The 72,089-nt window shown below is 36.6% G+C and overlaps 2 protein-coding genes across 2 annotated transcripts; both read left to right on the forward strand.

Moving 5' to 3' along the window:
- Nucleotides 1–27,687: 27,687 nt before the first annotated feature.
- On the forward strand, nt 27,688–40,774 carry LOC140865071 (short-chain dehydrogenase TIC 32 B, chloroplastic-like). Its single transcript, XM_073269579.1, has 8 exons — nt 27,688–28,100; nt 29,313–29,544; nt 29,647–29,726; nt 31,584–31,740; nt 35,453–35,534; nt 35,775–35,862; nt 39,396–39,442; nt 40,341–40,774. Exons 1-8 carry the CDS (start codon nt 27,977–27,979, stop codon nt 40,548–40,550), a joined length of 1,020 nt encoding a protein of 339 aa, XP_073125680.1. The 5' UTR covers nt 27,688–27,976; the 3' UTR covers nt 40,551–40,774.
- A 16,412-nt stretch (nt 40,775–57,186) lies between these two features.
- LOC140861536 (uncharacterized) lies at nt 57,187–58,116 on the forward strand. The gene has a single exon (XM_073264558.1). The coding sequence runs from the start codon at nt 57,187–57,189 to the stop codon at nt 58,114–58,116; it is 930 nt and encodes a 309-aa protein (XP_073120659.1).
- Nucleotides 58,117–72,089: the final 13,973 nt, after the last annotated feature.

The following is a 72,089-nucleotide window of genomic DNA, read 5'->3' on the forward strand; positions in this document are numbered from 1 at the left end:
CTAAACAACCTGCAACTGCCCCTTCGAATGGGTGTCCATGGTAAAAAATAAAATAAAATAGAAGTGAGCGAAACTTGTTCAGTGTGTAAACATGAGTATACAAACTTATATTATGCATGAAAAAATTACGTGAATTGGTAACTGGTCAAATCCTATTCTGCTCAAACTAGGAACCAATGAATGTATAGTACCTATCTATCCATTGGGTAAATTCCCACACACGTCAAGATTACAGTAGTATTAGTCTCTATCATCACGAAGTCTCTCGGTGTCCAACTACATAACAAGAATATAGGGCTGAGTGACCCTATCACAAAGGATATAATGAAGGAGATAGAAGTTCAACATGATATATGCACATGATGCATATGTATAAAGAAGTAAAACCTATATCATGGCACGTAAAATGAAACATATAAGCATGCATACTTGCTGGAAATCTCACTCAGTACTTACATACCTCAACCACTGGTATGTGTTTACAAGTGCCTAAATTCCATCACTACAAGCCAAGTGAAATCCGTATTACTTTACTAATATAAAAACCATAACTATGCTTAATAGATAAACCCACAAACTACTAGAGATCTTGGACTATACCTACATCTGTCATCAGCCCGTTGATTTCAATGCATGACTCTGGCAAATCTCCGCCAAAATTCCCGTAGCACCTCGCTATCTCTTGTCCCTGTTGGAGAACGGCGATCAGATCAATCAGAATTGATACCCGGTGCAGCGAAAGTTTAAAATATTTTATATGGAACGATTCCATAATGGGTATCAAAACTTTACGATTAAATTGTGTGTGTAAAAATTAAATAACAATTATAAATTTTTACCTCCAATCTCGAATCGAGATTTTGGACACCAACAGATTGCTCTGCTCTTGTTGTATATCCCTGGAACTGATGGACGAACTGTTCTTCAATCAGGTCCACGAACGGATATTTAATCCCTCTGATAGATTGCACTAGAAAATCTATCAGAAGTTTCTATGAAGAGAATTAACGAATTTGATCCGTTAAACCAGACTGTAATTCAAAATTCACAGACTGGATTTTTCCGAGCAGAGGGGAGGGGGGGCGTCGGCCACACTTAAGAAAAATAGGGTTTTTCGAAAATAATTTTGTGACCTGTTGTGTGTAATTTCTATACTGCAATAACTTATTTATAATGTAGGCCGCTAACAGCTTAGGGCCCATTAGTCATAAGTTCAAGCCCGACAAGCAAAGCCCGCATGTTCAGAAATTAATATAAAATTCATCATGACTCCGATTGATAAACCGATTTCACCAATGTGCACAGAAACCATTTCTGCACCTTTTAAAGTCAAGATAAATTTTTCTGAATCCGAATTCAGTGATTTCCAAAAATGTCCATCCCTATGTTATTTTAGGAAATCTTACTCCTCTACTCTTAAATAAGAAGTCCAACTTCTTTGTTCATTAAATTTAACTCTTTAAATTTAACTATCTCAACGGGGATTAAAAATCCATTACTCTGTGTGACCCTCAATGGTTCAGGGATACAGCTAGCCGTGGGCTCACAACTCCTTGTGACTCGGAACAACAATTTCCGACTTGCCCATCGAATCATGGTAAGAGCGCCTAGCAACATCGCCCCATGATTCCCTAGGTATCACTGATAGTGCCTGCAAGAACCAATACATTTTGGTTAGCGTATAGTACGGTCCCTTCATCCAAATATCCCGATCGAATCAACAACCATTGGTAAATCGAGAGTCGTTCGAGATTCGATAACTATGCAATACATCTTGAAGATCAAATAGTGACATCGCATGTGCTACTAAGAAACCATTTCTTAAAACACATCATGTACTCTGGCCAGAGATTCGTCACACTAATATCTCCTCAGATCACATAGGATATCCACACTCGCAAGTATGTGGTGAATCCTTGACAACAAAGCATCGACTCCTATATGTGTTGTAACTGTACCCAATCCCGACACCTGATGGCCCCAATAGAGTCAGTAAACGATTCAAAGCACAGTACTAGCATATAGAGTCTCAATGATGTTTCAAGTAGTAAGGACTAATGGTGTACAACCAAAACCGCGGACTTTATCCACTCGATAAGTGATAACCACTTGGAAAGTCCGGATAGGGTAGTTCGATCATTCATCATATGAATATCCATTTGCATGCTTTGAACATCTCTATGTTCCCTACCAATGAAACGTGGTACTCTGCATCGCAAATGCTAGTCTCAAACTCGAGCGATCCTTATCCTTATTATCGGACGGCTCAATCGACTAGGAACAGTTTAGAATATACAGTGACTATAAGATGTGTTTCATGATAGACATCCCCATGTTCTACCACATCTTACATACACTATAGTATATTCAAGGTCTTTATCAAAACAACAATAGTATATCACAATATAACAATATGAAGAAAGATAAAGTCATTGCCATTAATAAAAGTGTAAATTATATAAAACAAAAGATTGTTTATACAAAGAGTCATCAAAGCCCTTAGCCACAAGTTGGCTCACCGGGCACCCACTCTTTCAATCTCCCACTTGCCCTAAAGCCAACTAGTCATACTACGTAGACCCATTGCTTTGCGATGTTTGTCAAATAATGGTCCTGGCAAGGGCTTAGTAAGTGGATCAGCGATATTGTCTGCAGAGGCCACTCTTTCGACAGTGATGTCTCCTCTTTCCACAATCTCCCGGATGATGTGGTATTTTCTCAGTACGTGTTTGGATCTTTGATGAGACCTTGGTTCCTTTGCCTGAGCAACGGCACCCGTGTTGTCACAGTACACCGGGACTGGACCAACAACTTCAGGAATGATGCCCAACTCTTGGACGAAATTCCTCATCCAAACGGTCTCTTTAGCAGCAGCTGATGCTGCAATGTATTCTGCCTCAGTGTTGGAATCCGCTGTGGTGTCCTGCTTGGAACTCTTCCAAGAGACAGCACCGCCATTGAGCATGAACACAAATCCAGAGGTTGACTTCGAGTCATCCACGTCACTTTGGAAGCTAGAGTCGGTATAGCCTTCCAATTTTAGTTCTCTTCCTCCATATACCATGAACATATTCTTAGTCCTTCGTAAGTACTTAAGAATGTCCTTCACGGCTTTCCAATGCATTTGACCGGGATTAGCTTGATATCTGCTCGTGACACTCAGAGCAAATGCTACATCCGGTCTGGTAGATATCATCCCACACATGATACTACCTATGGCTGACGCATATGGTACATGTGTCATTTTCTCTATCTCTTCATCAGTCTTGGGGCACATTGACTTGGATAGAGAAACTCCATGACACATGGGTAGATGTCCTCTCTTGGACCCATCCATTGAAAACCGTTTCAATATGGTGTCGATGTAGGTTGATTGAGTGAGTCCTATCATTCTCTTAGATCTATCTCTATAGATCTGTATCCCTAGAATATAGGATGCCTCACCAAAATCCTTCATCGAGAATCTACCTGATAACCATATCTTTGTTGACTGCAACATCCCTACGTCATTCCCAATGAGTAGGATGTCATCAACATAAAGTACTAAGAATGTCACAGCATCCTTAACTACTTTCTTGTACACGCATGTTTCCTCCGGGTTTTTGATGAAACCAAAATCCTTTATTGTTTCATCAAATTTCTGGTTCCAACTTCTTGATGCCTGTTTTAGACCATAGATTGATCTCTGAAGCTTGCATACCTTATGCTCGCTTCCCATGGATGTGTATCCTTCAGGCTGCATCATATAGATTTCTTCCTTAATGTCTCCATTAAGAAAATCAGTCTTCACATCCATTTGCCATATCTCATAGTCATACCAAGCAGCTATGGCAATAAGGATTCTTATGGACTTGAACATTGCAACTGGTGAAAAGGTTTCATCATAGTCAACTCCTTGTCTTTGAGTATAACCTTTCGCCACCAATCGCGCCTTGTAGGTAAATACCTTACCATCAGGCCCAAGCTTTCTCTTGTAGATTCATTTACACCCTATTGGAACAATTCCATCGGGAGGATCTACTAAAGACCAAACTTGGTTTGTATGCATCGAATCTATTTCCGACTGCATAGCTTCAAGCCATAAATTTGAATCCGCATCAGAAATTGCTTCTTTGAAGTTTCTTGGATCACATCCAACATCGGGTTCATCTTGATCCCCTTCAAGAAGAAGACCATATCGAATAGGAGGTCTAGAAGTCCTCTCGGATCTTCTAGGTATAGGCGTGTCTATCAATGGTTCCTGAGGTGTAGGATCGTTATTTTGTATTTCGGGTTTTTTTCAAATTTCTTCGAGTTCCAACATCTCGCCTTTCTTATCCAATAAGAACTCCTTCTCCAAGAAGGTGGCATTCCTTGAAACAAACACCTTTGTTTCAGCAGGATGATAGAAATAATATCCGATTGAATTCTTCGGATACCCTACAAAATAACATAAGGTGGATCGACTATCCAACTTATCTCCCACTGTCTGCTTCACGTAAGCAGGACATCCCCAAATCCTCAAGTACGAATACTTAGGAGCTTTGCCATTCCATAACTCGTATGGTGTTTTGTCCACTGCTTTGGTGTGGACGTTGTTCAACAACAATTCTGCCGTTTCAAGCGCATAGCCCCAAAACGAAGGTGGAAGCTCAGTGAAGCTCATCATGGATCGAACCATGTCCAACAAAGTTCGATTACGACGCTCCGATACACCATTTAGCTGAGGTGTCATAGGAGGAGTCCACTGAGAGAGAATCCCATTCTCTTTCAGATAGTCCAAAAACTCGGTACTTAAGTATTCTCCACCTCGATCCGATCGAAGTGCTTTAATACTTTTACCTAGCTTGTTTTCTACTTCAGCCTTGAATTCTTTGAACTTTTCAAATGCTTCAGACTTATATTTCATTAAATATAAATACCCATACCTTGAATAATCATCAGTAAAGGTAATGAAGTAGGTGTGTCCATATTGAGTACCAATTCTAAATGGACCACAAACGTCTGTATGGATCAAATCCAACAGATTTTGACTACGCTCAGGTTTTCCCTTAAAAGGAGATTTAGTCATTTTTCCTTTCAGGCAGGATTCACAAGTAGGTAGAGAGTTAATATCAGACATATCAAACATGCCCTCTCCCACTAGCTTGTTCATCCTCCTTGAGGAAATATGACCTAGTCTAGCATGCCAAAGGTTTGCCGGGTTTTGACTATCGATTTTCCTTTTGTTTGTTGTTGCCGGTTTATCAACATAATTTATTGGAACGTCTTTCAATTTTAAGTTATATAGATCGTTTTCAAGTTGTCCATTTCCAATCAAACATTCATTCTTGTAAATATTGCAAATCACATTCACAAAATTGCAAGAATAACCATCTCTATCAAGCATAGAAACAGAAATAATGTTTTTAATCAAATCTGGAACAAATAAAACATCTCTCAAAAGTAACTTAAAACCGTTCTGCAAAATTAAATAAATATCTCCCACAGCTTTAGCTTCAACTCTGGAACCATTTCCGAGCCTCAGCTGGGTCTCACCCATTCTAAGCCTGCGACTTCTTGTCATCACCTGCAAATCATTGCAAATGTGATCCACATCCGGTATCCAATACCCAAGAAGTAGTATTAAGTAAAACATTTATTTCAATATAGAACATACCCTTCGCAGTTCGCAACTGCTCTAGATATTCCTTGCAGTTACGCTTCCAATGACCGGGCTTCTTGCAGTAATGGCAAACATCCTTGGACTTTTCCATGTTTGAAGCCTTTGTCTTGTACTTCTTCTCGGGTTCGATTTTCTTGGGTGGAGCAGAACGTTTCTTACCATTTGTACTTGGCCCCTTCTTAGCAGAAGAAGAGGAGCCCACCAAGAAAGCCGGTTTATCCTTCTTTAAAGTGGATTCATATGTCACAAGCATATTGACCATCTCTTCAAGGGAGGCCTCTATCTTGTTCATATTGAAATTCACCACAAATCCGTCAAACGAAGAAGGAAGAGATAGAAGTAGTAAGTCCACGTTGAGTTCATGCTCCAACACCAAATCAAGCGTTACCAACTTCTGTATGAGCCAAATCACTCGTACCCCATGATCACGGACCGAAGTCCCTTCACGCATGCGACACGTCATTAGCTCCTTTACAGTAGCGAACCTTTCAGCTCTCGATTGAGCCCCAAAAGTTCCTTGAGTTGTACGTGAATGTCAGCAGCATTCACGGTGTCCTCAAATCGCCTCTGGAGTTCATCAGACATCGAGGCTTGCATATAGCATTTGGCCTTGATATCATGGTCCCACCATGTATCAATTTTGGCTAACTCTTCCGGACTTATGTCAGCTGGTGCTTCCTTCGGATGAGATTTTTCTAACACGTAGAGCATCTTCTCCGAAGTCAAGACAATCTTCAACTTACGGAACCATTCCGTATAGTATGCGCCAGTCAATTTATTTTGTTCGAGGATCGAGAAAAGTGGATTACGCGAATTCATCTTTATGAAATACTGAAAAGAAACAGACAAATATCAGTGATTGTTTAATTAATTTACTAAGACATAAAATAGGCGAAATTTATTTTATGAATCTCACTCCCACTATTTTAACGATTTCACTACCCTCTAGTGAAAATGGGAAACTGTTTTCCTTAGTGAGAACATGGAGTCCAATTGACAAACTATGGTCCCGAATAATATCAGCCAACCATAATTTTCAAAAGGTAGAGCCCAATTGCTTCCAAAGCAACCTCCACGTTTTTACCTCATGTCCAATAAGGGCCCAATAATATGACGCCGTTTATTGTAACATGTCAAGATGACCCATCAATATTAAGTTGTGATGGACGGTCGCCATGTGGATCCCCCAATAATATGAGCCAATCCCATGGGAGTTTCACCCAACTTACAACATGTGTCGATCCAATGTACAGCTTTCCGACGAACGGGCCCCCCCAATAATATGAGCCGGACCATATCCGCGGGTAGCATCTCATACATTGATCGTTGATGGAAGGTAGGAACATTTAAACAATTTTAAATTTCCTTTATTTATCTTGATATCAATTTTAAATCATTTTTAAAATGAGGGATTTTAATTTTGAAAATTTGTCTCATCATTTTAAAATTTTGTATGCTTGCCGGATTCACACAATTTAGTCTAAAACATGCATACAACAATAATATCATATATTATATAGGATGATCGATTCCATTTCTAATCGACCCGTGGTTGCCAATCACGAGTCTTAGTCCAATCCTAGGTAATATGCAGTATGCAATGCAATCCTATTACATTGAGCTTCCAATTAACATTTTTTCTGTCTTTATTGTCTGCTGGGCCCATCTCCATCTTCAAATCTTCATCTCCCACTAAGTCTAATGTATTTACAATAAATAACTATGACAAGTAGGGGATATATTTTAAGGGGTGGGAACGGGCCATAAACCAAGCCCACTTTTATTAAATATGACAATTCATATTGGGCCATAAATCAGGTCCATTAATAAATCCAACAACAATAAAAACAAATGTAAATTCCTAACATACACCTACAAAATTGGTCATGGCAATCGATCATCCTTATCCAATAACATTTAATTCAAAATTAATTTATTGGATAACATGCAATGGAAATTTAAATTTAAAAGGATAAAATCATATTCCATATATAAAATCTTATTTTACATACAAAATCATATTTTATCTTTTTATCAAATAAAATCATATTTTATCTATAAAATCCAATTTTATACATAAAATCATATTTTACTCAATATATCCATAAGATCATATCTTATCATCAATTGTACCAAAAATAATTAATTTCATAAAATCTGATTTAACAGATAAAATATATAAATTTTCCAAAAATTCAAATTTATCCAAAAATCAATTTTAAAATTTTCGGACTCGAACAATTCGATCCGACGCCTCGTGGACTAATCAAAAACAATTTTCGATCGGACCAAAAATAAAATTTTAACATATTAAAATTTAATTTTAAAATTAAAAAATTAATTTTTCCGCGGGTTGCCCGGGACGTTCCCGGGCTGCCCGCGCCCCAAAAGGGCTCGGGCCGAGCAGCGCCGTGCGCTGCCCGGGGCAGCGACCATCGCTGCCCCCCCCCCCCCGGGCAGCGATCCAATCGCTGCCCGGGTTTTGTCCCAAAAAAAAAAATTATTTTAAAATATTTATTTTGTTTCAAAAATCGAGGCTTAAAACTTTTCGTACAATTGATTAATTTAATCGCTTGATCTGAACAACCTGGCTCTGATACCACTGTTGGAGAACGGCGATCAGATCAATCAGAATTGATACCCGGTGCAGCGAAAGTTTAAAATATTTTATATGGAACGATTCCATAATGGGTATCAAAACTTTACGATTAAATTGTGTGTGTAAAAATTAAATAACAATTATAAATTTTTACCTCCAATCTCGAATCGAGATTTTGGACACCAACAGATTGCTCTGCTCTTGTTGTATATCCCTGGAACTGATGGACGAACTGTTTTTCAATCAGGTCCACGAACGGATATTTAATCCCTCTGATAGATTGCACTAGAAAATCTATCAGAAGTTTCTACGAAGAGAATTAACGAATTTGATCCGTTAAACCAGACTGTAATTCAAAATTCACAGACTGGATTTTTCCGAGCAGAGGGGAGGGGGGGCGTCGGCCACACATAAGAAAAATAGGGTTTTCGAAAATAATTTTGTGACCTGTTGTGTGTAATTTCTGTACTGCAATAACTTATTTATAATGTGGGCCGCTAACAGCTTAGGGCCCATTAGTCATAAGTTCAAGCCCGACAAGCAAAGCCCGCATGTTCAGAAATTAATATAAAATTCATCATGACTCCGATTGATAAACCGATTTCACCAATGTGCACAGAAACCATTTCTGCACCTTTTAAAGTCAAGATAAATTTTTTTGAATCCGAATTCAGTGATTTCCAAAAATGCCCATCCCTATGTCATTTTAGGAAATCTTACTCCTCTACTCTTAAATAAGAAGTCCAACTTCTTTGTTCATTAAATTTAACTATCTCAACGGGAATTAAAAATCCATTACTCTGTGTGACCCTCAATGGTTCAGGGATACAGCTAGCTGTGGGCTCACAACTCCTTGTGACTCGGAACAACAATTTCCGACTTGCCCATCGAATCATGGTAAGAGCGTCTAGAAACATCGCCCCATGATTCCCTAGGTATCACTGATAGTGCCTGCAAGAACCAATAGATTTTGGTTAGCGTACAGTACGGTCCCTTCATCCAAATATCCCGATCGAATCAACAACCATTGGTAAATCGAGAGTCGTTCGAGATTCGATAACTATGCAATACATCTTGAAGATCAAATAGTGACATCGCATGTGCTACTAAGAAACCATTTCTTAAAACACATCATGTACTCTGGCCAGAGATTCGTCACACTAATATCTCCTCAGATCGCATAGGATATCCACACTCGCAAGTATGTGGTGAATCCTTGACAACAAAGCATCGACTCCTATATGTGTTGTAACTGTACCCAATCCCGACACCTGATGACCCCAATAGAGTCGGTAAACGAGTCAAAGCACAGTACTAGCATATAGAGTCTCAATGATGTTTCAAGTAGTAAGGACTAATGGTGTACAACCAAAACCGCGGACTTTATCCACTCGATAAGTGATAACCACTTGGAAAGTCCGGATGGTGAACCCACTGCCAGTTGTATCATTGAACTATTGTAGATCACACAAGTACTGGCTTTCTAGATCTCGTTGAGAATAAAATTAGTTCAACGATTTGAATGGCTTATAAAGGAGTTTATAAGTGAGATAAATTTGAAGTATGATTTTCATAGGAAAATAAAGAGAAAAGTAACTTTTAATTTGTGAAAGTGTTCCAAGATTAAAATTTGTCTTGAATAAATAATTACTTTTTGAAAATGGTGATTTTCAAAACTATTATTGTGGACTTAGTTAAATTAATTCAAGAGTTGAATTAATTAAACAGTAGTGGACCTTGTAGAGCCAAGATAATTAAATTAATTCAAGTGTTGAATTAATTAAACATTATTGGGTCTTGTAGAGCCCAAATAAAAATAGTGTTTAATAATTATTCTACTTGTGGGCTTGATTGAGTAAAAGTAAGAGTTAATTAATTCATTGAACTTAAATGGGTTTGAGTTTGATAATTAATTAAATGTTAAGTTCATGGGCCATGTATGTATATGTTTGACATAAAAAATACATACAATACATGAGAGAGAGAATATGAAGGGTTAGAAGAGAAGATGCACAATTTTATGCATGATTTAACTTTTTCTATGCATGTTTTAACTTTTGTCATAACACTTTTTAAGTACCACGATAAACAATCTTCCTCTCACTTCTCTCCAATATGGCCAAACACTCTCCTTAATATTCTCTCCAATTTTTTTCTTTATCTTGTGTGAAAAAGACAAAGAAAATCTCAATAAAAAATGCTCTAAATATTCTAGTGAATAATTAGGGTGGATCTAATTTGACTAGTCGTGGATCTAACTTGAAGGAGGAATTCATTTTTTAGCAAGGTGTGCTCTAGGAAGCTTGTTCCATTTTGAGCAAGGTATGCTCTTGGAAGCTTGTAGATAGTGTATACCTTTTCAAGAGCTAAGTTATTTACAACTTGTTTGGAGTCATTATCAATATTTTAAGATTGATAGGTAAAAACTTCCAAAACACTCTATGGATGTTTAATTTTTTTGAATGCTACAAAAGTGCTCGGTTTTTACATAAAAATTGTAAAATTCCACTGCATTTTTGGGCACAAGGGAACCGAGATCTATCTGTGGTATCGTAGCCTAGGTTGCTCTTTGTTGTGTAGCATTTATTGAATATTGTATTGAGGTTAATTTCTAACCGCATGAGAAAATCGAACCACTCTTTGGGGCTGTTTTTGTAAAAAACAATTCTGCTCATTTCGGGCAGCCCGTGTTGATGCCGGTAGGGCATTAAAGGCAGCCTACGGGCTGACCCTTTTAATAAAAAAAATATGGGTTGGCCGGAATCTCGCGACGGAGCTCCAGCTACGACTATGACGACTAGGATTTCCAAAAGGTGTTTTGGGATATCCAAGTGTCAAAAGCACTAAGTTATGTATTTTCTCATGAAATAAATAATTAAAGTGAGACTTTGATTATTTATAATAAATGGTGATTTACAAGAAATTCGATTATAAAAAGTAAACAAAAGTGTTTGTTTATTTTGTTAATTTATTTTATAATCGTGACGGTTAGTGATTGGACCAAGATATATAATATTTGATCAATTGATTATTGCGATAATTAATTGATGGTGTATGATATGTGATATTATGCATGAAGGATGATCAAAAGCCCAAGACCAATTTTCTAGGTGTATTCTAGGATATTTTATGTTGAATGAGTTGTAATAATTATCAAATTTAAAGTAGGCTTGGTTTATATCTCGTTCCCACCCCATGAGATGTATCACTATTTGTCATAAATATTTTATTATAGAATATTTGATAGTAAAAGATCAAGATTAGAAGATACTGGGCCATGATGAATTATGAAAATCCAAGACATGTAAATATTGGAAGCTTATGTTATTGTGTATTTTCATCCAATGCATTTCTTAGGATTGGACCTAGGCCCGTGTTTGGCTCACAGGGGCCAAATAGTGTTGGGATGATTGATCATCGTTGTTAGTTTACTATTTATTATATATGCATGATATATAATAAATAATGAGTATGTGCGTTATTATTTTATAATAACAAAGTTGCATGAATCCGAAAATCATACGAACAAACATAAAGAGCTTTTAAAATTAATGATGGGACCATTTCAAAATTAAAAACCCTCATTTTGAATAAGATTCAAAGTTAATATCAATCCCGAAAAATGGAATTATAAAAGTGTTTATAATTTCCTTGTATTTCATCGACAATGGGTGCATGATGAATGCTATCCGCGGTCAATGCTCGGCTCATATTATTGGAGGACTTGGAGGCCGGAAAGCTGTGAAATACATTGACATGGTGATGTGAACTACATGAAACTCCCATAATTTTGGCTCATATTATTGAGAGAACTCATGACGACCGTCCATTAAAGTTTTGCATCGATGGGTAAGGTTTGACACGTAAAGATGATCGACGTCATATTATTGGGTCCTCATCAAGTGTGAGATAAAATATTATGTAGAGGGTTTCATGGAGACACAATTGGAAACTACTTTTTAGGAATTTTGATTGACTGATATTATTCAGGATCATGATTGGCTAATTGGACCTTACGTAAAAGAGTTTATCGTTTTTCACTAGAGGGTAGTGAAAATGTCAAAAACAGTGGGAGCGAAAATTTATAAAATAAAAGTTCATACTTTATATCTTATTAAATATTTTAAAATAGTCATTAACATTTATCTGTTATTATTTTTCAGTACAAAGTTTTGACATGTCTTCGATTCGCAATCCATTATCTGCAATACTCAACAAACATGTACTGATCGGTCCGAATTACCACAATTGGCTAAGAAATCTGAAAATTGTCTTGAACTCGGAAAGGATAGCATATACACTTGACGAGCCGCCCCTTGCTGAGGTTCCGGCTAGATGTAGCCCTGAGGAGCTAATGACTTTAAAGGATTGGTGTGACCACGACTTCAGAGCCAAGTGTAATATGCAAGCTTCTATGAATGATGAGCTGCAAAAGTGTATTGAAGATGCTAAGAATGCTACTGACATTCATTTGAATCTCAAAGAGCTTTTTGGTGAACAAACACGCTCGCTTAGACATGCGACCGTCAAGGAGATGATATGTAGTAGACCGTAACCAAAATCAGTAATTAAGGAATTAATCATAATTACTTGGGTAGAGTTCGGAAGCTCCGAAGGCGAGTTCGGAAGCTCCGATCAGGATCGGAAGCTCCGAACAGGATCGGAAGCTCCGATCGATATTACGTCAGGCATGACGTGTGGCAAGATCGGAAGCTCCGATCAGGACCGGAAGCTCCGATCACCCCTATCCGGAGTCAACCAGTGATATTTTGACACGTGGCAGATCAGGATCTTCGGAAGCTCCGATGGCAGGATCGGACGTTCCGATCGAGGTTCGGACGTTCCAATCAAGGATCGGAAGTTCCGATCGTTGTCTATAAATAGAAGGTCGAGACTTCACTTTCATTTGCCAATTCCGAGTTCTCCTTTTCATTCTAGTCCTTTTGGAGCTGTTCTAGTCTTCTTAGGCTTGATCCGGAGGTCGGCGAGGCGTTCGGTAGTCGTAGCGGAGTTGTGCCCAAATTCTGGAGGCATCGACATCAAAGGGCTAACGACGGACGAAGGTATAGCTTTTGCTTCCTATAAATATTTAGGAGTATGCAATAGCTTAGTTAAGGCTTTTAGAGAAATTTATTGATAGTAGTATCATTTGGCAGTGTAGAGCAGACTATAGGCGTGGACCTAGAGTTGGTAGAGCTTGCTCTGTTTTGAGGTATGAAAGTACTGTTCGAGATATCCTGACTGAGTATGCATGTATTATGTGACTGCATGATTTATATGCCATGATATTATGCTGCATTCATTTATCTTGTTGTATCTCTTTCGAGATGTCTGTTAGTAGGGTTGTACCCTATCCCGTTAGTGGATGGACTTCCATCGATTTGGGTCCGGCGTATCCACGGTTATCTCGGTATGGGAGCCATCTCCTGAAGCGACGGCACAGCGTGCTACATACCAGGGCCCGGTCTGTCTCTGTTATCTGATCCTTGACCTCGAGTCTATAGGGAGTTCACTTTGCATGCATGTATACTCATACTCTCGTACTGAGCGTTTTATGCTCACGTCTCGTACTCTGTATTTTTCTGGACACCCTATTCCATGGGGCAGGTTTGCGATTGGACGAGGAGGGTGGATCCAGGAGGGGCTAGTCAGTGGTTGGCCAGCTGAAGCTTCGTCTAGGTTTTATTACTGTTGTTTGGGTTTATACAGCTATTCGATTTGGTTGTATATTATTGGATAAATTACAGATTCTTTCACTTGGGATTGTATATTGTTTATGGTTTTCGCAGTTTTATTCTGATATCTGTTTAATTAAGTAAATTACATGCATAAGTTCTGTTTAGTAGGTGATCCGGGTAAGGGTCACTACATTTATGGTATCAGAGCATGCAAAAGAATTCTTGGGATTTAGTCTCATCATGAGGTATTTTTGTAGATGGAAAATCGTGACGACCGGAGTTCTCATGGCAGTGTTGGTGGGCGTTGGGGTGATGCCGACCGGGAGCCTCGTCGAGAACGGCGTCATCGTCATCATGACGACGAGCGTTTCACTGTGCGCCGATTCTTAGCTATGGGTCCTAAGCCCTTAGTTGGAGGTGAGTCTCCGGAGGATGCGGAGAACTGGTTAGACCGCATGAAGACGACTTTTCAGACTTTCCAATGCACCGAGGAGCAGAAGGTGGAAACCCTTGGCTATCTTCTGGATGGGCGTGCGCGCAGGTGGTGGAGGTTTACTTCTGCACCTTTTGTTGCGGCGAGAGGAATGGCCACCTGGGCCGAGTTCCGCACAGCTTTCCAAAAGCGGTATTTTCCTCCTGCACTCCGACAGTCGAAGGCGGGCGAGCTACTGAGTCTGCGACAGGGAGCCATGTCTATCGATGAGTATCAGCAGAGGTTCTTTGATCTGTTATCCTATTGCCCCGAGATTGCTGATAGCTCAGAGATGAAGTATAATCTGTTCCTTCAGGGCCTTAACCCTGAGATCCATGACCGTGTGGCGGTTGGTGACGACATGTCCTACGAGGGTTTGGTGAGCCGTTGTCACCAGGCGGAGGACAGCATTCGGCGAAACAGGTCTTTCCCTCAGTCGAGGCCTGCTAGTTCTTTGGGTCCCCGTGCCCAAACTTTCAAGAAGTCTGGATCTTCTTCTTCCTCTGGTTCTGGAGGTGTTGTCCGTTATGGTAAGAAGGACAAGTGTGATCACTGTGGGAAGAACCATCCATCCGACAAGTACCGTAGAGCTTCTGGAGCTTGTTTCCGTTGTGGAGAGACTGGTCATATCCGGAGGGATTGCCCACTGTCTGGGGAAGGCGGTTCTGGTTCTGATTCAGGGTCGGGCTCTCAGGCCACCGTACAGCAGAGGTCGCAGGGACAGTCTGCTGGGATTTCTTATTTGAGGCCACGAGCTTCTGGCCAGGTGTTTGCCCTGAGACATGATTAGGCTGTGGAGGAGAATGAGAAAGTCATCGCAGGTACATTTCTGCTTTTTGGTATACCTGCTCTTGTACTTATTGACACTGGTGCATCTCATTCCTTCATTTCTGCACGTTTTGTTAAGAGGCAAAAGTTACCATGCATTGCACTAGACGTAGTGATGTCTGTTTCTACTCCGACGGGCCAATCTGCTTTGGCTAAGCGTCTAGTGATGGGTTACCCTTTAGAGTTCGAAGGGAACATTCTGTTAGCGAATCTCATGGTCCTGGCGATGGACGACTTTGATTGCATTCTGGGAATAGATATGTTGACTACCTATCGAGCTTCAGTGGACTGCTATCAGAGATTAGTATGCTTTCATCCGGAATGGAGTGAGAGTTGGTTTTTCTATGGTGAGGGAGCGCGACCCCCGATGCCTTTGGTATCAGCTTTGAGAGCCTGTTGAGCTCTAGAGTCTGGCGGGGAAGGCTACCTTATCTATGCAGTTGATTTGTCCGCTGAGAATATTGGGATAGAGAGCATTCCTATTGTGGATGAATTTCCAGATGTATTTCCTGATGAGATTCCGGGTTTTCCTCCTGCTAGGGAAGTCGAGTTTGGCATAGAGTTGATGCCGGGTACTTCGCCTATTTCTAGAGCATCGTATCGTCTGGCTCCGTCAGAGATGCGTGAGTTGAAGAATCAGCTACAGGATCTTTTGGACAAGGGGTACATTCTTCCTAGTGTATCTCCTTGGGGAGCTCCTGTTCTCTTCGTGAAGAAGAAGGATGGGTCGATGCGGCTGTGCATTGACTATCGGCAGCTGAATCGAGTCACTGTGAAGAACAAGTATCCGTTGCCTCGTATTGATGACTTGTTTGACCAGCTGCAGGGCACATCAGTTTACTCCAAGATTGACTTGAGATCTGGGTATCATCAGTTGAGAGTCCGTGATCAGGACGTAGCCAAGACTGCATTCCGTACTCGCTATGGGCATTACGAGTTCCTAGTGATGCCATTTCGTTTTACTAATGCGCCATCTATATTCATGGATTTGATGAACCGTGTCTTCAGAGAGTACTTGGACAAGTTTGTCGTGGTCTTTATTGACGACATCTTGGTGTATTCGCGTAATACGGAAGAACATGTTTCTCACTTGCGGTTAGTACTACAGACTCTTCGAGATGAGCAGTTGTTCGCCAAGCTGAGCAAGTGTGAGTTCTGGATGAATAGAGTGGTCTTTCTTGGCCATATCATATCCAGGGAAGGGATTTCTGTTGATCCAAGCAAGATTGAAGCGGTACTTAATTGGTCGCGTCCGACGACAGTTGCTGAGATCCGTAGTTTTCTGGGTCTAGCAGGGTATTATCGTCGCTTCATTCTGAACTTCTCTCAGTTAGCTCGACCGTTGACGCAGCTTACCCGCAAGGGTGTGGATTTCGAGTGGTCCTCCGAGTGTGAGGAGAATTTCCGTGAGCTTCGACGGCGGTTGACTTCTGCGCCGGTGTTGGCATTACCGTCAGGATCTGGAGGGTATGTAGTTTGCACGGATGCTTCCCTTCAGGGGTTAGGTTGTGTCCTGACTCAGAATGGGCATGTGATCGCATACGCTTCTAGACAGCTGAAGCTTCACGAGGACAACTACCCAGTCCATGATTTGAAATTGGCAGCCATTGTGTTCGCTTTGAAGATCTGGCGTCATTATCTGTATGGCGAGAAATTTGAGATCTTCACCGACCATAAGAGTCTCAAGTATTTTTTCACTCAGGCGTAGTTGAACATGAGGCAGAGACGTTGGATGGACTTGCTTAAGGACTATGATTGCGAGATTATGTACCATCCGGGAGCTGCTAATCTCACCGCTGATGCTTTGAGTCGCAAGGTGCGACTATCCGCACTTCAGACTTGTTCGATGTCTAGTGCGATCAGTGACTGTTGTACTTCAGGTTTTACCTTCAAGCATAAGAAAGGTATGCAGAGTATCCAGATGTTTGCGATATTATCTGAGCCAGCCTTGTATTCGCGGATCCGAGATGCTCAGATGTCTGATTCGAAGACCCAGCGTTTAGCTCGTCTAGCTAACGAGGGTAGCTCGTCTGGATTTCATTATCAGTCAGATGGTTTTCTGTGTTTGTCTGGTAGGCTTGTGATTCCGCAGGATGAAGAGTTGCGAGAGGAGATTTTGTCTCAGGCGCATCGCACTAAGTTGAGTATTCATCCTGGGAGCAACAAGATGTATAAGGATCTACGTACTCGTTTCTGGTGGAAGGGAATGAAACGCAGTGTTTATCAGTTTGTTTCGAGATGTTTGGTGTGTCAATAAGTCAAGGCAGAGCACCGACGACCTGGAGGATTGCTTCACAGTCTGCCTATCCCTGAATGGAAATGGGAGTTTATCACCATGGACTTTGTGACCCATTTGCTGGTATCCCCGAAGAACTATGATGCAATCTGGGTTGTGGTGGACCGACTCACCAAGTCAGCGCATTTCATTGCCTATAGCCGAGAGTACTCTGCGGATCGCATGGCACGGATGTACATTCAGGAGATCGTTCGACTTCATGGAGTGCCTGTGAGCATTGTCAGCGATCGGGACCCCAGGTTTACTTCTAGATTCTGGGGGAGTGTTCAGCGTGCGATGGGTACTACTCTCAGTTTGAGTACAGCCTATCATCCGGAGACTGATGGTCAGTCAGAGCGCACTATCCGTACTTTAGAGGATATGCTTAGAGCGTGCGTCATGGATTTTGGTTCAGCCTGGCAGGATCATTTGTCGTTGATCGAGTTCGCTTACAACAACAGCTATCACACTAGTATTGGGATGGCCCCTTTTGAGGCGTTGTATGGGCGACGTTGTCGTACTCCACTCTTTTGGGAAGAAGTGGGGGAGAGACAGGCTGAAGGACCGGAGTTTATCCAGCAAGCGATAGACATTGTTGATCAAATCAAGAAACGGATTAAGACTGCAGAGGATCGTCAGGCCAGCTATGCTAATATCAAGCGTAGGCCCTTGCAGTTCGAGGTCGGGGAGAAAGTGTTTCTGAGAGTGTCACCTTTCCGCAAATTCTCAGATTTGGCCTTAAGGGCAAGTTGTCTCCCAGATTTATCGGTCCGTTTGAGATCTTGGAGAGCATTGGCGATTTGGCTTATCGACTAGCTTTGCCATCGCACCTATCCAGTATTCACGACGTGTTCCACGTATCTCTGTTGCGACGGTATGTGGCGGATGAATCTCATATTCTGCAGCGATCTGAGGTTCAGGTAGACAAAGATTTGACTTATGTTGAGAAACCTCTTCGTATCCTGGATTATAAGGATAAGGTTTTACGGAACAAAGTCATTCCTTTGGTTTTAGTTCAGTGGCAGCGCCGAGGCACTGAGGAAGCTACTTGGGAGCTTGAGGACAGGATGCGTAAAGACCATCCTGAGTTGTTTTGATTTCATTCTTTAAAGTTGTATTCAGTTGCAAACTTTGTAAACGTTTGATTTGAATAAAGAATGTTTCTGATTTCTGTTTTTGCATTCGGTACTTAAGATCTGATTTCGAGGACGAAATATCTTAAGTGGGGGAGAATGTAGTAGCCTGTAACCAAAATCAGTAATTAAGAAATTAATCATAATTACTTGGGTAGAGTTCGGAAGCTCCGAAGGCGAGTTCGAAAGCTCCGATCAGGATCGGAAGCTCCGAACAGGATCGGAAGCTCAGATCGATATTACGTCAGGCATGACGTGTGGCAAGATCGGAAGCTCCGATCAGGACCAGAAGCTTCGATCACCCCTATCCGGAGTCAACCAGTGATATTTTGACACGTGGCAGATCAGGATCTTCGGAAGCTCCGATGGCAGGATCGGACGTTCCGATCGAGGTTCGGACGTTCCGATCAAGGATCGGAAGTTCCGATCGTTGTCTATAAATAGAAGGCCGAGACTTCACTTTCATTTGCCAATTCCGAGTTCTCCTTTCCATTCTAGTCCTTTTGGAGCTGTTCTAGTCTTCTTAGGCTTGGTTCGGAGGTCGGCGAGGCGTTTGGTAGTCGTAACGGAGTTGTGCCCAAATTCTGGAGGCATCGACATCAAAGGGCTAACGACGGACGAAGGTATAGCTTTTGCTTCCTATAAATATTTAGGAGTATGCAATAGCTTAGTTAAGGCTTTTAGATCAATTTATTGATAGTAGTATCATTTGGCAGTGTAGAGCAGACTATAGGCGTGGACCTAGAGTTGGTAGAGCTTGCTCTGTTTTGAGGTACGAAAGTACTGTTCGAGATATCCTGACTGAGTATGCATGTATTATGTGACTGCATGATTTATATGCCATGATATTATGCTGCATTCATTTGCATCTTGCTGTATCTCTTTCGAGATGTCTGTTAGTAGGGTTGTACCCTATCCCGTTAGTGGATGGACTTCCATCGATTTGGGTCCGGCGTATCCATGGTTATCTCGGTATGGGAGCCACCTCCTGAAGCGACGGCACAGCGTGCTACATACCAGGGCCCGGTCTGTCTCTGTTATCTGATCCTTGACCTCGAGTCTATAGGGAGTTCACTTTGCATGCATGTATACTCATACTCTCGTACTGAGCGTTTTATGCTCACGTCTCGTACTCTGTATTTTTCTGGACACCCTATTCCATGGGGCAGGTTTGCGATTGGACGAGGAGGGTGGATCCAGGAGGGGCTAGTCAGTGGTTGGCCAGCTGGAGATTCGTCTAGGTTTTATTACTGTTGTTTGGGTTTATACAGCTATTCGATTTGGTTGTATATTATTGGATAAATTACAGATTCTTTCACTTGGGATTGTATATTGTTTATGGTTTTCGCAGTTTTATTCTGATATCTGTTTAATTAAGTAAATTGCATGCATAAGTTCTGTTTAGTAGGTGATCTGGGTAAGGGTCACTACATGATCACTTTGCACATGCGAGATGGGGCTTCGGTCCATCAGCATGGCCTGAAGTTGATTGGGCTAGTGTACAAGCTCGTTGACATGGATCTTTCGCTGTCAGTCGAGTTGACCACTGACATGTTAATCTTGTCACTTCCAAGCTCATTTGATTCTTTTGTGGTGAATTTCAGCATGAAAAAGATTGAGCTATCCCTTGATGAGTTGGTGAACATGTTTGTTATGTATGAGCCCACAATCAAGAAGGAGAAGTGGTTCTTTATGTGTGTTCTTCACCTGGTGTGAAGAATAGACCACTTGGGAAGGGAAAAAACGTTCTACCCATCCTCCCAAGAAGAATGTGCCCTTGAAAAGACAAGCTTCGAGTCCCGTTGTGGCAGCTACACCAGTAAAGGCTGACAAGACTAGTGATGTTCATCATTGATACAAGAAGCCATGACGTTGGAAACGTAACGTAAGGGATCTTTCCCAGAATGGTTCTGAAAAGAGTATGTTCTACATTGAATTAAACATTTCAATTAACTCTTCTTCTTGGGTATTGAATACGGGTTGTGGCTCACATCTCTGTAATGATTTGCAAGTGATGGCAAGAAGTAGAAAACTCAGGGAAGGTGAGACCTTCTTGAGGATGAGAATGGGGTTGTTGAACAATGATTTTAAATTAGTATTGAGATATGTTTTGTTTGTACCATATTTGGTGACATTGTTTCCATTTCTATGCTTGATAAAGATGGATATTCTTATTTATTTGGCAAAGGTATTTTCAATATTTACAAGAATGAATGTTTAATTGGTACATGATAATTGGAAAATGATCTATATAATTTAAAATTGAAAGATATCCCATTGAATAATGTCCAAGCAATATCAAAAACACACAAGTAAAAACAAGATACTCTGAATCTAGCACACTTTTGGCATGCTCGATTAGGTCATATTTAATTAAGAAGGATGAACAAGATATTGGGAGAAGGTATGTTTGATCTGTTTGATATGTCTGATATTTCTCTTACTACTTGTGAACCCTGTCTAAAAGAAAATATGACCAAAATTCCCTTTAAGGGCCATGTGGAGCGAGCCCAAGGTCTATTGGATTTGATCCATACAGATGTGTGCGGTCCACTTAGCATCACCAGTAAGCATGGACATGCCTAATTCATCACCTTTACCGATGATTTCTCAAGGTATGGGTATGTGTGTTTGATGAAATGAAAATCTAAAGCTTTTGAAAGGTTCAAATAAATCAGAAATGAAGTAGAGAAACAGTTGGGACGAAGCATCAAGTACTTCGATCGGATTGAGGTGGTGAATACTTGAGTGATGAATTCCAAGAGTATCTTAGGGATAATGAGATTCTCTCGCAGTGGACTCCGCCTAATACACCTCAGTTAAATGGTGTTTTTGAATGTTTTAATCGGAATTTGATGGACATGGTTCGGTGTATGATGGGGTTCACGAAATTTTCGCCATCATTTTGGGGATATGCGCTTGAAACAGCGGCACTGTTGTTGAACAATGTCCATTCAAAGGCAGTTGATAGGACACCATATGAGATATGGATGGGGAAGCCTCCCAAATACTCTTATCTTAGAATATGGGGGTGCCCTGCTTATGTGAAGCAGAAAGTGGGAGATAAATTGGATAGTCGATTCATTTTATACTACTTCGTGGGATATTAAAGGAATTCAGTGGGATATTATTTCTATCATCCCAAAGAAACAAAGGTATTTGTTTCTAGTAATGCAACCTTCTTGGAGAAGGAACTTCTATTGGATAGAAAGGAGGAGATGGTAGAACTCGAAGAGGTTTGAGATAAACCAACGGTTGTAGAGCCCATACCCAAACAACCAAGAGATGATATAAAAACTCCTAGGAGATCCGAGATGGTCTCGAGACCACCTATGATCAATGGTCTGCTTCTTGAAGAGGACCATGATGAGTCTGACCATTGATGTGATCCAAGGACCTTCAAGGAAGGCATTATCTGATGCATCGGAAGTGAGTATAAGGTATGCAAACTTCAAAGATCTATTTATGGTATCAAATGGGCATCTAGGAGCTTGAACCTCTTATTTGACGGCACAATCAAAGAGTTTGGTTTTACTAAAGAATCCTGAGGAACTCTGTGTGTATAAGAAGGTCAGTGGGAGTGTTGTGAAATTCCAGGTACTTTATGTTGATGACATTCTACTCATTAGGAATGATGTAAGAATGTTGCAATCAACTAAAGTATGATTAGAGAGTAAGTTCTTGATTCAGGACTTGGGTGAAGCATCTTTTGTATTGGGAATACAGATCTATTGGGATAGATTGAAAAGATTGTTTGGTATCACCCAGTTCACATACATTGATACAATTGTGAAGAGGTTCTCGATGGAAGATTCCAAGAAAGAACATCTACCAATTTGTCATGGCGTGTCCTTATCCAAGTTCATGTCTCCAAAGACTAGTGCAGAGATAGTGGCGATGACTTGCATTCCATATGCATATGTAATTGGTAGTATCATGTATGGGATGATATCTACACGTCCTGACGTAGCATTTGCACCAAATATTGCAAGTAGATATCAATCGTACCCCGGTCTTACACTCTGAAAAGATGTGAAAGACATCCTAAAGTACTTGAGAAGGACTAAGAATGTGTTCTTGTTCTATGTGGGTGGAGAACTGAAATGGAAAGGCTATACCGACTCTAGATTCCAAAGCGATATCGATGATTCGAAGTCAACCTCCGGATTTGTATTCATGTTCAATGGTGTTGCAGTCTCTTGGACGAGTTCCAAGCAATACAGCACTAAGGATTCCACCACTGAGGCCGAATACATTGATGCATCAGATGCAGCAAAGAAGGGTGTTTGGATAAGGAATTTTGTCCAAGAGTTGGACGTTATTCCTAATGGAGTTGCTCCAGGTCTCATCAGAAATCCAAATGTGTACTAAAAAAATAGCACATGATCCGAGATATCGTGGAAATATGAGAGGTGTCATTAGACAGAGTCGCCTACGCAGATAATGTTACTGATCCACTATCTAAGCCTTTACCTGCACCATTATTCGAATAGCATCGCGAATCAATGTGTTTGAAGTATACAGGTAGTAGGCTCAAGTGCAAGTGGGACATTGTTAGAGTAGGTGCCCGTCGAGCCAAGTGTTGGTTAAGGGACCTTGTAATAATTATTGTATGATAATATTTATTTTAATAATATTTGAATTATTTAATTTGGCACATCTTTATCTATATACTCATTCTAGTTGCATAGATAAATCCCTTGAATATACGAATAGTATAAATAATATGAGATGATCATGTGATGACTATCATGAAACTCATATTTGGAATACTGTATATTCTAAATCTTTCATAGTCCATTCACCCACCAAAAAGAAGGATAAAGGCTGCTCGAGCTTGAGACTAGTATTTGCGATGTGAGTACCATATTTTATTGGTAGGGGACATAGTGATGTCCAAGAATGCAAATAGGTGCTCCTGGTAGAGTGCACTGAACAACCCTCCCTAAAGGAATTTCCAAGTTGTTTTCTCTTATCGAGTAGAAAGATCCTAGTTTATGGTTGTACACCATTATTCCTTATGACCCGGGACAACATGGAGACTCAATATGCTAGCGCTTCACTTTGACTTGTTTACCGACTCAACTGGGTCATCAGGTGGCAAGGTTGGGTGTTGTGTCAAAATATGTAGGAGTCAATGAATTGTAGTCGGGGATTCACTATTTACCTTCGGGCATGGATATCCTAAGTGATCTCATGTATTTATAGTTTTAAATCTCTGATCAGAGTAGGTGGTAATTAAGAAAAAAGTTTCTTGAATTACACCTTCGATGCAACTATGGCATGACACATAGTTATCGATTCTATGACAAATCTTGATATACCGACGGTTGTCTAATCGGTCGGGATATATGAGTTGAAGGGACCATACAGTACTCTAACCATAATTGAATGGTTCTTGCAGTCACTATCATTTGATACCTAGGGAGTCATGTAAGCGATGCTGCTAGACATTTAACATGACTGGTTGGGTACCATCAAACTTGAGTTTTCTGACGCTTTTATTATCACGGAGTTGATAAATAAGAATGGAGATATATAGGGTAAGCTCATATAGGGACTTGTTGATCCCGAATAACATGGAGATGTGAACCCACTAATAGTTGTATCATTGAACCATTGAGGGTCACACAAGTACTGGATTTCTATATCCCGTTGAGAATAAAATTATTTCAATGAGTTGAATGGCTTATAAAGGAGTTTATAAGTGAGATAAATTAGAAGTATGACTTCTAAAAAAAATAAAGGGGAAAGTAATTTTTAATTTGTGAAAGTGTTCCAAGATTAAAAGTTGACTTGAATAAATAATTAGTTTTTGAAAATGGTGATTTTTAAAACTATTATGATAGACTTAATTAAATTATATCAAGAGTTGAATTAATTAAACAGTAGTGGACCTTGTAGAGTCCAAATAATTAAATTAATTCAAGTGTTGAATTAATTAAACATTGTGGGTCTTGTGGAGCCCAAATAGAATTTTTAATAATTATTCTACTAGAGGTTTTGAATGAGTTCAAGTAAGATTTAATTAATTCATTGAACTTAAATGGATTTGAGTTTGATATTTAATTAAATGTTAAGTTCATGGGCTATGTATGCGTACGTTTGACATAAAGAAAAAATACATGCAATACATGAGAGAGAGAATATGAAGGGTTAAAAGACAAAATGCACAATTTTTTATGCATGATTTAACTTTTTCTATGCATGTTTTAACTTTTGTCATAACACTTTTTAAGTACCAAGACAAACAATCTTCCTCTCACTTCTCTCCAATATGGCCGAACACTCCCCTTAATATTCTCTCCAATATTTGTCCTTATCTTTTGTGAAAAATACAAAGGAATTCTCAATGAAAAATGTTCTAAATATTCTAGTGCTATATATTTAGGGTGGATCTAGTTTGACTAGTCGTGGACCTAATTTTAAGGAATAGTTTATTTTGAGCAATGTGTGCTCTTTGAAGCTTGTTCCATTTTGAGCAAGGTGTGCTCTTGGAAGCTTGTAGATAGTGTCTACCTTTTTAAGAGCTAAGTTGTTTACAACTTAGTTGGAGCCATCATCAATTTTTTAAGATTGATAGGTAAAGATTTCTTAAACACCCTATGGATGTTTAATGTTTTGAATGATATCCAAGTACTCGGTTTTTACATAAAAATTTTAAACTTCCGCTGCATTTTCGAGCATGAGGGAACCGAGATCCAACATGTCTTAACTCCTAAGTGGACATCTGTGATCGGTCACTCCAAACTCATGATCGGTGGATCCGATCTTACACTTGTCCATGCACTTTTGAAACCTCACAATCTACATGGCCTAACTTATCTTTGGACATTCCAATCTATGTTTTGTGGATCCGATCTCGTTCGGTGCTTCCGAACTCAACATCGGTTGACACAAACTCTTCGGAGGATTCGGACTCAAATCCTTTGGTTCTGAACTTGTTTTATCAATTTATTTGCTTAGGTAATGATACATTAACGATGTTTAATATTTAGTGACTTAATATAGAACTTGGGTCATTACATTGCAACATTTCTTCAAGAGTACGGATTATCATCTCAGACTAGTATAGGTCTTGAACCTTTCACCATAGAGATTATGTCGCCATATCTTTAACGAAAAGACAATAGCTGCTAACTCAAGAACAAGCACAAGTCAATTCTCTTCAAGTTATTTTAGTTGTATCAAGGAATAGCAATCACATGACCTTTCTATGTTAGCACACACCTTAAGCCCTGAAACAAAACATCGATGTAGACAATACCTCCAGATCCATATGGCAGTGCTAAAGGGTGTTGCAGTTAGAAAGCTGTATATTAAGTTCTCGAAAAATTTTCCTTGAGCTTGGCTTACCACATATGGCACATCTTTCCAGGTAAGCTGCATCATAGTTTTAGCGACCTTAGAGAATTTCACGATAAAATGGAAATAGGATCTAGAAAAACCTAGAAATATACAGATTGCACCTGCTGTCAAATGACGCGAACAATTTAATACCATCTCAACTTTTCTCGGATCAACATATACTCTTTCTTGGATATAACATGACCCAAGAAAATAACTTAGTCAATCCAAAGCTCACACTTTCTCGATTTTGCATACAACTGATGCTCTCGCAAAGTCTGTAGGACAATACTCAAATACTTACCATGCTCAGCTAAACGATGAGAGTACACAAGAATGTAATCAATGAAACACAATAACAACTTATCCACATAGTCTCGAAAGACTCGATTCATCATATCCATGTAGAATATTGGTGCATTCTTAAATCCAAAAAACATTACCAAAACCTCACTTTCAGACCGTCCAAACACTTCGGACAGTCAGAACTCACTTTTGTGGATCGGAACTCAAAATTAATCAAATGTTCCTAGTTTATTAATTAATGGCATCCTAATTATGTTTTATTATTTAATTATGTAATGCGAAACTCAAGTCATAACATTCAATTTCCTAAAAAAAAAACCAAACAATTCTATTAGCTTACGAATACCAATTGGTCATTTCCACAACTTGAAAATTTATTTTCAAGTATTAAGATGCATCTTGTTTGATGATGTCGAATTTTTTCTCTGGGTTCGGTCTGATAAAATGGATCTTCCAACTTCTTTATAAAGCAGGTCGGGTCGGGCACCACTTAGATCTGCACAAGCAACAGCTAGGTCAAGGGGCGTCGAAAGTGTTTTCGGCGTGACCCCTCCAATGCCTAAGTCAGTGGCTTGAAGGCAGAGAGTATGATTAATGCGAAAACTGAGAGATATGAGTGGGTGAATGTGTGATGAATAGTGAATAGTGAGTAATGAATAATGAATAATGAAACCATAACAGTACCTGTATTTATAAAAAAAAATAGAGTAAGTTACCTAGTCGAACTTTAACATGTCCTGAAGTAGGACTCTTCATTCATTGGTCCGTCCTTGAGTTTATCCATATCTCATTCATATCTGTGCAATGACCAAGCTTATCTTCAATGTATTTGAGTCTTACTTAAACTAGAAAACATACCAAGCCCACTGGGCCCCAGCTCGGGTCGGCCCATTAATAGCAGTTCAGGTCTTGACGTGCCCTAACAGGTAGAAAACTGGGCTGGACCTTATATCTAATAATAATCCTATAATTGGGCCAACCCTCTTAAACTCATATTGAACGGGTTCGGGTTAAAATAATTTTCCGGGCTAACATTGTTGGTTTAGAAAAGGCATCAATAGCTATTAATTATGAAGATCAGCTCGATTTTAATATACTATTTTAAAAGAGTTTATTTACTTTTCTCTAAACTCTATCAATGGTCCTAATATGTGGATTATGAATTTATAAAAATATATATATATATCATTTAAAATCTTCATTAACAAATCCACCTCAGTCGCTTAAATAAATAATATCCATCGCTTAAAAAAAGGTACAATGATGGAGAGAGACAAAAACTTAAAGATGGTCAAACCAATAAATAAAAAATAATAAACCCTTTAGGAAATCAGGAAAAAAACAATAATAAATACTTCCTTAAAATAATTAAACCGAATGCTCAATCAATGACAAAGATGCAATCCTCCTAATTGATTCCCTAATCCCCACCAATCCCCATTATAAAATCCCCCCCACTAATTTCTTTCTTCCACACTCCACCACCTCCATTATATAAAAATAAAATAAAAGAACTATACATACAACCGATGTATGTATAAATTTGGAGCCCTGCAAAAACTGCAGAAAAGCAAAAGGCTATCATTTCCCTTTCCAAGTTACTGTGTTTGTTGACTCTTGCAAGTGCAAAGGTATACGTACTTTGATCTCATCGATCTCCCCCCGGTCCAGTCTTTTAAAAGACACAATAATAAATGCTTGAAATGGTTAAGTATTTGAGTGGCTCCGCCGGGGCCACAGGCTTTGGGTCCAACTCCTCCGCCGAGGATGTCACCGCCTTCTGCCACCATCTCCGCTCCATCACCGCCATCATCACAGGTACCCGAAAATATATATCGCCATCCTATTATATACAGTAGCTATTACTATTATGTATTTTTATTTGCTGTTTGTTTAATTTTATATTTTTTACGATATAATTAGTTAATTATTCAGTTTTTGGCGTATATATATATAATATAATGGGTTACTATTTTATATTTATTATAATTTTAAACTTTATATTTTAATTATATAGAATGGGTATTACTAATTTTTATAATACTCAAATTATCAAATATATGGTTAATTATATACATTTTTTTATTATTTATAACTTTAATTTCGATCTAAGTTATATGATTTTATTTAATTAAAAAATATTGGTTTTCTTAATATGATTGTTATAAAAAAGGATGATTGTTAGAAAAAAAACTTTTTTCTTTTTCATTTCTTCCTTAAAATTACAAGTAGGGACAACCGAGTATATTATCATCATATCATGTTGCATCTTCTGCGATGTTTATCTAGTTAATTTTAAAAAGACGGTTTCAACGGGGAATCTTTTTAAAAGAGGTAAATTGTTAGAAAATATATATAGAATAATAATTAATGCTAATTTCTTTGATGCCTATATATTACTTAATTAATATAGCTTTTGTAAAATCGTCTCACAAACATAAATCTTTTAGATATATATATCGACTCAACCTATATTTATAATTATTATACTTTAAGCATAAAAGATAATGTTTTTCTCCATAGTCGAGTCAAATAAAATATTTGTTTCATAAAATTCACATTCGAAACTGTGTTATATGAGTTTAATTTTACTTATAAGGGTTAGAGTAATTAATTTTTGGGTCATGTTATAATAATAAGAGTGTTGGTAATGTTAAAAAAAAAAAAGTGATCATAATTTTTTTAAAAAACAAATTTGTTAGCAAATAAACCATCAATCATTTTTTATACAGTGCAAATACTATCTTTAAAGTGTTTGAGAGAACTTTTACTTAATTTAAAGTGATTCTTTTAAAGATTATAAAAAGAAGTGGGATAAAAGTCAAAGTAGAGAATATTTGAAAATAAAATTTTAAAACTAATACAAGCTAAATTTTAAGTGTTTTGATAAAAATTGTTTTCAATTATAATTTGAGGACTGTGTATGTTAATACACGCTAGGAAAATTGCAAATGCCACTTTTTTTTTTCCTTAATTTCCCTCTAAAAAAATTAACATATTTTAAAATTTTCTTCGAACTATATATAACAGGTGCGACATCAGGGATTGGTGCCGAAACGGCTCGAGTGCTAGCAAAGCACGGTGCACGGCTGGTGCTGCCGGCGCGGAGCCTCAAAGCTGCGGAAGAAACCAAAGCTCGTATACTATCAGAGTATCCCGAGTCGAAAATCATTATAATGAGTCTTGATCTTAGCTCATTGGACTCGGTACGAAGATTTGTAGCCGAGTTCGAGTCACTTGATCTACCTCTCAATCTCCTCATGTAATTGATAACTTTTTAATCTTTTTCATATAAATTGCAGCAACGTAAAAAAGTATATTCATTGTATTAACGTCTTACTTATATATATATATTTTTGAATAGAAACAATGCGGGAAAATTCTCGTATGACCATGCAATTTCTGAGGATGGAGTCGAGATGACTTTTGCTACAAATTATTTAGGTAAGTTTTAATTTTTTTCAAATCCCTTTTGCATTGAATTAAAAAAAATATAACTAGTTTCAAGTATATTACTATGTTTTGATTTAATTTAGTGAGAGACACATATTACTGACGATGATTTAATATAAGTGATCCATAGATGGTAGGCTGACGATTTTCTTTCTTGGAATTATAAAATTCAAAATAATTATTCTAAATATAGAAATTTCAATCCGCAACAATTCTTTGTCGTTACGATTTCGTTCAATTTTTAGGTAGTGTTTGAGAGAGCCTTTTAGAAAACACTTCTAATTTTTCATTCACAAAAGTTTTGAACTTTTGTAAATAAAAAAGTTAAAAGTGTTTCCTTGAAACTTTCTCAAATTATTATTTTCATGTTAAATCTAATGTACATCATGATGTTAACGAATGCATACATCAATTAAAGCTTAATTATTCATAAATAATCCATACATCAGTAGTCTCTCCATGCCAAGTCAGAATGTAATCGACATAAAAAGAATACAACAATAAGCCAATAAGTAAATTTTCATTAAAAAACTAAAACCACGGGTACTGAACTTGGTATATTATAAGCAACCCTTTGGAATTTCCATGTATAAAAATATTTCCATATTTATCGAGATCATGGAAGATCTCTCAGCATCTTCAAAAAGGTTTATTTCAATATATTTTTACAGGCATTACCCCCACGATAGATCTAAGAGTTCTCATTTATCAATACATGCGGGGTCCACTAAAAAATAATTAACCCACATTTATTAGTAAATGTACACCGTTAGATCTATGTCAAAGCAGTGCCTGCATAGGTAGGATCTAACTTACCCTTGAAAAATAGAATAATTATTAACCGCATCTGAATCCGACCCGAGCCCACATAAGAGCCTCGGGAGGTTGGCCCAAAGGTACACACTCGGATTGATGAATCTTATATAATTTTTTAAGCAATCAACATGTTATAACAATTAATTCGTTTATACCAATTTTTTCATTTTCTTTATTTTTAATTTTTATTAATTTTATATAATTTTTCAAGCACTCATATTATAACAATAAATTAATTTTTATACAAATATTCAAAATTTAATAATAATTATATAAATACATAGTTGAGAGTGTGAGTATCAAAATTAAAGATAATTAAAAAAAAGGTAAGTGATATACAGGGTAAGTATATTGTTGTTATTTTACTAAAAATTAAGTTTCGAAGCAAAAAAAAATTTCGAAACACTCAAATTTTAGTTTATATTAGCTTTGAACTTATATTTTAAGGGTGTGTTTGCAATCACTAAAAAAAAGTGATTGTTAGCTTTTGGCTTAAAAAAATCATTTTTGTGTGTTTTTTAAATTTAGATTATGTGTTAGCTTATACTTAACTTAATTGAAATCCAAAAGCTAGGCATGTGGTGATTATGATTCTCCAAAAGTGATTCTAATAAGAAGTTCATTGTTAAAATCACTTTAATCACTTATTTAGCAAACACTGCCAAACTTTGATTTTTAGATTTTCACATTTGTTTTCAAACACTACCAACTTTTAATTTTTCTTAAATTTTTTATAATATATAAATTAAGCACTTCTATAAAAGCACAATCTATTGCAAACACTCCCTAAATATTTACAATTTTTACTTCTCACCAACTTTTTAATATTAATTATGTAAAAGAATCAATTCAAAATAAGTAGAAGGTCTTGCAAATATTATTTTATTTAAAATCATGGAATTAATTTGTTAAAAAAAACCATGATATTGTTAACACGGGTAATGCTAGTATTTTTAAAACTTAATTGATAATTGATGGAGCTATATATATATTTAATTTGTGTGGATTATATTGTTAACATATATAAAATAGGGCATTTCTTACTTTCGAAACTACTGTTGACGAAAATGGTGATGACCGCGAAAGTGAGCAACATACAAGGAAGAATAGTGAATGTCTCCTCCGGCATTCATGGTTGGTTTTCCGGCGACATGATCGGTTATCTCATCTCAATAACCACCGATAAGAGGTATTTACAATTTATTATTGTTATTACTTATTATCAAATGAAATTACTCGAAGCCATCTCCTATAATTATCTTCACTATATATAACTATACTAATTCAAATCAATCTAATATTCTAAGAATTTGAAATACATCATTTATTAAATTAATTTAGTTTCTAATTATGTGTTTCCTATCTTTAGAAACTAAATACCCAACATGGCATTTTATTAAATGCTTGTAGCTAAGACACGTACGTGCATTGTGTATATGATTAGAGTAAAATATGTAAGGTAGGTTGAATATTACCGTAATGTCCTTAAGGTAAATTGAACTAAATTGTTTAAGAGAATATTATATATATATATATATATATATATATATATATATATATATATATATTATGATCTGTAAATCCGCAACTGCTATCTTTCGGTACATACTGTGTAAACCTCGGACTAACCTAAGAAAATATTATATTTTGTAAAACTCCTAGATGTGATATCAAACTAAAAATGTTGCAAATATTTTTTTGTAATATTCTTTTATGTTGAATAAGGATGTAATCATTTAAAAATTCAAAATTATAGATAATGATGAAATAATAATTTTTTTAGACATTATAGTTATAGATAAATAAAATATTGATCAAAATTAGATTTTTATTAGATTTTTTTAATTAAATTACGATGAAGTGCTTTTGTACTTTTGTAAGAATATTTTTGATTTATCAAAAATTATACTCTATTTCCCCTTGTATTATATAATAGTATAGATATCTATGCATTATTTAATTTTTTTTTATGAAAAAGGGAAAACGCCAATTTTTTTTTTAAATAAATTATAATGATGCAAACGAAAATATAGTTTCCACTTCTTTTTCCGTATTTGTTTACTACATCCGCTCATTCCGACTTCCGAGGTTGGAGGTTGGTGATTGGTGAGTGTATGTCTATGCATGGAAAAATATCGTATTTTTGGTATATCAAAGTTATTATATTGAAAAAATATCGAATTATCGAATTTTTGGTATAAAATTTTGGTACGGTACAGTAATAGTATGAAATTTGAAATTTTTTTTATATATCAATATGCCGATATACCGAAACAATATAAAAATATTTACAAATATATAATATTTATAAATAATAAATTTATAATTTTAAAAATATAATATTTTTTTTTATATAAAACGGTATATAGCGATACCGTACAAAAGATATCGATATATCGAGAGTTTTGATACGATATCGGTATAAAAATTTTTTTATACCATAATTTTTGCTATGATACGGTATACCACCCCTAGGCATATCATCACATAAATCTTTCCCTTTGATGAGATAGTAATCTTGAGGAAAATTAGATTCTGCTTGTAAAAACACTGCTTCAAAGAAGATTTAAAGGTGTGTTATTTTCAATTATTTGACTTTAATTTGATCATGCAAGGTTGATATTAGTTAAATTTTCTTTAAATCCCCAAATCTAAACATAATTTTACATTCAGTTTTTTTCATAAAAAAAAATATGTTTGAATACCCTGATCTATAACAAAATGTTTCTGCACTCCCTAGGTTTGCATGTTTTTTCTCAAATAAAATTCAGTACGAAACAATGAAAATACAGTACTACTACATGATATTTGAGCATAAATTATTTCAAAGTTGGTACTAATATATGATTTTCGAGTACTCAAAGATATATGCAAATATTTATTAATTATATATTTGTCTTTTTTGAATGAACAACAGCACAAAACATTAAAAATATGGTACTGATATATGATATTGAAGTACCAATTATTTTTGATCTGACACTAATATATAATTATTTAGTATTGAAACATGTTTTGCAAGTGTTGATATGAATAAAGTTGCTCAAATTTTGTATCCAAAATTTTATCATGTGTACTAAATCTAAACCAGTTAGTGCTCAAATATCATATATTAGTATCATATTTTTAATTTTTTGTTGCGATTTTTATCCAAGAAAAAACATGTTGGCTCACAGAATGCAGAAATATCTTTTTATGGATCAGAGAGTTCAACCATATATATATTTCTTTCTTGACAGAGACTGAATGTAAAATTATATTTTGAATTGGGGATTTAAAGAAAATTTACCACGTGTTTTATTGATCTTGTATGTCCAAGTGATCAATTTTGGTCTTTTGAATTTTTTTTATAAATAATCTTTATGCTAATATGATCTCAAAAATCTCGCTTTTATTTTTGCCACTTCCAATCAAATACTAACATAAAATTATTTTTATCCATTATCACCTTCTGGGCTTAAATTTATAGATCGTTATCCTTCCGTTATAATTTTTTTTACTTTATTTTCAGTCATGTTTCTACTGAATTAGTGATATGCGTTCGAATAACATGGATTATATGATGGTGTCAGATATTATTTATATAAATTTATCTCACTTGAAAAACAGGTATCTTATTTAATTCGATTCATAAAAAAATATTAATTTTTTATATCAAATTTATAGATATAAGTCGGATCGACCCGTCACGCGGATGATATTACCACTTCAACAAAAAGAATTACTATATTATCTATATATTCTTCTATATATAAAGAATCCACGTATTAGACGCTATCTTTTATTTTACCAAAATTATATTTACGTGATATAGATATTACACTTTTTTTTTTGTTTTTTTTTTAATTTTGACATTTTAAATTGCAGTTTAGTCCATCGATAATTTTTACAACTATGATATTACTCTTATTTGAATATAAATCAAATTAATTGAAAAAATATTATACACATCAGTACACTAGTTATATATAATTTTTGAAACAACTATATTAATCGATTTGGTCTTTCGATGTGACATCAACATCAAATTACTTGTCCTGCTTAGAAATACTCAATCATTTTTATTGTAGGAAAGAAAATAAGTTGAAATCAAAATTGCACCGTCTCCACTAGGGCTGGCAAAAAATACCGAAATGCCGTCATACCGCCTTTACCGTACCGAAAAAAAACCGAAAAATATCGAAAATTTCGGTATACCTTAAATTACCATACCGAAATTTTCGATATCGGTATCGGTATAAGATTTTCGAATTTTCGGTATTTCGGTATACCGAAAAAAAATCGGTATACACGGTATCGGTATGATACCGTGTATACCGATATTTTTTTAAAAAAAATAGTATAAAAAAATCGGTATACGCGGTATCATATCGATACCGTACCAAATTTCGATATTCGATACGGTATCGGTATGGATTTATGTCATACCGACATGTCGGTATACCGAAATTTTTGGTAAGGTATCGGTATCGGAAATTTCGGTATCGAAATTTTCGGTACAGTATGCGGTATATCGTACCGAACCACCCCTAATCTCCACTATCTTATAGAATTCATTAACGCCTCTAATTTAAAAATTATAGGAAATGTTTATCAACTTCTTTCCATCTCACATAATTTTTTATTCTTTATCTTTCTCAAATTTTAATTTACTTATTATTTTTTTTTATATTGCACATGCATGACATGTGCCTGGATGAGTATAAATGAAACAAGGTATTTCTGAAAATGAAAAACCAATTTCTGTGAATTATCCTTATTTAATCCAAAAACTTAATAGGGTTACCAGATCGAGAGACTGCTGGTTGAAATAAATGAACCACTGAAATTAATAAATGAGGTATTACGACGTTTGACTTTATTCCCAAATAATTAATGTATATTTTTGTCTGTTTTGACAGTAAATTCGATCCGACACGTGCATATGCTCTTTCGAAGCTGGCCAACGTTTTGCATACCAAGGAACTTGCCTCCAGACTGAAGGCAACTCTTATTTTCTATTTCTTAATTTATTTGTTTGCATTTTTTTAATATAATAAAAAATTATGATTTAAATATGTATTGCACAAGGAAACTTTTATTTTTATGTTTTAATTCATTTATTTTATTTTTTTATCATACGAAATATATATTTCAAAAGACAACTCCGATTTTTTTATTATTTTTATTTTCCTTACAAATTTTTATATCACACGAAAAATAATAATTTACACAATATCGCAGGAAATGGATGCAAACGTGACAGCAAATTGTGTCCACCCAGGAATTGTGAGAACTGGACTGACTAGAGACCGCGAAGGCTTCGTTACTGGTAAAATTACATCTTTCTATTTGAGTTATTTGCACCAAACATCCCTCTAAAACATCTCCTGTGAAATATTAAAAATGCATATTTTACCCGTGTGAAAATAATTTTTAAATCTATTCAACCTATAATACACAATTTTTATTAAAATCTAATTATAAAATATTTAGCAAACATTTTTTGTTTTATTAATTTTATTTTTATTTTAAAATTATTATAATTATATAATTATTTTCTAAAAAATATTATTGTTTTATCTTGTTATCATTATTTTATTAAACTTTCTTCTTGTTTCCAATTTTTCCATTAAACGTGCATTCATAAACAAGTATTTAAATAATTTCAAGTACTAAAATATTGAACTAAACCGATAAGTTCAAACATATTACTTTTTCGATTTATGACTATATATTATTGAACCAAAATTTAAATTTTTCGAGAATATGTATTGCAGAATTTGTAATAAATAGTAAAAAAATAACATGCTTATATAATTCTAAATCGAAAAAGTAACATTCATGAACTTATCATTTGGTTCAATATTTTGATATTTTTAGATATTTAAATACTTATTTATGAATCATGTTTAATGAAAAAGTTGAAAGCACGGAGTGATTTGATAAAATAATGATAACGAGATAAAATAATAATTTTTTAGAAATAAATTAATTAAAAATTATAAATTTAAAAAAATAAATAAAATTAAAAATGTTTGAAAAATATTTTATAATTAGATCTTAATAAATTTTGTGTATTATTATTTAATGAAAATTATGCAATTCATTTTTAAAAATTTAGATTTTGGTTCAAAAATATATAATACTAAATTGAAAAGTAATATGCATGAAATTATCATTTTCATTTAATATTTTGGTACTTTTAGATATTTAAATCTCGTTTATGAATGCATTTTTAATTGAGAAGTTGGAAACAAGAAGAAAGTTTAATAAAATAATGATAACAAGATAAAATAATAATATTTTTTAGAAAATAATTATATAATCATAATAATTTAAAATTCAAAATAAAATTAATAAAACGTAAAGTGTTTGCTAAATATTTTATAATTAGATTTTAATAAAAATTGTGTATTATGAGTTGAATAGATTTAAAAATTATTTTCACAGGGGTCAAATATGCATTTTTAATATTTCACAGGGGTATTTGGCGCAAAAAAAAATATCAAAATCTTTTTCCAATCGCATGAGGGGCGCGTGCATAACAATCACTCATCTGAAGGGGCGAGTGTGCTAATTTTTTAAAAGGTCAGGGTTGAAGATGCCTATTAAAATTTTACAGGGGAGAAGTGTACATTTTCAATATTTCACAGTGGTGTTTGGTGCAAATAACTCCTTTCTATTTTATTAAAATTTGCGAGCAATAATAAGTAATTTTTACTTAATTTTTTGAACCTTGAATAAAATTTATAATTATATCCTTCTCTTAACTGTATTAATAAGTTGAAGACTATAGATCACTACCTTATAATTTGTTTATTATAATTATTATATATCTGTTTTTAAATTTTTATAATTACTTTATTTTATTTTAAGCTAAACTTTGCATATTAAATTCTTCATAGCATTTATGAAAATAACAATGAAATTAATTTGCATAAAAATTATGTATTTAAACAAAATTTATGTATATGCACACATCTCAAGCAACAGATAAAAATTATTGATTAAAGTTAGTAAACAAAAAAAATATGTTATGTGATAAATCCAAGAGTTATTCATCCCAAAAGACTTGCATATTGAGTGATAATAATCTCATAAGTTTATAACACATTCTTTATTAGTGTTTTCAATGTGGGACAATGTAGTATTGTCGATCCCTTGAAAAACCGACATCTGTGGCGACCCACTCTAGACGACTTTTACTCAGCTTTCAATATTCAGTGCATTCATCATGTACCTTAATTCATCCTAATTCAACCTATAATTTTTCACCATCGACATTGATCCGATGGTAGTCACCCATTTCGTTACGCCGACTTTCAACGAGATCACTAATTTAAGATATAAACCCAATGTGTATCCATTCCAAAAATCTTGTCTATTGGATGCATGGTGTAACCTCATAAGTTTATAACATACTCTTTATTAGTTTAATATTTCAATGTGAAATATTGTAACAACATAAGTTTTTATTTAAAAGTGAGCATAGAATAAGTAAACAATATTAATATTCTTCATATTATAAGATCATATGATTATCATGGTTATTATTAATGTAACATATAAATAAATATTTTTTGATAAGTTTTGGGATATTTGTAATTGAAATTTGGAAAGATGAGAGTTAATAAAATTTACGGGGATATATTGATATTTTAATAAATGAATTTTGACATAACTATACTCAAAAGCTAGTTTAAGGGGGATATATTTGTCTTTGTCTATATATTAAACTCCCAAGATATATTTACTAACCAATGTGGGTCACAATTGACACATCAACTAATTTAATATATAGATAAAGACAACTCTCTTCTCTTGAGCTAGTTTTTTGGTAGAGTTAGGCCAAATCCATTTCTTAACATGGTATGAGAGCCCAGTTTCACCGTTATGTGTTGGAATGCCTATAGTTTGACCACTCGTTAATGTCTCTACGCTCCTGTCGTTTTATTTTTAATGTGAGAGAGGTGTGTTGGTGATAATTGTCTCCCACATCGGTTGGGTAAATATTCTGGAAGTTTAATATAAATACAAAAACAACTCCTCCTTGAGCTAGCTTTATAGGATGAGTTAGGTCCAAGTTCATTTCTTAACATGGTATCAGACCTCAGGCCCACCGTTATGTGTTAGACTGCCCAAAGTTCGGTCATTCGTTAATATTTTCACGCTCTAGATATTCATTCTTGGACGTGTGGGGGTATGTAATAATATGTTTCACATCGGCATGATAGAGTTTTAGGAGTTTCTTATATAGTCAAGGACAATCCTCCACTCTTGAGCTAGCTTTTGGGTGGAGTTAGGTCCAAGTCCATCTCTTAGCATGAGCTCAGTTCTACCGTTATGTGTTGTACTGCCCATATATAGTTGTGTCACTTGTCTCATAGTTGAACCACCCGTTAATGTCTTCATGCTACGGTCGTTTTATTCTTGGCATGAGAGTGGTGAGTTGATGTGTTAATTGTGTGCCACATCGATTAGATAATTATCCTGAGAGTTTAATATATAGACAAAGACAATCATCTCTCATTGAGCTACCTTTTGTGTGTTTTTTGGTCGAAATCTATTTTTAAACATGATATTAATATATCACAACTTATTTTGGTAGTTTAAAAGCTATTTAAATTTTTTTATAAAACTTTTTATTTATAATCTCTCAAAAAACTTATAGACCAAACAAAACCCTCACTCACTGGATTCTGTGAAGCTTTGTTACTCGTAAATATACGTTAAATATGGTTTTTTTTTTCCAGAAAAGTTAAGAGGATTATTTTGAATTTTTTGCATATTATCAGGAGTTTGTCAAATTACTTGAAATAGTCAAACATCTAAAAAGAGCCTGTAAAATTTGTCAATATGCAGATTTGGTATTCTTTTTGGCTTCCAAACTCTTGAAGACCATACCTCAGGTAGTTTGACATCATTTTATTTTTAAATGCTTAATATATATTATGGCTTATAGTTGACATTTTGTTTTATGTGCGGCTAACATGCTATTTTAACGATGTAACATGAATACCTAATACTTTATTTTAAGATACATCAAAATTTATAAAGATTAATCAATGAGCAATAATTTTATATGAAAAACTCATTTTTTTCCCTGAAAAAAAAAATGAAACTCAATTTTTTAATAATTAAAAATACTATGCAAAGTTTTGTCATTAAAGAATATTTGAGTTGGTAGAGCAAGTGAACAGTTGACCTATGGTGAGAAAAAAAATAATACTATACTAAATTTTTTGTCATTCAATGCAAGATTTGATCCTCAATTGAATTTAGTTCATTATATGCATCTGCCTGTTCCATTTATTTCAAAATTAAAGTTTCACGAATCCTCAACTCTATTAAATAATTTTGAGAAGAGCATTGATTACATGAAAAAGAAGACTTCAGAAGCAGGATTTATAGTTGCTCGGCGTTATCTTTATGTTTTGAGACGGTTTTACGGATTTATATTCGTGGGATGGATCTGTTCCGTCCATACATGTGATGGAAAGTAATAATTTTAATATAAAAATAATATTTTTCATGAGTTGGATCAGGTCGAATATCCATCTCACAGAATTGATTCGTGAGAGGGAAATTAGTTTTGTGTATGACCTTTGGCTGATCAAGAATCACTCCGTCTTAATAGTACAAATTTAGTTATAATATAATTATTCGTCCGATGAAATTGAAATTAAATTTATACTTTAGATATTTCTTATCCGTATATATACTAAAATTTAATTGAACATAATTTAATTTCTTGTCTGATAATTCGTCTTAATAAACCTTCATATACATATGATATGACGACTGCAGGCAGCTTCTACGACTTGCTATGTCGCCACGAACCCTAGAATGGTAAACGTGACCGGAAAATACTTTTCGGATTGTAATGAAGCTTCGACGTCGAAACTTGGATCGAGCTTGACGGAGGCTTCAAGGTTATGGTCTATTTCTGAACTTATGGTCTCCGGAAACTCGAAAATTATTTTTGATTCGTTTGGTCCCTTTCAAAGAAATGAATAGGTCGTGATAAAATATGATAAAAATAGGTGGAGAAATGTTTTAATTGAGAAAGAAATGTAGAAATTATATAATTACATATATCTACGACTTATCATGATGTTTAAAAAAAATAGAATTAGTTAGATTAGAAGAAAATTTCCGTTCAGGACTTATTTTTATGTGCATAATATGTAATGCCATGAGCTTTCGGTGGTTTTTATTTTAAAAAAATGATGATATGCATTATTGTTGGCCCTTTTAACATAATCTTTTTCGGTAAGTTAGATCCTACCTATATAGGCACTGCCTTGAGGTAGATCTAACGGTGGACATTTATCAATAAATGTGGGATCCATTTTTTTTTAGTGGACCTCGCGTGTATTGATAAATTAGGACCCTTAGATCTATCATGGGGTAATACCTGTATAGATAGGTTGAAATGAACCATTTTTTCGTCATGATTTGTGGATCTAGTTTAATTTAATATATTAAATATATGTAAATTTTGATTGAATGATTTGAGATCAAAGAATTTGAAATCCGAACTTTAAATCACATTTTGTTTTAGTACCTCTAAATTTTATGAATTTTAAATCCTCCATTTTCGTTTTTAATTTCTTTAAGAATGAATATGATTGGATTTTATATTCTCAATGTAAATAATTTGAAATTCAATTCTTTTTTCTTTTATCGACTACTGCTTGAGTGATAAATTAAGGCACAAACATTTGAAAGAAGTGTACAAAATAGCTTTGAGTTTGGTTTGGGGGAGATTATTTTATTTCATAATCCAGTCCCTCTTGTTCGGCCAAAAAAGTATGAGAGGGAAAAAAAATCTTAAATTTGGTGATGATAAATATGAGAAAAAAATAAATACCCAAGCATATCAGTTGATACGTTGAAAAAAACCAAAAAAAAAACACATTCGATATGTAATAATCTCTTAACAATACTAAAATGATAAATAATCTCTTATAAATTTAGTAATTTTATTGGACCAAGTTTTCAGATAAAAGGAACTAGTCTGAACTTTTCAAATCAATCCTCATTGCCAAACCAACTTAGACAAATCCAGAACATATCAAATCATATCTTCCGAGCATCATTCAAGACCAGTCTATGTTGTTGAAGATAAATCCAAAATATGCCGTTGGAGATTGAGACATTATAATTCGTACCCGATCATATTCAAATTTCCTCACTATAGTTAGTATTATTCTTGGAAAGAGGACAAAGACAAATGGCACATTATGCTTGATTGTCGGTTATTTTTGGATCAGATGTGCACGAGCTAAATTTTTGAACATTGAAAATTCCTCATTATAAATATTTTAATATAAAAAGCAGTTGCAGCTCTCTGGAATCTTTGAATCATCAAGCATATATACAATTGTTCTAAAAGCTTTCAATATCTTCACATTAAAGGAAAGAACCTATAGTAGTCCGGTTCCATTTTACAAGATTAAGTAATAAAAATTGATCAAACATTGATTAGAGGTTTAATTTGTAATTAAATGGACGCATTAGGGAATTTTGACCAAGGCCAGTTCGAACCAGAGTTCGGAGGGTCCGAACCCTTCGGAGGTACAGATCAAGGATCGGAGGCTACGGTACGTTCGGAGCGTCCGAACCAGGATCGGAGCGTCTAATCTCAGTTAGGCCATGTAATTGATGAGGTGTCAAGATTGATCGGACACGCAGCAGTTCGGAGCCTCCGAAGTAAGGATTGGAGCGTCCGAACTGTGCATGCAGTAACATGGTATGCATGCAGATATCGGAGCGTCCGAACCCCCGATCAAAGCATCCGATCTCCTCCTATAAATAGGGGGTTCCGAGGATCACATTTTCACACCAAAATCACTACTCTCTCTCCCGGTTCTTAGTTTATTCCAAGTGTTTTGGGGTGTTTTCAGTCTTCCTAAGCTTGGTACGGGAGTTGGAGATATGGGTGGGCGTTGGGTTCGGGTAGTTTGGATCGGGTACCCGATAGGTCGGGTGGAAAATTTTACTATCCGAACCCGATCCGAAAATGTCATCGGGTACCCGAAAAAGTCGGGTAGTTTCGGTTACCCGCTAGCCGGGTACCCGAAAACTGCAGCCCCTTTTTGAAAAAAAAAAAAAATCTCATACATATAAATCTAAACACATCAAAAATATGTTTTTTCTACAGGTAAATTATAAAATAAAGCACGAATAATATGTAGCAAAAAAACCACGAAAGAGATTGAAAATGATAGGAATATCACTGCAGATTCATTGTCCATCAACTTTAATCCTAAACATTCATTAATATTATCACTAAATAAACACAATAAATAAAGTAATAAACCAATAAATTGAGAGATAGCAATATCAAGGAACCAAATGAGATTAAAACAAAATTTCTTAAGGTTTGTGGGCAGTGGGTTGGTTCATTGGGCTTTCGGATGCCAAATATTGTGGGCTATAGACTATTAGTCATATTATATAATTTTATTTTAGTGACCCATATTATAACTAAAAAAAAGAAAAAAAAACAAAAAAAATAGTCGGTACCCGATACCCGATCGGGTAGTAAAATAACTACCCGACACCAACCCAACATTCGATAAGTTCGGGTTCGGGTTTTAAAAAACTACCCTACCCGATCGGGTAAAATCATCGGGTACCCGAAACCCGACACTAAACTCTCACCCCTAGTTGGCGAGGTGCTCCGGAGTTGCAGCGGAGTGGTGTCCAAGTTATGGGACAGTCGTCATCAGCGGACTGACGACGGACGAAGGTATAGCTGTAACACCCGGTATTTTTAAATACGTAAATCTGCATGCATAATTAGGGAATTTAATTATTTAAATTTTAGATTTATGGGTTAAATAATTATGTGAATTATTTGTGCATGATTTAATTTATTTTTAAGCATTTAACCCATAATTAGTGATTTTTATGATTTTTAGTATTTAATTGTTTTTGATCGCGTAGACGGGACCGTGGACGGACGAGATGACAACTTTCTATCCAAATTATTTTATGAGTCTTTTAAGAGCCCAAAAATATTATTTTGAGTTTTATTTCCTCAAAATTTTTAGTATTTAATTTTATATAATTTTAGGAGTCCATTTTTATCCAAATTGAGCCAAAATATTGACTTTTAATTAATTTTAAAATTCCCTTAATTATAAATTTCGGGATTTAAGTTAAATTATCAGATTTTTAAATATTATTTAGAGCTTTTAAGTTATATATTGTATATTTAAAACCCTTGTCAATATCTTAATTATTCTATATCCTAATTAAATCAAAAATCACCTAAAATTTCACCCCAAACCTCACGACCTAAACTTTCAGCCGCCTCCATCAGTTTCCTCACCCCCATCCATCATCTTCTTCCTTGAACCACAGCCAAGGAGGTTCCATAGCCGAATTTCTTCGAAGTTTTAAGGTTGCTCGTCGTCCCGTCGTCCCGGAATCGTTTTACACGTTGCTTTCTCTTCAACTTCGGTGCAAGGCATGATTCTTTCTCTTTATTTTTGTGCCATATCAGTGTTCATGCGTGTGTGTGTGTATGCATCAGTTTTATTCAAGTATTTTCAGAAAATATCGAGATTTGTTGGATGTATGCACTTGTTCATGTATTTGTTGAATCATGCTCACGTTTTTATTGGATGGAACGTTCAAGGTCTGTTGGCTAATGTCTAGAGGATGTCTAAGGGTCCTTCGAATCGAGCTAAGTCAGATTTTTAAGGTGTAATATGCTGGAACCATAGCATTTCTTTTCTGGTGCACAACTCGCGCAGGTTTTGTATTTTGAGGAAGAAGACTTCGTTCTCCTTCCTCGGGCCACTATTTTAGGTGCGGCCTGAAGCGTTTGAACCACCTAGATGTTGGTTAGGATTGAGAAGTGGTTTCACGGAAATATATGGCCGGAGTAGGAAGAACGATCGAAAGTCCCAGCGTTGCTCAGGTCTGCGCGCAAGTCTAGGATAGGCTAACTTGCAGAGGTTCGTTCTCCTTCGTTAGGTCATCATTTTGGCTGGTTTTTAGCTTTTTGGAAACGTCTTTGATGTACTACGTTCGTGAGTTGGTTTCATGGCCAAAGGTGGCCAGAGCAAAGAGAAATAAAAGAATTAGTACAGCTGCTCAGCAAGCCGTGAGCAGAAAAATCTGCACAAACATAAGTTATGATTTTTGGGATTATTTCGGGCTGGGCTTGGGCTGGATGGTCCGGGTCGGGTCAGTAGGGTAGTGGGTCGGGTTAAGTTGGTCCGGGTCAGGGTTGGTGGGCCGGGCTCGAGTCTTTTTAATTTTAAAGTATTTTATGATTTAATTGGTTTTTGGGCCATTTAATTTGAATTAAAATGTTTTGGGTTCCATTTAATTACTTTGGGTTAAATTTAAGTATTTGGGCTTAATTAATTTAATTAAGTGAGCCCACTAATTTTTATGGGTTTTAGGGCTCATGGAAGTCATTGGGCCAGTCTTTGGGCTTTCGGGCCCATTGGGCCAGATTAAGTTGTTTTTGGGCCTAGAATGTTTTAATATGCTTTAATTATTTAATTGGGCTTAGAATAATTTTTATTGGGCTTAAGTATGTTATTGGGCCAGTCTCAGTGTTAATGGACCAGATTTAATAAATGGGTTTGGGTGTTAGGGCCAGCAGTCCAGTACAATCCATGAGAAATTGCATGTGTCCTGAATATATATTTAATTATTTTTTTATGCATTGAAGTTATTTTAATATTTATATGTTAGTATGAAATTAAATTAAATATATATAAAGGACACACATTTTAATTAAGTACATGCATTCATGAAATAATTTTATGTACGATTAAATGTTTAAGGTTGAGCAATAAGAAAATATTTTATGTTGGAAGTTGAAGTAGTGTGACAATTTGAGATTTGAGGGGGATTCATCCCCATATGTGATCTATTGAAGGGCAGTTTACTGCCAATTTAAGAGGTGATTCGTCACCGCCACGTACGTTGGTTTCCACGCTGATCAGTATTTAATGTATGATTTAAGGTTACACTACGGATACAACCATGCGATGTTAGAAAATAATTTGCTCAACAATATTTATGTGTTATGTTATTTAAGATAATTTAAGTTATGAAGTTTTTAAGCATGCACCTTCATGTATATGTTATGTGTTAGTATTAAATTGATTTAAATTATTTTAAACCCTTGTTATGTTAGCATGTTGGGCCTCTAGGCTCACTACACTGGTATGGTGCAGGTGAGTACGTAGAGGAGGATGTAGCTCCTACCGGGGGCGAGGACATATGAGCGGACATGCAGTGACCTCGTGACCGTGATAGATGTTTGAGTCGTTATGCATGTTTTGAATATTTTTAGTATGTTACATTTTTTAAGTATTTTTCAGTGGTTGGGTTTTGGAATGTTACTTTTAAATATTTTTAGTGCATGCAGTTTTTAATTATTTCCTCATGACAGTATTTTAATTAAATGTAGACTCAGATATTTATTTTATTAAAGAATGCATTTTTATTTAAGTATTTATTTATTTATTTATTTTTAAATCTTTTTATTCTGTGCATATATGTATGGGCATATATGTACATATTTTATTTAGTAAGTATAAAAAAAAAAAAAATTTCGCATATTTATTTATTAATTATAGAGTTAGGGTCGTTTCAATAGCTCTGACTCCTTATAGAAAATAGGGAGTATGCTATAGCTTAGTTAAAACTTTTAAAATAAGATTATGATGCATGAGTATTTTGCATTATAGTGCGGACTATAGGCTTGGACATGAAGCTGATTTAGCTTGCCTAGTTATCAGAGGTACGAAAATACTGTTCGAGATATCCAGACTGAGTATGCATGTCTTATGTGTTGCATTGTTTATTTGATTATATGGCATGATTTTATCTGCATATACCTGTCATGATATTATGATGCATCCATGAGCATATTGATCCTGTATTCTTGAGATATCCTATAGTAGAGCGCTCATCTTACAAGTAGTGGATGGTTAGATACGTAAGTTTTGTGCCAGATCACCGTTATTGTTGGACATTAGTACTAGTATCAGGTCATCATTATCCATTGGGTATAGGAAACATCTCCTGATGCGACAGTGCAGCGTGCTATATACCATGGGCCCAGTTTATGAGCTTGTTTCTTGACTCTCGTGTCTTGGTATCCAGTACACTTGCATACATGCACATATAATATTTGTATACTCATACTCTCGTGCTGAGCGTTTTATGCTCACGTCCTCGTACTGTTGTTTCTGTGTTGGAACACGTTTTCAGATCAGTCAGATCTGATACCCGGAGCAGCGGAAGTTTAAAATTTTTTATTTTTTGATCTGGAACGATTCCATATCACGGGAATCATATCCTTACGATTAAAATTAAACAAGTAAAATAATAATAACAATTAATTTTACCTCTTCAAGCTATGGCTTGATTATGGACTCCAACAGATTAAATCTGCTCTTGTTGTAAATCCCAGGAACTGATGACTCGCTCGATCAACTCTTGAATTAGGTCCACGAAAAGAATTCTTAATCCCTCAGACAGACTGCACTAGAAATTCTATCAGAAGTTTTTTACGAAGAGAATTAACAGATTTGATCTGTTAAATCAGACTGCAATTTTGAAAATTGCAGACTGATATTTTCGAATTTTGGGAGACAAAATTTCGGCCAAGCCTAGGAGAGTGCACTCTAGGTTTTTGAAATTATGAGCTGTTGTGTGTAATTTCTGTACTGCAATAACTTATTTATAATATAAGCTGCTAACAGCTTAGGGCCCATTAGTCATAAGCTCAAGCCTGACAAGCAAAGCTCGCATGTTCATAAATTAATATAAAATTCATCGTGACTCAAATTGATAAACCAATTTCACCAATGTGTACAGAAACTTTTTCTGCATATTTTAAAGTCAAGATAAATTTTCTGAATCCGAATTCAGTGATTTCCAAAAATGGCATTCCTATGTCATTTTAGGAAATCTCACTCCCTCTACTCTTTAATAAGAAGTCATACTTCTCATTTGCTAAATTAACTTATTAAATTTAATTATCTCAACGGGGATTAGAAATCTATTAATTGTGTAACCCTCAATGGTTCAGGGATACAGCTAGTTGTGGGCCCACAACTCCTTGTGACTCGGAACAACAATTTCCGGCTTATCCATCGAATCATGGTAAGAGCGCCTAGCAACATCGCCCCATGATTCCCTAGGTGTCACTGATAGTGGCTGCAAGAACCAGTAGGTTTTGGTTAGCATACAGTACGGTCCCTTCATCCATATATCCCGATCGAATCCACAACCATTGGTACATCGAGAGTCGTTCGAGATTCGATAACTATGCAATACATCTTGAAGATCTAATAGTGACATCGCATGTGCTACTAGGAAACCAAGTAACCTAAAGCACATCATGTACTCTGGCCAGATATTTGTCACACTAATATCTCCTCAGATCGCATAGGATATCCACACTCGCAAGTGTGTGGTGAATCCTAGACAACAAAGCATTGACTCCTATATGTGTCGTAACTGTACCCAATCTCGACACCTGATGACCCTCATAGAGTCGGTAAACGACTCAAAATACAATACTAGCATATAGAGTCTTCATGATGTTTCAAGTAGTAAGGACTAATGGTGTACAACCAAAACCGTGGACTTATCCACTCAATTAATGATAACCACTTGAAAAGTCCGAATAGGGTAGTTCGATCATCCATTATATGAATATCCATTTGCATGCTTCGAACATCTCTATGTTCCATACCAATGAAACCTGGTACTCATCATTGCAAATGCTAGTCTCAATCTCGAGCGATCCTTATCCTTATTTGCGGACGGCTCAATTGACTAGGAACTGTTTAGAATATACAGTGCTTATAAGATTTGTTTCATGATAGTCATCCAAGTATACTATCACATCTTACATGCAATCTATTATATTTAAGGTCTTTCTCTAAACATCGTATAGTACGTCACAACATAATAATATGATAAAAGATAAAGTAAATGCCAATATAAAAATGTAAATTATATTAAACAAAGATTGTTTATACATAGAGTCATAAAAGCCCTTAGCCACAAGTTGGCTAATAGGGCACCTACTCTTTCAATCTTTCACTTGCCCTAAAGCCAACTAGTCATACTACGTAGTCCCATTGCTTCGCGATGTTTGTCAAATAATGGTCCTGGCAAGGGCTTAGTAAGTGGATCAGCGATATTGTCTGCAGAGGCCACTCTCTCGACAGTGATGTCTCCTCTTTCCATGATCTCCCGAATGATGTGGTATTTCCTCAGTATGTGTTTGGATCTTTGATGAGACCTTGGTTCCTTTGCCTGAGCAACGACACCAGTATTGTCACAGTACACTGAGACTGGACCAACAACTTCAGGAATGACCACCAACTCTTGAACGAAATTCCTCATCCAAACGGCCTCTTTAGCAGCAGCTGATGCTGCAATGTATTTTGCCTCAGTGGTGGAATCCGCTGTGGTGTCCTGCTTGGAACTCTTCCAAGAGACAGCACCGCCATTGAGCATGAATACAAATCCAGAGGTTGAATTTGAGTCATCCACGTCGCTTTGGAAGCTAGAGTCGGTATAGCCTTCCAATTTCAATTCTCTTCCCCCATAAACCATGAATACATTCTTAGTCCTTCTTAAGTACTTAAGAATATCCTTCACAGCTTTCCAATGTATTTGACCGGGGTTGGCTTGATATCTGCTCGTGACACTCAGAGCATAGGCCACATCCGGTCTGGTAGATATCATCCCATACATGACACTCTCTATGGCTGATGCATATGTTATGTGTGTCATTTTTCTCTATCTCTTCGTCAGTCTTGGGAGACATAGACTTGGATAGAAAAACTCCATGGCACATAGGTAGATGTCCTCTCTTGGACTCATCCATAGAAAACATTTTCAATATGGTGTCGATGTAGGTTGCTTGAGTGAGTCCTATCATTCTCTTAGATCTATCTCTATAGATCTGTATTCCTAGAATATAGGACGCCTCACCCAAGTCCTTTATCGAGAATCTACCTGACAACCATATCTTTGTTGACTGCAACATCCCTACATCATTCCCAATGAGTAGGATGTCATCAACATAAAGTACTAAGAATGTCACAGCATCCTTAACTACTTTCTTGTACACGCACGGTTCCTCCGGGTTCTTGATGAAACCAAAGTCCTTTATTGTTTCATCAAATTTCTGGTTCCAACTTCTTGATGCTTGTTTGAGACCATAAATTGATCTCTGAAGCTTGCGTACCTTATGCTCGCTTCCCATGGATGTGAATCACTCGGGCTGCATCATATAGATCTGTTCCTTAATGTTTTCATTAAGAAATGCAGTCTTCACATCCATTTGCCATATCTCATAGTCATACCATGCTGCTATGGCAATTAAGATTCTTATGGACTTGAACATTGGAACTGGTGAAAAAGTTTCATCATAGTCAACACCTTGTCTTTGTGTATAACCTTTTGCAACCAATCGTGCCTTGTAGGTCAGCACCTTACCATCAGGCCCAAGTTTTCTCTTGTAGATCCATTTATACCCTATAGGAACAATTCCATCGGGAGGATCTACTAAAGACCAAACTTGGTTTGCATGCATGGAGTCTATTTCAGACTGCATGGCTTCAAGCCATAAATTCGAATCGTCATCAGAAATTGCCTCCTTGAAGTTTCTTGGATCACATCCAACGATGGGCTCACTTTGATCCCCTGCAAGTAGGAGACCATATCGAATAGGAGGTCTAGAAGTCCTCTCGGATCTTCTAGGATGTGGCGTGTCATTTATTGGTTCCAGAGGTGCGGGATCGTTATTTTGTATCTCGGGTTCTTCTCGTATTTCTTCGAGTTCCATCATCTTGCCTTTCTTATCAAGTAAGAACTCCTTCTCCATGAAGGTGGCATTCCTCGAAACAAACACTTTTGTTTCAGTAGGATGATAGAAATAATATCCGATTGAATTCTTCGGATACCCTACAAAATAACATAAGGTGGATCGACTATCCAACTTATCTCCTACTGTCTGCTTCACATAAGCAGGACATTCCCAAATCCTCAAGTACAAATACTTAGGAGTTTTGCCATTCCATATTTCATATGGAGTTTTGTTCACTGCTTTAGTGTGGACATTGTTTAACAACAATACCGCCGTTTCAAGTGCATAGCCCCAAAACGAAGGTGGGAGCTCAGTGAAGCTCATCATAGATCGAACCATGTCCAACAAAGTTCGATTGCGACGATCCGAAACGCCATTTAGTTGAGGTGTCATAGGAGGAGTCCACTGAGAGAGAATCCCATTCTCTTTTAGATATCCCAAAAACTCGGTACTTAAGTATTCTCCACTTTGATCCGATCGAAGTGCTTTAATACTCTTACCTAGTTTATTTTCTACTTCAGCCTTGAATTCTTTGAACTTTTCAAATGATTCAGACTTATATTTCATCAAATATAAATACCCGTACCTAGAATAATCATCAGTAAAGGTAATGAAGTAGGTGTGACCAAATTTAGTACCAATACTAAATGGGCCGCAAACATCTGTATGGATCAAATCCAACAGATTTTGACTATGCTCAGGTTTTCCTTTGAAAGGAGATTTAGTCATTTTTCCTTTTAGGCAGGACTCACAAGTTGATAGAGAGTTAATATCAGACATATCAAACATGTCCTCTCCCACTTGCTTGTTTATCCTCCTTGAGGAAATATGACCTAACCTAGCATGCCAAAGATTTGCCGGGTTTTGACTATCGTTTTTCCTTTTAATTGTTGTTGTCGGTTTACCAACATAATTAATTGGTACGTCTTTTAATTTTAAGCTATATAGATCGTTTTCAAGTTGTTCACATCCAATCAAACATTCATTCTTGTAAATATTGCAAATCACATTCACAAAATTGCAAGAAAAACCATCTCTATCAAGCATAGAAACAGAAATAATGTTTTTAACCAAATCTGACACAAATAAAACATCTCTAAAAAATAACTTAAAATCGTTCTGCAAAACTAAATAAACGTCTCCCACAGCTTTGGCTTCAACTCTAGAACCATTTCCGAGCCTCAACTGGGTCTCACCCATCCTAAGCTTGCGACTTCTTGTCATCACCTGCAAATCATTGCAAATGTGAGATCCACATCCGGTATCCAATACCCAAAAAGTAGTATTAAGTGAAACATTTATTTCAATATAAAACATACCCTTTACAGTTCGCAACTGCTCGAAATATTCTTTGCAGTTACGTTTTCAATGACCGGGTTTCTTGCAGTGATGGCAAACATCTTCAGATTTGTTCACATTTGAAGCCTTTATCTTATTCTTCTTCTTTGGTCCAGTTTTCTTGGGTGGGGCAGAACGTTTTTTACCCTTTGCACTTGTTCCCTTCTTCGAGTTAGAAGAGGAGCCTACCAAGAGTACTGGTTTATCCTTCTTTAATGTGGCCTCATAAGTGACAAGCATATTGACCATCTTTTCAAGGGTGACCTCTATCTTGTTCATATTGAAGTTCATCACAAAACCGTCAAACGACGAAGGAAGAGAGAGAAGTAACAAGTCCGTATTCAGTTCGTGCTCCAATGTCAAATCGAGTGTTACCAATTTTTCAATGAGCCCAATCATGTGTACCCCATGCTCACGGACCGAAGTCCCATATCGCATGCGGCATGTCATGAGCTCTTTGACAGTGGCATACCTCTTGGATCTTGACTGAGCTCCAAAAAGTTCCTTGAGGGTCTTGTGAATGTCAGCAGCATTCACTGCATCCTCAAATCGCCTCTGAAGTTCATCAGACATCGAAGCATGCAAGTAGCATTTGGCCTTGACATCATGGTCCCACCATTTATCAAGTTTGGCCAACTCTTCCGAACTCACAGTAGCCGGGGCTTCCTTCGGAGAAGGCTTTTCTAACACGTAGAAAATCCTTTCCGAATTTAGAACAATCTTTAACTTACGGAACCATTCCGTATAGTTTGCGCCAGTCAGTTTGTTTTGTTCGAGAATAGAGAATAGTGGATTGCGCGAATTCATCATAAATGAAATACTGAAAAGAAACAGACAATAATCAGTTATTGCTTAATTAATTTACTAAGACATAAAATAAGGCGAGATTAATTTTATGAATTTCACTCCCACTATTTTAACGATTTCACCACCCTCTAGTGAAAACGAAAAACTGGTTTTCATAGTGGGAACATGGAGTTGAATTGACAAATCATAGTCCCGAATAATATCAGCCAACCATAATTTTCAAAAGGTTGAGCCCAATTTCTTCCAAAGCAACTCTCATGTTTTTACCTCATGTCAGATAAGAGCACAATAATATGACGCTATTTATTGTGACATGTCAAGATTACCCATCAATATTAAGTTGTGATGGATGGTCGCCATGGAGATCCCCAATAATATGAGCCAATTCCATGGGAGTTCCACCCAACTTACAACGTGTGTCGATCCAATGTACAGCTTTCCGACGAACGGCCCCCCCCAATAATATGAGCCGGACCATGCCCACGGGTAGCTTCTCATACATTGATCGTTGATAGAAGGTAGGAACATTTAAACAATATTTAAATTTTTTTTTGTTAATCTTGATATCAATTTTAAATCATATTTAAAATGAGGGATTTTAATTTTGAAAATTTGTCTGATCATTTCATATTTGTATGCTTGCGGGATTCATGCAATTTAGTCTAACATGCATACAACAATAATATCGAATATTATATAAAGGATGATCGATGCCTAGATCTAATCGACCCGTGGTTACCAATCACGAGTCTAAGTCCAATCCTAGATTATATGCAAGTATGCAATGCAATCCTATTACATTGAGCTTCCAATTTACATTTTTTCGATCTTTATTGTCTGCTGGGCCCACCATTGTCTTCAAATCTTTATCTCTCACTAAGTCTAATAAATTTACAATAAATTTCGATGACAAGTAGGACATACATATTTAAGGGTGGGAACGGGCCATAAACCAGACCCACTTTTATTACAAATGACAAATCAAATTTGGGCCATAAACCAAGCTCATTAATAATACCCAACATCAATAATAAAAACCAAATGTAAACAACCTAACATACACCTAAAAAATTGGTCATGGCAATCGATCATTCTTTTATCCAATAACTAATTCAATAATTAAATCATTGGATAACATGCAATGACATCATAATTAAAAAGATAAAATCAAATTTTATCTTATATCTCCATAAGATCATATCTTATTATCAATTGTACCAAAATAATTAATTTTATAAAATCTAATTTAAGGATAAAACTTATAAATTTTCCAAAAATTCAAATTTATGCAAAAATCAATTTTAAAAATTTCGGACTCAAACAATTTGACCCGATGCCTCGTGGTCTAATCAAAACAATTTTTGATCGGACCAAAAACTAAAATTTCAAAAATTTAAAATTTTAAATTTTTTTTTAATTTTTCGGGCTGCCAGGGACGTTCCCGGGCAGCCCCCACGGGGGGGGGGGGGGGGTGGTTGGGCAGCCCGACGCTGCCCTTGGGCAGCGCCCAGTGCTTCCCTGGGCAGCGACGATCGCTGCCCGTGTTGCCCATAAAATTTATTTTTAAAAATTTTGTTTTGTTTCCCAAAAACCGAGGCCAAAATTTTGTACAATCGAAAAATTTTTAATCGTTTGATCTGAGAACAACCTGTCTCTGACGCCACTGTTGGAACACGTTTTCAGATCAGTCAGATCTGATACCCGGAGCAGCGGAAGTTTAAAAAATTTTATTTTCTGATCTGGAACGATTCCAGATCACGGGCATCATATCCTTACGATTAAAATTAAACAAGTAAAATAATAATAACAATTATAATTTTACCTCTTCAAGCTATGACTTGATTATGGACTCCAATAGATTAAATCTGCTCTTGTTGTAAATCTCAAGAACTGATGACTCGTTCGATCAACTCCTGAATTAGGTCCACGAACAGAATTCTTAATCCCTCTGACAGACTGCACTAGAAAGTCTATCATAAGTTTTCTACGAAGAGAATTAACAGATTTGATCTGTTAAATCAGACTGCAATTTCGAAAATTGCAGACTGATATTTTCGAATTTTGGGAGACAAAATTTCGGCCAACCCTAGGAGAGTGCACTCTAGGTTTTTGAAATTATGAGCTGTTGTGTGTAATTTCTGTACTGCAATAACTTATTTATAACATGGGCTGCTAACAGCTTAGGGCCCATTAGTCATAAGTTCAAGCCTGACAAGCAAAGCCCGCATGTTCAAAAATTAATATAAAATTCATCGTGACTCAAATTGATAAACCAATTTCACCAATGTGTACAGAAACCTTTTCTGCATATTTTAAAGTCTAAATTTTCTGAATCCGAATTCAGTGATTTCCAAAAATGGCATCCTTATGTCATTTTAGGAAATCTCACTCCCTCTACTCTTTAATAAGAAGTCCTACTTCTCATTTTCTAAATTTAACTTATTAAATTTAATTATCTCAACGGGGGATTAGAAATCTATTACTTGTGTAACCCTTAATGGTTCAGGGATACAACTAGCTGTGGTCCCACAACTCCTTGTGACTCGGAACAAAAATTTCCGACTTACCCATCGAATCATGGTAAGAGCGCCTAGCAACATCGCCCCATGATTCCCTAGGTATCACTGATAGTGGCTGCAAGAACCAGTAGGTTTTGGTTAGCATACAGTACGGTCCCTTCATCCATATATCCCGATCGAATCAACAACCATTGGTACATCGAGAGTCGTTCGAGATTCGATAACTATGCAATACATCTTGAAGATCTAATAGTGACATCGCATGTGCTACTAGAAAACCAAGTAACCTAAAGCACATCATGTACTCTGGCCAGAGATTTGTCACACTAATATCTCCTCAGATTGCATAGGATATCCACACTCGCAAGCGTGTGGTGAATCCTTGACAACAAAACATTGACTCCTATATGTGTCGTAACTATATCCAATCTCGACACCTGATGACCCTCATAGAGTCGGTAAACGAGTCAAATTACAGTACTAGCATATAGAGTCTCCATAATGTTTCAAGTAGTAAGGACTAATAGTGTACAACCAAAACCGCGGACTTATCCACTCAATTAATGATAACCACTTGGAAAGTCCGAATAGGATAGTTCGATCATCCATTATATGAATATCCATTTGCATTCTTCGAACATCTCTATGTTCCATACCAATGAAACGTGGTACTCATCATCGCAAATGCTAGTCTCAATCTTGAGAGATCTTTATCCTTATTTGCGGACGGCTCAATTTACTAGGAACTGTTTAGAATATACAGTGCTTATAAGATGTGTTTCATGATAGTCATCCAAGTATACTATCACATCTTACATGCACTCTAGTATATTCAAAGTCTTTCTCTAAACATCGTATAATACGTCAAAACATAATAATATGATAAAAGATAAAGTAAATGTCAATATAAAAATGTAAATTATATTAAACAGATATTGCTTATACATAGAGTCATAAAAGCCTTTAGCCACAAGTTGGCTAATAGGGCACCTACTCTTTCATTCTGGACACCCTATTCTATGGGGCAGGTTTGCGATTGGATGAGGCGGGTGGTTCCAAGAGGGCTTAGGCTACAGGTTGCCAGCAGAGATGTCTGTTTAAGCTTTCAGTATTGATGTATTTGGGTTGATACATTTTAATTCGATATGGTTGTACTTAAGTATTTACAGATTCATTTCCTTGGAATTGTAACTTGTTTTATGGTTTCCGCTGTTAAAATTGATTATTGTTTAATTAAGTTAAATGCATGCGTAAGCTCTTGATTAGTAAGTGATCACGGTGCGGGCTACTAAATTTATGGTATCAAAGCAAGCATAGTAATCTTGGGATATAGATTTTGATCAAGGTAATCGTTGCTTGTCTTGTAGATAGCAAGTCAGGATGATCAGAGTAGTCATGGTAGTGTTGGACAATGGGATGATGATGATGCGCAGGGACATCATCAGAGAAATCGTCAGCATCGTGAGAGGCACCACCGTGATGATCACAGGCGTTTTAGTTTGCATTGATTTACGCAGATGGGTCCTAAGCCACTAGTTGGAGGCAAGAATCCAGAGGATGCAGAGAACTGGCTAGAACGTATGGAGATCTGTTTCCAGGAGTTTCGTTGTACTGAGAAATAGAAGATGAAGACTCTAAAATTTCTAGTATAAGGACGTGCTAGGAAATGGTGGAGATCTACATCCGCACCTATCATCACGACACGAGGAGTTGTTACTTGGGCAGACTTTCGCACAACTTTTAATAAATTATACTTTCCTCCCGCACTTTGACAGGCGAAAGTAAGTGAATTGTTGGGTTTGAAGCAGGGCTCAATGTCGATTGAAGAATACCAGCAGAAGTTCTTTGAGTTGTTGCCCTATTTTCCCCAGTTCTCTGACAGCACTGAGGCGAAGTACAATCTGTTTCTCCAGGACCTTAATCCGGAAATCCATGATCGAGTAGTTGTGAGCGATGACATGACTTATGAGGGACTACTTAGACGATGTCTCCAAGCAGAGGATAACATTCGGCGTACCAGTTCTTTCCTCTCATCTAGACCCACGAGTTCTTTGGGTCCCGTGCTCAGTCTTTCAAGAAGTCTACTTCTTCCTCCTATGGATCTGGGGGAGTGATGCGTTTTGAAAACAAAGGTCAGTGTAATCATTGTGGTAAGAATCATCCGACTGAAAAGTGTCGGAAGGTTGCAGGAGCATGTTTTCATTGCGGGAAGATTGGCCACCTGAAGAGGGATTGTCCAAAGGCCGGGGGAGTTGGTTCTGGTTCGGGTTCTGGATATCAGGCCACAGTACAAAAAAGGCCACATGGACAGTTAACGGGAGGTTATAATCTACGACCTAGTACTTCCGATCAGGTGTTTGCATTAAGGAATGATCAGGCAATGGAGGAGAATGAGAGGGTTATCACAGGTACATTTCTATTATGTGGTATACCTGCTTTTGTTCTTATTGATACTGATGCATCTAATTCATTAATATCTGCTCGATTTGTCAAGCAACATAATTTATCATACATTAACCTAGAAGTAGTACTTTATGTTTCTACACCGACGGGTCATTCTGTGTTGGCTAAGCCTCTAGTGGTTGGTTGCCCTTTAGAGTTTAAGGAGAATGTTTTGATGGCGAATCTCAAGGTATTAACGATGGAGGATTTTGATTGCACTTTGGGAATTGATATGTTGACCACGTACCGAGCTTCAGTGGATTGTTACCAGTGGTTGGTACAGTTTCACCCGGTTGGTGGTGATAAATGGTTTTTCTATAGTGAGGGAGCACGACCCCCGATGCCACTGATATTAGCTTTGAGAGTCTGTCATGCTCTGGAGTCTGGCGGGGAAAGCTACCTCATATATGCGATTGATTTGTCCACTGGAAGTGTTGGTACAGAGGATCTACCAGTAGTTAATGAGTTTTTGGATGTTTTTCCTGATGAGATTCCAGGTTTTACTCCTGTTCAAGCGCCTCCTTACTGGAGATCCTTTTGTCCTGGATCTTCCAGAATTTTCTGGTTTTTCCCCGAAGATTTCGCAGACAGAGAACAATAGCATCGCGGTCGTCCCCACTTTGGATAAGGTTCACTTGATTGTCTTCTCCATCCCTCGGGATAGTGTGGCGGGTCTTGATGGGTACTCCTCGGTCTTCTTTGAGCAATGCTGGGATTTTGTGCAGCAAGACGTCATGGATGCTTTCTTTGACTTTTTTCAGGGCTCTTCCTTGCCCTAGGGTTTCACTTCCACCACGATCACTTTGGTTCCCAAAGTCAAGGGTGGTCAATGGTCATGCTTGGACGGACTTCCGTTCCATCAGCTTGTGTAATGTCACAAATAAGATCATCTCGAAGCTGTTGTATTCTTGGCTGGGGTCGGTGGTCGGAAGACTTATTTATCAGAATCAGAGTGGCTTTGTGCCGGGTCGGATGATCTCTGACAATATCCTTCTCGCTCAAGAGATCACTCACAATCTTAATCTCCCTGCCCGTGGTGGCAACGCCATCCTGAAATTGGATATGGCTAAGGTCTATGACAAAGTCCAATGGTCTTTTCTCTTGGATGTCCTCAGGCAGTTTGGCTTTTTCGAGCAGGTTGTGAGGATGGTGAGGGCTTTCATTTCTTTTTTCAAGTTCTCGGTTAATTCCAATGGTACCCGGCCCCCGCTGGTTTCTTTGGTTCTACGAGTGGCTTGAAACAGGGGGATCCTTTGTACCCCCTCCTCTTCATTTTTGGGGGGCTGAGTACCTGTCCCGCAGTCTAGATTCGTTGTTCCTCCAAAATGCTGATCTGAGGTACCGCTTAGGCTGTGATTTGTCGATCTATCATCTGGCCTATGATGACGATGTCATCATTTTCCCTTATTCTCGGGGTACCCATCGCCTCAAATATTTCTTGGCTCAATATGAGAACTGTTCGGGCCAATTGGTGAATGTGGCCAAGAGTGCCATGATCTTTCCTCCGAGTTGGCCTACTCGCTATTGCTCTCGTTTGCTGCGCATCATCAGGTTTGCGGAGGGACAACTGCCTTTTATATAACTTAGAGCTCCGTTTTTTCTGCTGGAACCGAAATTGCTCGTTGTTTGAGCCTTTTGCAGTCGGTTCGGAAAAAGCTGGAGGATTGGGAGACTCGCTCCCTAGTCCCTAGGATCAGGATGTCCCTGATCAGTAGTGTGCTCCTCTCGATCCCGATTTATCTCTGCCAGGTGATGCAGCCTCCTTTGGCTGTCATTCAGAGACTGGAGCCCATATTTAATGTATTTCTCTGGGGCTTTAGACCATTGGAGAAAAAGTGGCACTGGGCTCGATGGTCTCGTGCCTTCCTCCCGATGAAATAAAGGGGCCTTGGATTTCGAAGGCTGAAAGACATAGTCGATAACTTCTCCATGAAGCTTTGGTTCAGATTCAGACAGGGCTCCTCTCTCTGGGCAAGTTTCCTCATGACAAAGTATTGCCGAAATGTGAGCCCCACTGCTTCCCTCTCCCGTGGTGCCATTTTTCTTACTTGGCGTCTGTTGTGAAAAATACTCATAAGCATACGAGTGTCAAGTTTAATATAGTGATAAATCATGTATCGTTCTCACAGAGAGTAAAATGAAAATATCTAGTACCTGTAATTAAAATAGTTCTAATTTTATTTAGAAAATCAATATTTGAAAAGTTCGCAGAAAAAATAAAATAATCAAATGAGTTTTTGATAGTACACACACAACTTTCAGATAATATCAATCAGAGGAAAAATGGTCTAGAGGTTTAGATTTCACTTGATTTCAATAACAATCAATTCTAATTAATTAATCTTCATGAATTTCAGTCAATTAGTAGCCAAGAACACTTAAGTTTATTATTTCCCTCTCCCGAGAAACAAATAATTTTTATCAACTACAATTCAATTCTAATATCCCTATTAAGAATCTAATTGCAGTGATATATTCAAAACAATGTTCTTTTTAAAACCTCTGTTAAAATTACACACTCTCCCGAGTGATATAAATAATTAACAGTGTATTTTCTATGGGTAGGTCCTATTCAAAATCTCCTCTCCCGAGTGCCAGATTTCAAATAAATATTACAATTAAATTATTAATCAGATAATTAAAAAGACAATCAATTCTAGAAAAACAATTAATCTAGAAAAAACTCAATTCAATCAAATCAAAAATTCATGAAAGCGTCTACACCAGGTTCCATCCGACCTCTAGACTCTAAAAATTTAGTTCATAATAAAATTTTGAAAACAATAATTCATGTTCAGAAAATTCAACATCAAATCAGAATTTAATAAATAAAAGATAAAGAAAACAATTCCGTCGATGCGATGCCGTGTCCGGTCTCTCGATCTCCGTCTTCGTTTTTCAACTAAAGCACAAAATCCTTCATAAAATCTTTACGATCACGTTCCAATACTTTCTCTGATATGTACGTGTGTGTGGCGGCTCCTCAATTGTCTGACTTCAATTCCTTTTATATACCATAGAAAAGCCCATAAAAAAGCCCATAGAATACTTGCCCGATAATAATTAAAAGTCTGATCAGTGATGGGGCGGGCGCTCAGTGAAAGGCGCGAGCGCGCCTTTTGTTCGCTCTTCAATCTTCAAATCTTCACGATAGTAGCACGTTTGCCCTTTATGATGCGCTAAACTCTTACCTTCAATAGCGCTCCAACTAAGCCCACTAACAATGGCCCAATAACGTTCTCTCGTTTCTTTTCTTTACAGTCTTTCTCATTTTCATTCTTTTCTTCTATTATTTTCTTTTTCTCTTTCTTTTATCAATAATTCCATAATTCTCATGCAAACACAAAAACAACAAAAACTCCGCATAAATCTGCTCGAAACCAATAATTAACAATTAAAATCATAATTAATGTAAGTGTATAAAATACACTTATCAAATACCCCAAACTTAGACTTTTGCTAGTCCCGAGCAAAACTATCAAAACAATAAATTCCAAAAACTCATATCATCGACTACCAACAAGAATAGTCAAGAAATATTATGGACCAATGACCTCAGCAATAATTTTAAAAATCAAATCCAATCTCATCCAACCGACTAACACTTGAAAATTTTTATCATAACTAGATAACCACATAAACTTACAATCTCCACAACTCACGTTTCAAAACACCCTTATCCAAATTCAATTCACACATTCATAGATCATGAGGACTTTTCAAGATAACAAGGGATCAAAATTAAGGATATTGAATAAAAAAACACTCACAATTAGGTAGAAGCAAAGAATAAAAGTGTGTGCGTGTTTCGATAAAAAAATCATAATCATTAAAAGTGTCAATCAACAATCCATAGGCTAGACTCTCGCAACCCCTCTCCACTTGTATATTGGGCAACTGTGACTCGATTAATTGGACTTAATCATCTTATAATGTAAGACCTGTCTCATGGCTAAAAATGAAGGAATAAGAATTCAAAAGAGGGAGTAAATGATGTTCAATCTCTAATTTCCACTATTTTTAGTCAAATTTCACACATCTTCTCTTCATCCCATAGATTTTTCATCTTTTCTTCTTTTTCACAACTTTTTCATATATTTTTTCATTTTTTTTAACTACCACCTTCTTGATTTTTTTTTTTTATTTCCAAATCTTCCACCACACCATTTCATATTTACAAATATCAACTAGGATCACATAAAATTCTAACATTCAAATTACTCTCTTAAAGGTAGGAAATAGTGTTTAGGTTGTTTATAGGTAGTTAATGTAGGACCTTGAAAAGATGACGAATGGGGGTTTATCACAAGTTTGCACGCATGCCATTCGATTTTCAATAAAGCTCAAACAAGTTACTAGGGATATAATGTAACAATGGGTAGCTTGAAAGGCTCAAACGATTTCAGAAAATTTTTTCTAAATTATTTCTAATCACAGTTATGCCAGTATTTTTCCTCGAAGAGTGTCTGAACTAGTTTTAGACAAGTCTCAATTCACAATCAAATCATACAAATTCAATCAGTGAAGAAAAGAATAATCATCAACAGTAAATGATGATTTTCACAAAAAAATTCAGATTCTTTTGTACCTCATTGTACTAATATACGTGTAGGCTCAAATGGGCAACTAAGGATAAATTATTTCAATGAAAATTAATCCCAAAAATTTCAAACAATGCCTCAATCATGTCTATGTTTGTATGTTTCAAAAATCAGATTCAAGTATTAATCACAGATTATATAGGAAATTTTTCATCCAATTGGTTCCATTTTTCAAAAAATAAGAATTTGGTTAAATAGGTAGACAGTCATGGATTTCAGTTACAACACAAAATAAAGAAAATTTCATCATTGGCCATGCATCTAATTCTTTATCGACTCAATTCAAAACTTCAACTAATAAACTCAAACAAAAATTTATCTATAAAACACAATCAAAATCAAACCAATCACCTCAAAACATCAAATACAACTAAACAACTAAATCATTGCACAAAATGAGTCATCCCCCAAACTTAGTATAATCATTGTCCCTAATGATTAAAGATAAGAAAAAGAACAAGGGACGTACCTTTGACTCCAAGCATCAGGACTCCATATCCATATCATGATCGTCAGAATCCTCATTAGCTCCATAGAAGGAACTCGCTTCAGCACTTCAACACGTGACCATGGTGCTTTACAAAAACGCAATTTTTCATGCACGTTGCTCGGTTCATGGCTGTGTAATGCTAGGAAGTTGCGCTGTTGGAACTCGTTAGCACATGGTTCAGTAGGTGGAATGCACGATTGTGCTATTTTGTATGTTGTTGGAACATTTGTTTGCGCAAGGAAGTGATTGCTGGTGAAGAGGCAATCGCACATGGTGTAGCTGTTGGAGAACTTGCGCTGTTGCTGAAGCTCATGGGTTGCACAAGATGTGGTGCGCGATTGCACATAGGAAGCGCAGATGGTGTTCTCGTTTGCGCTAAGTGAAGGGGCTGGGTTGCGCGTTTGCTCAAGAGGAGGCGCGGTTGGGGATCTTGTATGAGAAAGGTCTTGCGTGTTTTCACCAGCGTGTTTGCGCATAAGTTAGTGCTGTTGGTGAATTTCGTTAGCGCATTGTCTTGCGCTGATAAGCTGCGCATTTGCGCCTTTGTCTGCACAGATGGGAAGCTTGTTTGCGCCTTCTTGCATCAGTTAATCATAGCTTGTGCACGGGCGCTCACGAGGACTGGAGCGGGCGCACCTCTATTTCGCATTTCAAAAGGAATTTCTCCCAAACGTAGTGCGGGCTCGCGATTGAGAGGAGCGGGCGCGCCTTAGTTTCGAATTTAAGATTTTTAAGCATGAAAAATTTTGAAAAATGACAAGAATTAGGCTTCAAAAATGGATAATAAAATACTTAAAAATAAATAAATAACAAAAATTAAATAAAATGAAAATAAAAGCAAATAAAATAAAAGAAAAAGCTTGGGTTGCCTCCCAAGTAGCGCTTGGTTTTAAGTCGTCAACCCGACTTTCACCGATCTTAGGTCTTCCCCTTTTCTTTCACACGCCAAATTAATTCCACGAACCGCTTTTAAATTTCGCTCTCTTTTTTGTGGTCTTCTTCGTTGATGAACTTGGCGCTTTATTCTTTGATTCAATCACAATATCAGCTCCTTGTCGACCCTCTAACTTCTCAACCGGCTCAATCAAGCACAATTACTCGATGGGTGGATTAGGTGTCTTCCTAAATAAGTTGAAAATCTCTCGTTCGCTTTCCACACTCATCGACAATTCACCCTTCTTCACTTCAATTTTTGCATCCGCAGTAGCCAAGAACGGTCTTCCAAAAATCAGTGGAGCACCATAATCCGCGTCTATGTCCAAATCACAAAATCTGCCGGAAATATAAATTTGTCCACCTTGACTAGAACATCTTCAACAATACCAAGTGGATATGTGATGCTTCTATCCGCCAACTGCAATGAGATCATGGTTGATTTCATCTCTCCCAACTCCAAGGCCCTGTAAATAGATAACGCCATTAAGTTAATACTGGCCCCTAAATCACATAATGCAATAGTAAAATGAGATCCACCAATAGAACAAGGAATAGTAAAACTCCCTGGATCTTTAAGCTTTTGTGGCATCTTCTTTTGTAGCACGGCACTGCATTCTTCAGTTAGATTTACCAACTCGTTCTGTAGAAGCCTCTTTTTCTTGGACATCACCTCCTTGATGAACTTCGTATAATTTGGCATTTGCTCCAAAGCATCAGTAAAAAGGATGTTAATATGAATCTTCTTGAAAATTTCGAAGAACTTGGAGAACTGCTCATACAATGTTTTCTTCTTGAATCTCTGCGGGTAGGGGAGTGGAGGCTTATACATCGATTTCTCTTCAAGTTCAGGCTTCTTCTCTTCGACCACTTCCTCAACTGTAACTTTTTCAGAAATCTTGCTCTCAAGTTGGCCTTCTTCATTATCCACTTGCTTCCCGCTCCTCAACGTGATAGTATTACACTGCTCATTGGGATTTACCTCTGTGTTACTAAGGAACTGACCTTTGTTATTATCCTTTAGTGCGTTCGCCAACTGCCCAATGCTAGTCTCCATGGATTGCAATACAGCACACATGTTGGCCACATGTGTCTCTAAACTATCAAGGTGAGTCTCAGTCATCGTCATCCTCTTACCAGATTCCTGCACAAAATTACTAACAACATCCTCCAAAAAAGGCTTACCCTCACCCTTATTTGTAATGAACCCCAGAGGATTCAACACATTTTTATTGTTAGCATAAGAAAAATTTTCATGATTACGCATACTAGGGTGATAAGTATTGGGTACAGGATTACCTCTGTAAGCTCCATAACCTCTCTGATTTATGTACTGCACTTGTTCAGGATAGTGAGATTCGTCCATAGCACCCGAAACACCTGCTGATTCTGTAACACTCACTTTATTCAATGCAGCTACCTGTGTAGTCAGTGCAGATAATTGGGTAGTGATAGATGTGAGAGGATCCACTGCATACACTCCAACTGGCTTCTTGACTCCCATACGATTAGATGGCCATTGAAAACTATTGATCGTTATCTGTTCCAGCATATCGTAGGCCTGAGCAGTCCGTTGTAAAACCACTCGATCTGTTCCCAATCTGCAAAATTGTGGTTAAGACAACGTCTAAGTAAATCTTTGTACCTTTCCCATGCTTCATAGAGCTGTTCAGAATCCATCTGCCGGAAAGTACTGATTTTGATCTTCAATTGGGTGGATTTAGCAGGTGGAAAATATTTCGAAAGAAATTTCACTGTCATCTCCTCCCATGTAGTAATGATCCATAGCGGCAGTGACTGCAACCAACTCCTTGCTTGATCCCTGAGAGAAAAAGGAAACAAGCGTAAATGTATAATATCCTCAGACACACCATTAATTTTTACTGTATCGGTTATCTCCAAGAAAGTGCGTAGGTGTAGGTGAGGATCAGCAGTGGCGCTCCCATTAAATTGGTTCTGTTGAACCATGTTGATCAATGCAGGCTTTAGCTCAAAATTTTTAGCATTGATAGTTCCACGAGCTATTCCAGAGTAGTGAGCCTGGATTACAGGCCTGAAGTTCTCTCTAATTGGCACCAAGGGAGCTTGATTCTCTTCAGCCATTCTATTAACTTTTTCTCTTCTCGCTCTTCTTAAAGCACATGCAGTTCTCTCGATCTCCGGATCAAAAAGCAGAGAATTTGCACTTTGAGATCTTCGCATGAACTGCAATTTAAAAATAAGAAGAAATCAATTAGTAACTTAAAATAAAATAAAAAACTCTAAATTAAAACTTAGACTAATTGGTAACAAGAATAAACGAAAATCAAAATTTACTCCCCGGCAAAGGCGCCAAAAACTTGTTGTGAAAAATACTCGCAAGCGTACGAGTGCCAAATTTTAATATAGTGATAAATCAAGTATCGTTCCCACATAGAGTAAAATAAAAATATCTAGTACCTGTAATTAAAATAGTCTTAATTTTATTTAGAAAATCAATATTTCAAAAGTTCGCAGAAAAAATAAAATAATCAAATGAGTTTTTGATAGCACACACGCAACTTTCAGATAATATCAATCAGAGGAAAAATGGTCTAGATGTTTAGATTTCACCTGGTTTCAACAACAATCAATCCTAATTAATTAATATTCATGAATTTCAGTTAATTAATAGCCAAAAATAATTAAGTTTATTATTTCTCTCTCCCGAGCAACAAAAAAATTTTATCAACTAAAATTCAATTCAATATCCCTATTAAGAATCTACTTGCAGTGATTTATTCAAAACAATGTTCTTTTTAAAAGCTCTGTTAAAATTATACACTCCCCCGAGCGATATAAATAATTAAAAGTGTATTTTCTATGGGTCCTATTCAAAATTTCCTCTCCCGAGTGCCAGATTTCAAATAAATATTACAATTCAATTATTGATCAGATAATTGAAAAGACAATCAATTCTAGAAAAACAATTAATCTAGAAGAAACTCAATTCAATCAAATCAAAAATTCATGAAAGCGTCTACACCAGGTTCCATCCGACCTATAGACTCTAAAAATTTAGTTCATAATAAAATTTTGAAAACAATAATTCATGTTCAGAAAATTCAACATCAAATCAGAATTTAATAAATAAAATATAAAGAAAACAATTCCGTCGATGTGATGTCGTGTCCGGTCTCTCGATCTCCGTCTTCGTTTTTCAACTAAAGCTCAAAATCCTTCAGAAAATTACGATCACGTTCCAATACTTTCTCTGATATGTACGTGTGTGTGGCGGCTCCTCAATTGTCTGACTTCAATTCCTTTTATATACCGTAGAAAAGCCCATCCAAAAGCCCATAGAATACTTGCCCGATAATAATTAAAAGTCTGATCAATGACGAGGCGGGCGCTCAGTAAAAGGCGCGCGCGCGCCTTTTGTTCGCTCTTCAATCTTCAAATCTTTACGATAGTAGCGCGTTTGCTCTTTATGATGCGCTAAACTTTTCCCTTCAATAGCGCTCCAACTAAGCCCACTAACAATGGCCCAATAACGTTCTCTCGTTTCTTTTCTTTACAGCCTTTCTCATTTTCATTCTTTTATTCTATTTTTTTTTCTTTTTTTTCTCAATAATTCCATAATTCTCCTACAAACACAAAAACAACAAAAACTCCGCATAAATCTGCTCGAAACCAATAATTAACAATTAAAATCATAATTAATTTAAGTGTATAAAATACACTTATCAGCGTCGTCTGCTCCAAGTTCGGCCTCGTGCGGAGCTTGGTATCCGATGGAGAATTGGATACATAGAGGTCTCTTTTTGGGATGACACCTGGTTGGGCGATACCCCTCTGTCGAGCATGTGCGATGTTAGAAGGGATAGGAGAGTCTGTGTTTCTAGCTTCCTTTCGGAGGGAGCTTGGGATTTTGATCTCTTCTGTGCTGTTGTTGATCCCTCGGTGGCGGAGGAGATCACGCAGATCTCTGTTTTGGTGGATGAGCCGGATGCGGATATTTGGATCCACAGCACCGATGGTGCTTTTTCCATGAGATCTGCGTGGGAGCATGTCCATCCGAGAGGCCCGGTCTCGGACTGTCGGACATTTTGACCCATTGCTGGGGGTACTGGATGAGGCCCACCATGTCCTTATTTTTATGGAGATTTTGGCATCAGTGGTTGCCTGTGGATGAGGTGCTTCAGCAGCGCGGTTTTTCTCTTTTATCCAAGTGTTAGTGTTGTGAGATGTTGAAGACATTCACACGCATTTTCATTAACAGTCCCATCGCCTGTTCTGTTTGGCATTTCTTTGGGGCTGTCTTTCGTGTTCGCATCCCCGTCACTAAGGACTTTCATTTTTTTCTCAGTTCCTGGAAGAGGGGTCGCGAGTGGTCTCCTAGGGGTAATGTGAAGGAGTTCATTCCTTTCGTCGTGCTTTGGTTCCTTTAGACTGCACGCAATGATGCTAAGCACCGTCACTTACCCTCTTCCGCAGAGACATTCAAATTCAAGATTTTGTATTACTTGAGACTAGGGGTGAGCAAAATTTCGGTTAAACTGAATTAACCGACTAAACCAAATCAATTCGGAAATTCGGTTCGGTTAATTCGGAAATTCGGTTTTTATGTTAGAAAATTTCGGTTAAGTCGGTTAATTCGGTTCGGTTTTTGGTTTTCTTAAAAAACATTTCGGTTAATTCGGTTAACCGAATTATAAATAATTAAATTTTGAAGTTTTTTATTATTCCTTATATATAATTTGTAATATATTTTTAATGGGTTTATATTTAATATTTTACTTAATTTTTCATATTTTAATTTTTTTAAGATTAATATATTTTTATAATGATAAAAAAATCATATTTAAATTATTAATTTTATAAAATTTTTAATTTTTAATTTTTTTAAAAAAATCGTGACCGAATTAATCGATTTTTTATTCGGTTCAGTTAAATCGGTTTTAATATAAATTCGATTCGATTCGATTAACCAAAAAATAATTCGGTTAATTTGGTTCGGTTTTTGACCGCATTAACCGAATGCTCAACCCTACTTGAGACTTGTCCATCCAGCAGCCACTATCAAACCCCGCCTCTGATTGGGGGTTATGCAGGCTGCGCGTTTGATGAGCATCTCGGTTGGCCTCCAATGGACACACAAGACTGCGATTGCCCTGTTGGTTGAAGCCGTCGCCTGGGTTCTTCAACCTTAATGTTGATGGGAGCTCGAGAGGGAACCCGGGTGAGTCTACTATGGGTGGGGTTGTCAGGGATTCTTTTGGGCGGATTTTGGCATTTTTCAGTGAGTTCATCGGTGCGGGGTCCAATGTTCGTGCAGAGCTTTGGGCGGTTTGAAGGGGTATCTTTCTCTATTCTGACCTTAGCCTTTTTCCTCTTTGGATTGAAACCGACTCCCAAATAGCCATTAAGATTCTACGATCTTGGAGGTGTCATTGGGATTTGGACCACATTGTGTCGAGGATGCGTATTTTGGTGAGGAATAGGCCGGTTCATTTCTCTCATATCTATAAGAAAGGGAATTCGGTTGTGGATGCACTAGCGCGGCATGCTCATGATCATAGGCAGTATTTGTTGGAGATTGATGTTCCTTTAACCACTCATATTGCTGCCTTGGCCCGTTCCGATTTATCCGGGCTTCCTTACCTTAGATCTAGGTTTTTCTAGAGCTTTTTGCTCGCTTTTGGCCGTTTCTTTAGGGCTTCCTTTCTTTGTTATTCCTTTTGATCTAGGCCCGCCTATATATATATATATATATATATATATATGTAGATATATACTTTTCTTTGCAGGTATAGCTCTCCGGCCTCTTTTCGGAGTCCTTGGAGTTCGTTATCTTTCCTTTCCTGGTAGTCTTGCTCTTCAGTGCGATAGGATTTGTCGAGCCCATACTGCGGTTTCTCCTTGCCCGGCTCTTGAATTTTTTTTGAGTGTAGTCGTTGGACGGTTCAGATTCCTTCTAATTTTATGGCTCATCGATCTACTCGATTTTGGGATGTGGTTGGGCTCAGACAATCATATTCCCGCTACCTCTTGTTTTGGTTCTGCTGGTTTGCAGTTGTTTTTTTTTCAACTGACGACCTCCTTTGCAAAGTAAATTTCCAGTAGACTGTGCTGTTCTGGACATATATTTAGCTTAGTTCTGAATTACTGGTCCAACTCAGGATTTTAGCAGTTCTACATTCACGCCTCAGTGTCTGGTCTGCTTTTGTCTAGCCTCAGTCGTGGATGTTGCTGATATTTTTGCTGCTCAAGATTACTTCTGGTGATACTTTTCGTTAGTTGTCACTGATTTTTTTTTGTTTTTACTGTTCAATTTCTAGGGTCGTTTTGTATGTATATAATTTCGTTACCCTAGTTGTTTTGATGTATTTAGTTTCTTTGTATAGCCTTTTGAGGAGGTTTTGGCCTAGTTCCCCTCCTCCTTTAGGTTTCTTTTGTATCGTCCTTCTATGTTTATATACAGGTAGGGGTCTGCCTAACCCCCCCGCTTCCGGCAGTGTTTCTCCAAAAAAAAACTTTACAACTTGAACAATATGAAAACTATGATTTTACAAATGATTTATAATGAAATTTCAGAGCAAAAATTGATAATAAACGATCAGATATAAATCTATGAAAAGTGTGTTTGAAATCTCTTTAAGAACTTGGATATGTACTCAAATAGCAGGAGTTATTTGAGAGCTTCACCAAACTGATCTTCAATTCTATTTAAATAAATCTTGAACGGTCACTAAATTCAAAATAGATATATTCCAAATATACACTACAACAAAAATGGTCATTTACAATAGTTGAAAGACAACGATTTTTACAAAAAGAGATAAAAAAAAACCACAATGCTTTTTAAGTAAAAGCGTTGTGTTTGTTTTTTTAATTTACAAAACCACAACACTTTTTATGTCATCAACAACGATTTTTACAAAGCATTGTAAATGAGCGTTTTTTTTAAACCTACTGCAACGCTTTCTTTAAATGCGTAAAGAAAAGAAATAAAACTTGTTTATTTACTTTTTCAGGCACTTCACCTCAATCCAAACTTTTCTTCTAGCCCAGTTCTCAAAACCCTATTTCTCATATTAAATCAAGCCTCCAATTCGCTTTTCTCAGTTTTTGGGGTTGAAGATCTTGCGGCCTATGAGGGTGAAGAGGAAGAGCAACTGCTCCGAGGCGGAGAGAACCAGCGAGCCGATGGTGGTTATGTTCGATTTCAGGGCTACCCTCAAAGCCTCTCCACCCTTCCGAATCTGGTTAACTCTCTCCATCTCTCTCCATTTCATAGTTGAGCTAATGGTGTTTGTATACAACAGACAAGAAGAAAAAAAACATTTATTGGAACCTAGCGTCCTTTATGTGGACGTTTAATATGGGGGTCTTGTTATCATTCAAGCACTTGTAATGTTCTTATGTGACTCTGAAAAGCTTTACTTTTTATTGTATTTATTGAGATTTGAGGCATAACGGAGGGTTTTTTTCTGACACCAATCTGGATGACTCTCTTTCTGAAAAATGTTGCTCAAAGGTCAAAGTTCTTTTTGGCACAAACCTACAGTGCGTGTGCCACTGTATTTGAAAATCTACTTGAAGGCAAGCCAAACCAATGGTAAAAAGTTATTGCAAAGACATTTATTTCAATCAATAGCAGAATGTTATAGTGGTATCTCCATTTTTCACCAACTTGCTCTTAAAATTTGAATTGTATGCATAGACTGGGACAGAAACTGCATGTTTCCTCTTCGTATATAGGAACTTTTTTTCTTATGTCTTGGTTTTCGAGCAAGTTTGTTCAATTGCTTAGAGCCGACATTCGTAATGATCTGTTTGGAATATTACCACTGTTTAGTCTACTATGGTTTTGAATAAATATGACTTTATATATTGTTTTATTTCACATTTTTATTATTTTGTTTTAATATTTGTTGCTTTCAATTAACTACGTGTGTGTGTGTGTATATATGTACCCTCTAGTGTTTCGAGCGTATGAAAAATACTAATTTCGTTGACACGCTGTGGTACGTCGGATCTCCTTCCTATTCTATAACCAATAACCACCAGCGTACTTGCTTCGCAAATTATATATCTTGAATAAGAACAGTCCAAACCGTTGATCTCCCTTGTACTAAATCGTATTTCATCCGTTCTGTAATGCTCAGGTCGGAAAGAATTGATCAGGGTGCTTTGAATGTGCATACGGTGGATGACCCGGAGGAGGTTGCCAAAATGGCTGAAATGTTGGTGATTTTGTATTTACTCTTTTTTATTTATACTTCCTGAAAGTGGCACTTTTTGTGCGTTTAATTCCTGTTTTGTGTAGGAAATTAGCTTGTGAAAAGGAAGGTTGGTTGAATAATTTAATCAGTTCTTCCGAAGAAGGATTTGGGAGGGAGCAAGTTTTGCTTGACTGGAATAAAATTGCGGAAAAGCACGGAAAGTTCCTTTTGCTTGTAATTTCCCGCTCATTTTCTTTTATCCTGAATCATTTCATTTTTTTGAGGAATAACACATGGTGTGGAATTACTAGTTTTTTTTTGTGTGTGGCTAAATTGCTAATTTGAGAATGTTCCACGTTGAAAT

Source organism: Henckelia pumila, chromosome 4, assembly GCF_033568475.1.
Source record: "Henckelia pumila isolate YLH828 chromosome 4, ASM3356847v2, whole genome shotgun sequence".
Taxonomy (NCBI): domain Eukaryota; kingdom Viridiplantae; phylum Streptophyta; class Magnoliopsida; order Lamiales; family Gesneriaceae; genus Henckelia; species Henckelia pumila.

What these genes read in the sequence shown, in the direction of transcription:
- LOC140865071 (XM_073269579.1), top strand. Translation starts at nt 27,977, where the DNA reads ATGCTTGAAATGGTTAAGTATTTGAGTGGCTCCGCCGGGGCCACAGGC. An exon ending in CATCACCGCCATCATCACAG is followed by an intron (nt 28,101 to 29,312) that starts GTACCCGAAAAT and finishes TATATATAACAG; the next exon opens with GTGCGACATCAGGGATTGGT. An exon ending in TCAATAACCACCGATAAGAG is followed by an intron (nt 31,741 to 35,452) that starts GTATTTACAATT and finishes CTGTTTTGACAG; the next exon opens with TAAATTCGATCCGACACGTG.
- LOC140861536 (XM_073264558.1), top strand. Translation starts at nt 57,187, where the DNA reads ATGCGTTTTGAAAACAAAGGTCAGTGTAATCATTGTGGTAAGAATCAT.